The sequence below is a fragment of the Daucus carota genome, chromosome 5 (genome assembly GCF_001625215.2).
Source record: "Daucus carota subsp. sativus chromosome 5, DH1 v3.0, whole genome shotgun sequence".
In the NCBI taxonomy this organism is placed as follows: domain Eukaryota; kingdom Viridiplantae; phylum Streptophyta; class Magnoliopsida; order Apiales; family Apiaceae; genus Daucus; species Daucus carota.
The window spans coordinates 16,978,816-17,050,904 of record NC_030385.2 but is presented as its reverse complement, the minus strand read 5'-3'; the positions used below and the strand labels follow the sequence as shown (position 1 = coordinate 17,050,904).

The 72,089-nt window shown below is 37.8% G+C and overlaps 2 protein-coding genes, 3 long non-coding RNA genes and 1 other non-coding gene across 8 annotated transcripts; 5 read left to right on the top strand and 1 right to left on the bottom strand.

Moving 5' to 3' along the window:
* Positions 1 to 17,475: 17,475 nt before the first annotated feature.
* LOC135152774 (uncharacterized) lies at positions 17,476 to 20,246 on the top strand. The gene is made up of 5 exons (XM_064093869.1): positions 17,476 to 18,018; positions 18,127 to 18,294; positions 18,426 to 18,729; positions 18,781 to 19,763; positions 20,184 to 20,246. Exons 1-5 carry the CDS (start codon positions 17,476 to 17,478, stop codon positions 20,244 to 20,246), a joined length of 2,061 nt encoding a protein of 686 aa, XP_063949939.1.
* Positions 20,247 to 36,009: 15,763 nt separating this feature from the next.
* LOC135146828 (small nucleolar RNA R71) lies at positions 36,010 to 36,116 on the top strand. Its single transcript, XR_010283925.1, has one exon. It is a non-coding gene; the product is annotated as a small nucleolar RNA R71 (small nucleolar RNA).
* A 1,999-nt stretch (positions 36,117 to 38,115) lies between these two features.
* LOC135152619 (uncharacterized) lies at positions 38,116 to 42,712 on the top strand. Of its 2 annotated transcripts, XR_010291974.1 has the most exons (3): positions 38,116 to 38,257; positions 41,357 to 41,551; positions 42,454 to 42,712. It is a non-coding gene; the product is annotated as an uncharacterized LOC135152619 (long non-coding RNA). The 2 variants fall into 2 exon arrangements; XR_010291973.1 differs by lacking the exon at positions 38,116 to 38,257 and having other exon boundaries at positions 41,132 to 41,551.
* Positions 42,713 to 43,071: 359 nt separating this feature from the next.
* On the bottom strand, positions 43,072 to 43,623 carry LOC135152620 (uncharacterized). Its single transcript, XR_010291975.1, has 2 exons — positions 43,590 to 43,623; positions 43,072 to 43,488 (listed from the first exon to the last, which is right to left on the bottom strand). It is a non-coding gene; the product is annotated as an uncharacterized LOC135152620 (long non-coding RNA).
* Positions 43,624 to 47,700: 4,077 nt separating this feature from the next.
* LOC135152945 (uncharacterized) lies at positions 47,701 to 50,967 on the top strand. 2 transcript variants are annotated; one of them, XR_010292309.1, is made up of 3 exons: positions 47,701 to 47,738; positions 49,526 to 49,720; positions 50,640 to 50,967. It is a non-coding gene; the product is annotated as an uncharacterized LOC135152945 (long non-coding RNA). The 2 variants fall into 2 exon arrangements; XR_010292308.1 differs by lacking the exon at positions 47,701 to 47,738 and having other exon boundaries at positions 49,475 to 49,720.
* A 16,141-nt stretch (positions 50,968 to 67,108) lies between these two features.
* On the top strand, positions 67,109 to 68,162 carry LOC135152773 (uncharacterized). Its single transcript, XM_064093868.1, has 2 exons — positions 67,109 to 67,207; positions 67,530 to 68,162. The coding sequence occupies exons 1-2, from the start codon at positions 67,109 to 67,111 to the stop codon at positions 68,160 to 68,162; spliced, it is 732 nt and encodes a 243-aa protein (XP_063949938.1).
* Positions 68,163 to 72,089: the final 3,927 nt, after the last annotated feature.

Here is a 72,089-nt window from a genome sequence, read left to right as displayed (position 1 = left end):
CGTTTCCATTCAATATAGTTAGGTCCGGTAAGTTTGTTATTCTTAAGTATGGTGAACAGTGGATTAAAGCCCATTTTATCCTGAGAATCATGCATGAAAAAATCACATTACACATAAAGAAGGGTGCATTAAAAATTAAGATCTATTGGTTCCTCTAAGAATTATTAAAATTAAATGCACTAACATTTAAACACCATAAGTTTCTGGTACGTCACGATGGGTGACATGTATACCACCTAAATTTGTTTAAACGTTACTTCGGTCCTATTACTAAACAAAAAGCCACTTTGGGGTGGTCTATATTACTTTTCATAGCTAAGTGTATACCATTATCAAATCTTAAATTATCCGAAACCTATGGAACTTGGTACGTCACGATGGGTGGCATGTATACCTTCCAATATTCTTTGAATAGAATACTTCAATTCAATATTCATCAATGGTTTGATTTTTAGGCAGTGGAGGAGTCACATCGGTCTCACTTAATACCCATAAGCCTTAGAAATCGCCCCAAATCAGTGATAATGAAAATTCTTATTATTCATATTAATTTAAGAAGTTTGTTCCGGTAATATCTATAACATTGTAGACACCATAAATTACATGCCACGATGGCACTACTAGAAAAAGTAGAATAGACATAAGGGTATAGACATCACTCGACATTGGCCACGATGTAAAACGATTATTAACATCAGCTAATAATTAACCGATGTCTATTACATTTTTCACATCAGTTAATATAGGAACCAATATCTATCGTATTTGAATTAAAAATGAAAAACACGTGGCAACCCCTCTTTTGTCTCTCCCCCCAAATATTTCCCTGACTTAGTCAAAATTTCGTTCCCCCCAAATCTTTTAATCCCAAAATCAGACAAAATAACACACTCACTCACTATTCAGACAAAACATTTCAAATTAAAACACCCCTCTCTCCCCGACTCTCTCTAATTTCTCTTTTCTCTCTCCCCGACTCTCTCTCGTTTCTCAGACTCTCTCTCAATCGAACTGCCCCTCTCTCTAAATCGAAGCTGTGCAAGCCCTAATTGAAGCGTTGAAGCCATAATCCAAGCTGCTGGAGCTCTCACAGACCTAATCGAAGGTTCTCAAGCCCTAGTAGAAACTGTTGAAGGCCAAATCGAAGCTGCTGAAGCTCTGAAAACCCAAACCGAAGCTGCTCAAGCTCTAATCGAAGGTGTTGAAGGCCTAATCGAAGGTTTTGAAACCCTAATCTCAAATTCGAAGCACCTCTTGTAGTTCTCTCCTCAGGTAATTCTTGGTTCTTTTGTTCTTGCTCTTCAGTTTTGTTACTCTCTCTTGCTCTTGTTGTCTTGTGATTTTTTGATTTATTTTTTGTGTTTTTGATAATTATTTTATTGTTTCTGTTTATTTATTTGTTTTTGTTAATTATTTTATTGTTTATAAATTTTGTTGGTTATTTTTTTGTGTTTGTCTGGGCTCGAAAATATTATTGTTATATGCATGTTCATTTTGGTTTGATTTTGTTCTGTGTTTGTTTGGTGTACTGTGAGTGTATTGCGAGTGTAGTGAGGTCTGTGTTTGTATTGGTTTGTATATGTGTCTGTGTAGTGAGGTCTGTGTATCTGTGTTTAATTTTATAGTTTATAGGTTTGAATGTTTGAATGAGGTATGTGTTTGATTTGTGTAGATTGATTTATTTAGAATATCTTGTATAGGTTGGAAAAATATGGATAAATCATGGATCAAAGAAGAACTGGATTCACTAGAATATGAAATTGGGGTGGAGGAATTTTTGGTATATGCTGAGGGAACTGCGAAAAACCACAAGTTAATTCCCTGTCCATGTGCCCATTGCGTTAATTTTAAGAAACTGGCGGTAAACGTAATAAGGGGCCATCTATATGAAAATGGTTTTAGTTTAGGCTATGTTGATTGGATTTGGCATGGTGATAACTCTTCTAGGAGTTACAAGTCCTCTATTGGTAGTACTTTTCCAGCCACGAACCCATGCGCTGCATCGGAGGCTGCTGAGATATGTGAAGCAACATATAATAAGGGTGATTACGATAGAGAATCACATGATTTCAGACGGTTCGTGGCTAATGCTGAACAACCTTTATTTGAGGGAATTGAGTCAACTAAGTTAGAGTCAATGTTGAAAATGCATAACTGGAAGGCTAGGTTCGGTGTTAGTGATAATGCCTTTACAGAGCTATTAAGTACAATTGGCTCTTTCCTTCCTAAAGATCATTTCTGCCTAGTAGTACATATGAAGCAAAAAAGACTCTCTCTGACTTGGGACTCGAGTATATAAAATTTCATGCATGTCCAAATGACTGCATATTATATAGAGGTATATATGAAGAAGCCTCTGAGTGTCCCAAGTGCCATATATCTCGCTGGAAACTTAAAAAGGACGTTAAAGTCAGGATTAATGTGCCTGCTAAAGTTATGTGGTACTTCCCCATCATTCCTAGATTTAAGAGAATGTTTAAATCTGAGTCTACTGCAGAGCTTCTAACTTGGCATGCAAAAAGGTGATCTGAAGATGGCCTCATGCGTCATCCAGCAGATTCTCCTTCTTGGAGAAATATAGATTATAGGTGGCCTGAGTTTGGTAGCGAGACAAGAAATTTACACTTGGAATTAGCTGCGGATGGTATAAACCCTCATAATAATGGTCTGAACAATAGGTATAGTTGTTGGCCGGTTGTTTTAACAACATATAACCATCCTCCGTGGTTATGCATGAAGCGAAAGTTTTTGATGTTGACAATTTAGTATCAGGCCTACCCGAACCAGGTAATAATCTCGACGTCTATTTACAACCATTAATTGATGGTTTGAAGAAGTTGTGGGAAGAAGGGGAACCTATGACGGTCCAGGAATCAGGGGGTCTGGATTCTGACGTCACCACACAAAACCATTTTAAAACACATTTGAAAACCTGTATTTTTGAAAAGGTAATAAAAATCAAAGGATTTAAAACCTGGAAACTTTAGTAAAAGATTTTAAAGAACACACTTTAACCCCCTAAAAACAGGATCGCATCCAGGTTATAGTATTGAAATTAGTATCAACCACTATCAGTAAACAATGTCTTACAAACTCAGATCATCTTCGATAAGAAGAATCACTGTAAATCTATTCCAATTATGACTTACAACTGAATCTCATCAATACAATTCTATCTAGAACCAACCTTTACAATCTCCCTGGATAATCCACTTGTCCTCTGGATATTCTATAACTCTAACTCCTCGCTTAGCCTTAGCCATACTCGCAATCTCAGCCAAGCAATTCATCTCTAAGCTTTTCTGAAATGGTTAAAAAGGAATAGCAAGGGTGAGCAACAATGCTCAGCAAGTGTATATAAACAACAATAGTCCTGAAATATCTTATCAGGGTTCACAAGTTCAGGATATTGAAAACTTCACAATTCTTATCAGCAATTGAAATCATAATTCAAACTTACAGAAGAATTGTTGAATTGGATTCATCACATTTTTTCTTAAAACCAAAGGTTAGGCTGCTGATCAGTCACGCACTAACCCCGAAAATGGCACACAACCCTGTTCTCTATACTGGATCCAAGGCACACATTGGCCTATAATTGACCACGAATCTGGTCTGACCACGAATCTGGTCCACATATTTTATAAAAACTAATCCAATTCTAACAATTTAAATCAATAGACAACTTAATCAACAGAACAGAATCATAATCATTATCAATAACAGAATTATTCCAAATCAACTTTTGAGAATCACCATTTCATAAACCACGGTCTGTCCTTTGATAAATCATAGTTCAGGAAATTCCTAACTATTCAGTATCCTCCATTATCGGCTAAGTAACTGAATTTAGCCTGCTAAACCAGCATGACAATGGCGGGTGGAATAATCAAGAAGATCCCAATTCATTCTAGGCTCTAACTATCACTGAGCAACACATGCTTCAATGACGGTTTGAACTTCGAATTAATTTGTAAGGCTGATGTTTTTAAAATCTTGAGGATTGGAAAGAATGGATCAGAATACTTGTAATAGAAATTGAGAGTAATTAGGTGTTTGGCTTTTCAAAACTTGGAGGAAGAAAACAATCATAGGTTTCATGCTCAGAAATAAGAGTTTATTTGAGAAGGGTTTCAGTATAAACAATATCATAATCTTGACAGAATAATCAGAACATGAAATATATATATGAGGAAGGATTTAGGAAAACTTGCCTTAAATCCGCTTCCACACACAGCTTAATCTCATCTTTCCAACTCACAATCTCTGCATATCATAACCTCCAGACCATCTCTGGATATAACCTATTCGTAGTACAGCTTCGCTTTCTCGACTTGTTCCTTATTCGCTTTGCAACGCCATTTCGACTTTTTGAACGTCTTCGGTCATACACGTCTCGTCCAAATCCTTAACGAGAATAAGACAATACTATAATCACTAAACAATGTATCGTACATACACATCACGTATATCGATACCCCCTTATATAACCCTTTAAACCTATCAGATATCACTTAACAGATAATCATGCTTTGACCACATCATATAGTCACGTCATACTCCACATAGTATACTATAACTCAATCATCATATAAATCCAATTGAAAATCTGACAGCGTCTCGTCTATTTATTAGACTATCCATTTGTTAACCTATTTCAACCAACAACCAATCAATTGAATCCAATTCCTGTAATCCAATATTCTTATTCAACATTAATCAAGACTAGATGTTATGTCTCCCAAATCATTTATCTAATCAAAAGTGCACACGTAATATTTCATGTAATCATCATTATATAGCAAATAGATCACGTATAGTCACATCATGCATTTTAAACAATATGTATACACATTGGAGACTCAACCATATTGTTACATTATATTAAACTAGAATTTATAAGCTTTAACCTCTTTTTCGTTTCACTCGATTCTGAATTACGGATCAAAAGTTATAATGAAAACCGTTTCTCACTCCCCTTTCGACACATGTAATACAACACACCGGTAACAGACAACACATACACATTAGGTCTCCCCTCCCCATTGATGTCAAATCAAGTCTTGGGTTTAAAAATGATTTTTCAGGAATTTTCTGGAATTTTTAGACATTTTTCGGAATTAAAACGGGTAAAAGAATCCATTTTTAAATAAATAATCAAGTCTGATTGCTAAAGATCGGATCCAAGATCATTTGAAATCAATTAACGAGCCTCGAACATATTTTATAAAAATAATTCAAAGCTCGAAACTATTTTTCAGAATTGTTAAATCAAAAAGAATGATTAAATCCAATTAATTAATCGATTAAAATCAATTACTAATTAATTAAATTAATTAATCAATTATTATTTAAATTAATTGAATAATTAAAATAATTAATTACTAATTAAAACTAATTAATAAACTAATTTAGATTTATTTTTGAATAAAAAAATAATTAAAAACTAATTTTGGAATTAAAATAAATAATTAAAAACAATTTATGAAAATTAAAATCAAAAGGTTTATTTTGTAAACTTTTAAAAGTTTTGGGCCAGGGTTCAAACTGCAACTTTCCAAAAGTTACAGGTGGTAGTAAGCTTCAAAACTTGGGTACTACAACTTTACCATCTTCTGAAGTAGAGGGGCCAAACTACACCTTTGCAGCGGCCACCCCCCCTTCCCCGCTGTTACGCCGGAACTACTGTTCCCGGCCTCCCCCTCTCACCAGATACTCCAGATAGGATCTTTGGGACGTCAGGAACTTCACCCCGCCCTCAGATTCATCAGAAGCGGTCATATGTGGCCAGAAAAGTCAAAACAAAACTCGCCGCCGACGACTTTATACATATCCGGCAAGTACAATTTCGAGCACCCACACATGATTCCTTCACATAAAACGATTGCTCTGAACCATATAAAAACACTGGTAAGCTTCGATTATACTCAGATTCAACGAATAAGAAAACCCCAAAAATCAATTGAAAACATTCATACTCACTCAAGAACATTCAAGAACACAATTTCAATAATCAAACCTAATTTTCTATATGATGCCGAAGTCAAAATTCAACATATAATATATGAAAACGAATGGAAGGAGATTCTCTACAACATGGAATCATCAAATCACACAACAAAGATCGTTTACGAAAAATCATTGATTAAATCCTAATAATTCGAATTTTGTAAAAATCCACATAAATAATCCGCTATACCTGCACATGTTTTGATGATTAAAGTATATTCTACGCATCGAGAGCTTCGTTTTGACTATTTATACGCCTCCATCAGATTCCAATAACGCCTTCAAATCCTCGTTTGATTGCGAAGAACACATGTTCGTTTTCTCTCGGTATTCGTGCAGAGAAACTGACGAAATGATTGTACGTGCGAAAAACAATAGAAAAGGCTATTTATAGAAGAAGATAAGAGAATATTCCTTGAATATGCTTTGGAATATTCCTTGAATATGCTTCACGTATTTCGAGACAACCAGATAATTATTAACTTTAAAAATATTAATAAGATCGTATCGGACCATTTACGGGGCAAACTGTACTCCGGATTGAAAAAGTAAAAACACGAATAATGCTTAGAATGTCCCTAATAGCCTAATGGCGAAATATTCCCGAACGCCCGCGGGGTTTAAAATGCTAAATAACTATTTTAATATAATTAATAATTAAACGAACTTAAATCCATAAATCGATTATAAAATCACATAGCAATCCAAAAATCGATATGAACATATCTAAATAAAGGATATTTTATCCTGATCATATAGAAATTGAAATATCTCAGATCCGAACACATATGAGCAGTCAATTCAATAAACCGGATAACACAAACCTCACAAAAATTCATATAAATATCACATACTATTCATAAATTATCGAGAAAAATACCCAAATGTTCCATATTTTATTCTGAGAATATGAAAATTGAAAACTCGCGATTGAAACATATATAAGAAATCAAAATAGAAAACTAGTCATCATATAATTTACCAAATATTCATATAATATTCATAAATAACCATAACTAGTTATTCGACCATTACACACGTATGACGTAACACTTAATCACGTAGTACCTATATTCACATATCAACCATCTAACTTTGCACGACAAACCTCTGTGTTTCCAGAAATAATATTCGAAATGAGTTTTGAAAGGACATTCATATATCCATATATAAATCATTTGAAAATATCTAAATAACATATATCTCATTCTGATAATATCAATAATTCAAGTCATAGTTCTCGCACATATAAATAACATTTACAGAAAATCAATTTACACCAAATTCATGCAATATTCATATCTAATTATCAGAACTAATTCAACTCACAATTCACATGCAGCATTTAGCCATGTAACAATAGCAATCTTTTAAATCTTTAAAATCAATTATATGAAATATAATTTTGAAAAGACAGTCCCTGTATCGATAACACAATAACCCGGAATTCAAATATACAATTTTGAAAATACCTTAAACTGGAATAAAATATTAAAATTTATTCCTTTCTTTCTAAGAAAATTACTTTCATAACGATAAACAATTTTTGAAAAATCCAGGTCGTTCAAATATACGAAATCATAGAAGAAGAATGCATAATCTGTTTAAACCTTATATTTTCACATCACATTTATACTCATACTATGCAGACCATTCGTCTCATCAGAAAAAATCAACTAAAGCCAATAATAATATTCAAAAACTTATTTCTATATTAATAAGCTAATTCTGAAAATCTGGGATGTTACAGAACCAAATGTATATGACGCATATACTGAATCTAATTTTACTTTAAAAGCAGTGCTGATGTGGACAGTGAATGATTTCCCCGCATATGGAAATTTGTCCGGCTGCATCAATAAGGGTTATATTGGTTGTCCAATCTGTAGTGACCAAACTGCAACTAAATATCTAAGTAATAGTCGAAAAATGTGCTATCAAGGTCATCGTAGGTATTTAGATCGCCATCACTCTTATAGGAAGCAGAGGGTCGCTTTTAACGGGGAACAAGAGTTAGAGCAAGCTCCTGTGCCACTGACTGGAGAACAAGTGCTAGAGCAACAATAAAAAATTATATTTGAATTTGGTCAGGTGAAGAAGAAGTCAAAGAAGGTTGAATGTGCATGGAAAAAGAAATCAGTTTTTTTTGAGTTAGAGTATTGGAAGTTTCATCATGTGCGGCATTGTCCCGATGTTATGCACATCAAGAAGAATGTGTGTGAAACTTTGCTAGGGACGATACTAAATCTGAAATTTCAAACTAAAGATAGTGTCGCTTCTCGTCTTGATTTGCTTGAAATGGGTTTAAGGACAGATTTAGCTCCGCAAATAGGTGACAAAAAGAATTACCTACCCCCTGCATCTTATACTTTGTCAAAGGTAGAAAAGAAAACCATGTTAGAATCATTGGCATTTATGAAGCTTCCTTATGGACATGCGTCGAACATAAAAAACTGTATAAAATTACCTGAAATGAAGTTATTTGGGTTGAAGTCCCATGACTGTCATACTCTCCTACAACAGTTGCTTCCAGTAGCAATTCGCTCGGTGCTTCCCAAGAATGTTAGGGTAAGCATAATACGATTGTGTTTTTCTTCAATTCTCTGTGCAGCAAAGTTGTCGATGTATCAAAACTGGATAAACTGCAATCTGATGTGGTGTTGACGTTGTGCGAGCTGGAAAAAATATTCCCCCCTTCATTCTTCGATGTAATGATCCATCTTACAGTGCACTTGGTTAGGGAATTGCGTTTATGTGGACCGGTTTTTTTTAGATGGATGTTTCCGTTTGAACGGTTCAATAAAGTTTTAAAAAGTTATGTATGGAATCATTTTTATCCGGAAGGTTGTATAGCTGAAAGTTATCTTGGAGAAGAATCAATAGAATTTTGCAGTGAGTTTGTAAGACAGAGTTGCACGGCTGCTGGTCTTCGGCAGGATGAGCAAAAGGTTTTAGGGCCATTATCTTCCGTTACTATGAAAACAGTGGAAGAAAAGGAAAGGGATGAGGCGCATTTGCATGTTCTTTTCAAGTTGAGCCATACATAAAGTAAGTATTTTTCTTTATTTCTGTATGCATTCATTCTTAAGTATTCAAACAAATGAAGTGGTGTGACTCAAAGGTCTTGCTTACAAGGACCCTTAAAAATTAATGCACTTAAGTGATTACTCAGCTTAGGCATTTTGGCACCCTTTGGAGTGCCCTGGAAGAAACAAATGTTTCCACCTGGTGCCTTGGTGAAATTTTGAATCCTCTGGATTCCTAAGACCTAAAAATAAGTTGTGCAATTGGTTTGACACTAATGCCTTGCTCAGGCCTCCCTAGGCCTCCATGCCAAGTTGACACAGAGCAGCCTAGCCTGCTTTGTACCCTGCCCTATTTTCATCCACTTAAAACCCCATTATCTAATTAAATGAACCATTCTAATGACTTTTTAGGCTTCCTAAGACTTCACTAAACTTGTCTAAAGCAAGGCCCCATGAAGGCCTCACCAATGACATGGTTTAAGACACTCAAAAGTGCAAATGACTACAAAGTGCCCTGTTCTAGGGTGTATTCTGAAATGTGTGTGTGTGCCTATGCAAATGAATGTTTTTATGCCTTATGAGGCTACTAGAGACTTGTAAAAAACAAGTCCCAACTCCAGAAAACTCAGACCTATGAGAGCCTAACCAAAACACATCCAATTCTCTAGTTTTCTAGTGCCAAAAATTCTGCCATGGTGTGTGTGTCTCCTTCCACCTTAACTCCTTTCCAAACACCATAAACCAAACAACCAAGCCACAAATCCTAATCTACAATGTACATACACCTACTGACTATCTCCTCAAAGCAAGATATCACAAAATTTGACTACATATAAGCACAAAACCGACGCAAATATGGAGCAAAAACAGAGCAGATTTTTATGGAGCATTCCTGAGCAAATTTTCAACTTAACAAGCATGATATCTATAGCATAACCCCAGATCATCACTTCATACAATGACATATACTCTAATCTAGCGTTTAACCACCAAAATCAGGACATGCATTACATGAAAATCTTATACAAAACTCAAAATCATAGCATTTCATTCGGTTTTCACATATAACTACATGCAACACTAGAACCTCTTAAACATAGCTCTCAATCATCATATAACATCAAAATACATGACATGCAAGGGATGAAATTACACCAAAAACTCAGCAAGTCATTATACTCTTCGGATTCTCAAGAGAATAAACTCAAAATCATGAAATTTTCGAGATCATCACATACATATATACATTCGGCTCCTAATTGGAGTCATTGCCGAATGGGATGATTCAAGAGAATGCCTTGGCCAAATAAAGGTATTAACCTCACCAAGATCATCTCATGATCATCTTTAGGAACCCCCAAAATGGAGACCCTAAGCTCATAAGAACTAAGGCCCCATTTCGGCTCCATAGCAACATGCAAGCAAAAACTAACCTTGAAATAGAAGATACAAGCTTGGATGGTGTAGAGCTTGTCTTGATGAAGCTTGAAATGTTGAAACAATGGAAGAAAATGGTGGAGAGGGGCTGGGGTTTTGAATAAGCCAAGAGGGAGAGGAGAGAGTAGAGAGAGATGAGAGAAAAGAGAGAGATGAGAGAGAAGAGGGTTTTGATTTGGTTGGTGTATAAGAATTAGTGGAGTGTGGTGGAGTTTTCAAGTGCTTTTGACCCATTGACTTGACCAAAAATGTGGTAGTGGAGTGTGAAATGACAAAATTCTCCTCCCACCAAATGTTGGTGGAAATGCATGCAAGGGTTTTCTTGACATTTGATAATTATTAAAAGTGTGATTTAGAAAAATATTTTAAAGAAAGAGTTTTAATAAATAAAATACAAATCTATAAATCATGAAATTAATATCACAAATAATATGGGATTTTAGAAGTTTAATAAAATAGTTTTAAAAATTTTTGGACAAAGAATGGATTTAAAAAGAAATATTACAAGTAGAGCACTATTATTCACATCACACAAAATATAATCGCACGAATACAATACACGTAAAATCACGAGAGAAATTTATATCAAATCGCTATTTTACAAGTTAAAATCTACCAGTTACTCGCATTTTATCAAATATCACTAAATTGCATAAATCTCTATTATTATTAAATCGGGTAGCGACAATGATCACAATTATTAATATTAAGTCAAAACCGTCGCAACTAGCAATATCATTTAATCGCTTAGCGAAATTTATTCGCAAAAAAAATTAAACAAGTGCATTCTAACTATATCCGGAAGTCATATAATGATATGGAAGTCGAATTCACATAATTTGCAATTAAAACACGGAAATTTTATATATCACCAAAACGGAATATCGTAATATATAAAAGTCAAATATTACAGGCGTTACATCCTTCCCCCCTTAAAAGGATTCTGACCCAGAATCTAAGCAAATAAATGAGGATACTTATCTATCATATCACTTTCTAATTCCCACGTTGATTCTTCAACCTTGGGATTCCTCCACAAAACTCTAACTAAAGGAACTGTCTTATTCCTTAACACCTTATCTTTCCTATCTAGAATGCAAACTGGTTGCTCGATATAAGACAAATCGGGCTCTATCTCAACTGGTTCATTCTCTATGATACATTTGGTGTCGGGGTTGAACTTCTTAAGCAATGAGACGTGGAAAACGTTATGAATGTGCTGCATTTGAGGCTGTAAGGCTAGTTCGTACGCCACTTTCCCAATTCTGCTCAAAATCTCAAAAGGGCCTATAAATCTAGGACTCAATTTTCCTTTCTTCCCGAATCTTGCTATTCCTTTCCCAGGTGATACTTTCAACAAAACGGCTTCTCCAATTTCGTACTCAACATCCTTTCTGTGCCGGTCAGCATACTTTCGTTGTCTGTCTTGAGCTGCAATCAATCTACTTCGAATCACATCCAATGCTTCCTTTGTTTGCTGGATCAATTCTGGACCAACTATTTTCCTTTCACCAACTTCATCCCAATATATCGGGGATCTACACTTCCTTCCATAAAGAGCTTCGTACGAGGGCATTCCAATGCTGGCATGATAGCTATTATTATACGAAAACTCAACTAAAGGCAAATGGTCGTCCCAATTCCCTTTGAAGTCCAATGCACACGACCTTAACATGTCTTCGATAGTTTGAATCGTACGCTCGTTTTGTCCGTCCGTTTGTGGATGATAAGCAGTACTCATCTTGAGTCGGGTTCCCAAATGTTCTTGAAATTGTTTCCAAAATCTAGAGTTAAAACGAGGGTCTCGATCTGACACAATTGATACTGGAACTCTATGGCTGTAACGCCTGTAATATTTAACTTTATATATTACAATATTCCGTTTTGGTGATATATAAAATTTCTGTTTCCTAATTGTTAAATTATGTGAATTCGACTTATACATCGTTACATGACTTCCGATTATATTTAGAACGTGCTTGTTTAATTTTTAGCGAATAAATTTCGCTACGCGATTAAATGATATTACTAGTTGCGACGGTTTTGACTTAATATTAATAATTGTGATCGTTGTCGCTACCCGATTTAATAGTAATAGAGATTTATGCAATTTAGTGATGTTTAATAAATTGCGAGTAGCCGGTAGATTTTAATTGTAAAATAGCGACTTGATATAAATTTTCTCGAGATTTTTCGTGTATCATATTCATGTTTTATATTTATGTGAAATGTGACTATTAGAGCTCTACTTGTGATAATTCTTTTAAAATTCATTCCTTGTCCAAAATTTTTGAAAACTATTTTATTAAACTTCTAAAATCTCATATTATTTGTGATATTAATTTCAAGATTTATAGATTTGCATTTTATTTATTATAACTCTTTCTTTAAAATATTTTTCTAAATCACACTTTTAATAATATTCAAATGTCAAGAAAACCCTTGCATGCATTTCCACCAACACTTGGTGGGAGGAGAATTTTGTCATTTCACACTCCACTACCACATTTTTGGTCAAGTCAATGGGTCAAAGGTACTTGAATACTCCACCACACCCCACTAATTCTTATACACCAACCAAATCAAAACCCTCTTCTCTCTTATCTCTCTCTTTTCTCTCCTCTCTCTCTACTCTCTTCTCTCCCTCTCGGCTAATTCAAAACCCCAGCCCCTCTCCACCATTTTCTTCCATTGTTTCAACATTTTAAGCTTCATCAAGACAAGCTCTACACCATCCAAGCTTGTATTTTCTATTTCAAGGTTAGTTTTTGCTTGCATGTTGCTATGGAGCCGAAATGGGGCCTTAGTTCTTATGAGCTTAGGGTCTCCATTTTGGGGGTTCCTAAAGATGATCATGAGATGATATTGGTGAGGTTAATACCTTTATTTGGCCAAGACATCCTCTTGAATCATCACATTCGGTAATGACTCCAAAGAGGAGCCGAATGTATATATATATATATATATATATATGTGTGTGTGTGTGTGTGTGTGTATGAGGTGCTCTTGAGATTTCATGATTTTGAGTTTGGTTCCTTGAGAATCCGAAGAGTATAATGAGTTGCTGAGTTTTGGTATAATTCAGCCGTTGCATGTCATGTATTTTGATGTTATTTGATGATTTAGAGCCTTGTATAAGTAGTTTTAGTGATGCATGTAGCTTTGTGTGAAAACCGAATGCAATGCTATGAATTTGAGTTTTTGTATGTGATTTTTGAGTAATCATGCCATGATCAAAGTGATAAAATGATAGTATATAGTGTATATGATGATGTCTAGTAATAATCAGTAGCCATTGTGTGGATACCATGATGTTATAGTCGAAAATTTGCTCAAGAATGCTCCATAAAAATCTGCTCTGTTTTTGCTCTCTAAATGCCTCGGTTTTGTGCTTGTTTGTGGTTAGAACTTGTGATATCTTGTATTGAGAAGATAGTCAGTAGGTGTATGTACATTGTAGATTAGGTTTTGTGGCTTGGTTGTTTGATTTATGATGTTTGGAAGGAAGTTAAGGTGGAAGGAGACACACACACACCATGGCAGAATTTTTGGCACTAGAAAACTAGAGAATTGGATGGGTTTTAGTTAAGCTCTCATAGGTCTGAATTTCCTGGAGTTGGGACTTGGTTTGTACAAGTCTCCAGTAGCCTTAGAAGGCATAAAAACATCCATTTGCATAGGCACACGCACACATTTCAGAGTATACCCCAGAACAGGGCACTTTGTGGTCATTTGCACTTTTGAGTGTCTTTAACCATGTGATTGATGAGGCCTTCATGGGGCCTTGCTTTAAACAATTTTAGTGAAGTCTTAGGAAGCTTAACAATTCATTAGAATGGTTAATTGAATTAGATAATGGGGTTTTAAGTTGGTAAAAACAGGGCAGGGTACACAGCAGGCTTGGCTGCTCTGTGTCAACTTGGCATGGAGGCCTAGGGAGGCCTGAGCAAGGCCTTAGTGTCAAACCAATTGCACAACTTAGTTTTAGGTCTTAGGTATCCCGAGGAGTCACAATTTCACCAAGGCACCAGGTGGAAACATTTGTTTCTGCCAGGGCACTCCAAAAGGTGCCAAAATGCCTAAGCTGAGTAATCACTTAAGTGCATTAATTTTTAAGAGACCTTGTAAGCAATACCTTTGAGTCACACCACTTCATAGAGATAGTTTAGGATCATATCAACCTTTATAAATTAAATTGGAGTGCATACCTTAAGTGGAGATGCCTCATTTCCACTAAAGAACACAAGTGTCACACATAGAGTCACATTTTAGAACTAAGTTAGAATGCATTGCATATGAGTGTGTCATCAGTGAGGCCTTGACCTCACATTGAGTCCATGAGTTAGTCTTAAGTCATATAAGATAATTCAAGTTATTTTAGGTCAATGCACTTAGTATAGATGCACCATTCTTGCCAAGGTACACTTGTGAGTCATATGAGTTTGGGAACAAGTGTTCCTTACTCTTATTTGGTCAATTTAAAGTCAGTAGAATGTAAATAGGAAGTGTTGGTCTTAGACCTTATGCGTTACTTGATTAATTGCTTAAGTGACTTAGATATAAATAGTGGTTATTAAGTAATAATAGTTAAGTAATAGAATGCCATGCTTCACTTGTTATGTGCATTACTTGATGATTATGCTACTTGTTTTACTTAAGTTAAGTGTATACCTTATATATATATATATATATATATATATATATATATATATAGACACACACACACACGAAAGGGTAGTTAGCATTGTAGTGACGAGGATACTATTTATTATAGGTGCAAGTAGGAGGCCAGGCAAGGAACCTCTAGATGATTCTGTGCAAGTGATCAATAAGCTTAGTCCAGGCAAGTGAAACTCTCCTTTATACTTGCTTGATAACTGTATACCCTGTGAATGCATTGTTATTGCTTATTTAGAACAGAATCACCTTGTCATCACCTTATGATCAAAACTTTGGAATTCAATAATACCCTTAATACTTGAATTACCCTTTTCATTTAGTATCACCTTACACCCACATGAATACACTCCAATAGTCCCTTAATTATATTGTGAACTCGAAATCCCTTAGTAAACTGAATTATCTCTTTTGGGAACCCTTGATGAATAATGAGAACTTGATACCCCACATTACACTGAATTATCTCTTTTGGAACCCTGATCTTAATAACATTCCCTATTTTAAAAAGATCAATTATATTTTGAAAACACCCTCCCTTATGACTTGTCTTTGATCAAGACCCTTTTGTAAATTGAATTGAATTGAATTGAAAAGACCCTAAAAGGAATTGGATAATAATTTTTATTAAGACTGAGGCGCCAGTCAATTGTTACAACATCAGTAACGGGAAGCCTGATGTCTGTTTATGGCTAATGTGTGCCGAGGATCCTCCCTGGTTGAATCACTTTATGTGGTTCGGAGCTTGGTGTGGGCTGATCACCCCTCAATGCTCGTAGCGCTGTGTGTTTCCAATTCCAATAAAATGCTATTTCATTTTGCACCTTTACTTGTGATTATACCTTATGATTATACCATGTGATATCCATTATTGCTCCTGCACTTGATTATATTGCATTTTGTGAACTGTTTAGTATGATATCACTTGCTGAGCTTTTGGCTCATTTATTTTATTGTTTATGATAAGCCTTCAGTGAAACCCGAAGATGGCTCGTTTCAAGCAAACCGCCCGTAAGACCACCTCAGGATCGGGTATCGCCTACCGCCGGATGATGGGACAGGTTGGTAACTAGTGTTCCCTAGATCTTTATTAACTTTTGGGGTTTGAAACTTGTAGTAATGACTTAAGATTTTTAATTTGGGTTGTAATAACTTTAGATGTTGTTCATACTCATTCCTGGTGATTCCGGGATTTTGGATTGGGTTTCGTAGTTTTAATATTTTATAATTCAGTAGTTTAATTATTTATCGTCTTATGCATGCTTTAGTCGGTTATTATTGTGGGTCCGTCACAGTTGGTATCAGAGCGACAGGTTTGAGTCACTGAACAACGTAGGATAATGAATATAAGATAGGATTTAGAGGTTAAGATGAACTTAGATCATGTGGGACTTGGGGCGTTAGAATCTTTTAGGTTTTTCTCACCCTTTTTACTTATAACCGCATATATCTATATCTATATCTATATATATATATAACTGTTGGCAGGCATCGTCTTCTTCTAGTCCCGGATTCCCGACTACTGTACCATTTCCGGTTTACGCGCAGATTGTGAGGCTTACTGATCAACTCGAGGGCGAGAACATGATACTCCAGCATCGGATTGACCAGCTGTACCGTGAGGACATCAATGATGAGGGCAACCATCCCCGTTTGATTGCTAGGGTCGAGGAGATCATTCGCATTGCTTAGGAACGTTTGGCAGCTATTCCACCCTATCGCGAGCGTGAGAGCCGTATAACTTTGCCCGCCATCACTGACGCGCTTCGCCGTGTGGTCATCAGTCTCCGTGAGCCCGTGACCACCCCGCCTTCTTCGCCTGCTCCATCTCCCTAGACTATTGCATAGTCTATTTATTATCCTTGTTACGATTCCGTACTTTGACTTTCCATTCGTGCTTTGTACCCCAAATTGTTTCGGGAAAACTTTATTCGCACTTTATTTTCTGTTCGTATTGTCCCGTACTTATCAGTTGAACTAATGTTTAATCTCGCACTTTGATCATTATCTCATTTTGTTATCATATTACCATTTTATATGCCATGCTTAGATAGATTTTGCCATGTTAAACCTTTAGAACGTGATCATGTTTAAACTCTTCTAATATACCATGAATATGACATTGATCGAATAATTATACCTTTGTGATATAATACTTTAGACTCTAATAATACACACACATACCATCAGGCCATAATAATAACAAGAGACCTTTACATTGTGAATGGCCCTTGAATAATACCTTTGTACCTAATATTTACCCTTGTCATAACCTGTATGCATATATTGAACTGTGAATAAGCTTTTCTTGTCTAAATTCAGAATCATGCCTCCTCGAAGAGCCCGCAACACCAACAATGAGAATCTTGAAGAGCCACCAACCTTGGCTCAACTTATGCAACTTCTTCACCAAGAATCTGTCACCCTTGCTCAACAACAACAACTCCTTCAACAACAAATCCAGCAACAACAACAAGCACCTACACCAACACCTACTACTTTCAAAACTTTTCAAGCTGTGAAACCACCTGAGTTCCGAGGAACTCAAGATCCTGTTGAAGCTCAATCTTGGTTGAAGGAGATGGAAAAGGCTTTCACCTTAGCTGTTGTAACCGATGAGAAGAAAGTTGAGTATGCGTCCTATTTTCTGAAAGGAGAAGCGAACTACTGGTGGGAGTCAGCCCGTGCTTTGGAAGAAGGTGAGGTTATTGCTTGGGATAGATTCAAGAAGGTCTTCTTAGACAAGTATTTTCCGAGGCATATGCAAACTCAAATAGAGTTGAAGTTCTTTCAATTGAAGCAAGAGGGAATGACTGTTGGAGAATATGAGAAGAAGTTTACAGAATTAGCAAGGTTCGTGGGAGATTATGTTGACACGGACGAGAAAAGAGCGAAAAGATTTCAACAAGGATCGAAGCCTTGGCTACGAAGCAGAGTGACCGCTTTTGAATTGGCCACATATGCTGAAGTGGTCCAGAAGGCGATGGTAATTGAAGGAGAAAGTGACCAGAATCAGAAGGAGAAGGAAAGCAAGAAAAGAAAGTTTGGGAATAGAAGTGAAGGTTCGGCTCAAGGAAGCCAAAGTGGGAAGAATTTCAAGAAGTTTGGATTTCAGAATCAAGGAGGTCCCGAGGCTTTAAGAAAGGTGATAATAGGAACCCGAAGATAATTCAAGGACCAAGTGGTCAAAGGAGTCAACAAGCTACTTCAGAATGTAAGTTCTACAACAAGAGACACACGGGTAATTGTAATAAGGCTGATATTGTCTGTTTCAAGTGCAACTCGAAGGGTCATTATGCGAACGAGTGCCAAAGACCGAAACCTTCTGTTACATGTTTCAAGTGTGGAAAGACCGGTCACATGTCAAGGGATTGTAAAGCTACTGGAACCAACAAGTTGATGCAATTGGCAGCTACCCCTTACAATCAAGGAATGTCATCTTCTGTTCCGACTCTACAACTACCTTCTACTCAAATTTTTGAGTCTGCAACCCCTGTTTTCCACCCTTCTTATCCGGCTCAAGCAAGGACATTCAACATGAATATCAAGGATGCCGTTCAAAGTTCTGAGGTTGTGGCAGGTACACTTTCTGTCAACAACATCCATGCTAAAGTGCTATTTGATTTTGGAGCTACTAGATCTTTCATATCTGAATATTTCGTTGACAAGTTGAATTGTGAAATTGAACCGTTAATTGAACCCTTATCCATCATTGTTGCTAATCAAGAACAAGAATCTGTTAGGAGTATATGCCCCCGGTGTACGATAGAGATTACTGGCTTTAGTTTTCCTGCTTCCCTTATACCTTTTCGCCTAGGAGAATTTGATGTTATATTAGGTATGGATTGGTTAGCAGAAAATGGTGCGCAAATATATTGTAAAAAGAAGAAGATAATACTTAAGTCTCCGCAAGGAAAGAAAGTAGAGTTTAAAGGGCAGAAACAAGTTAAGACTTTTTTGACGATAATTGAAGCTAAGAAGTTGTTAAGACAAGGCTGTGAAGGTTATTTGACTCATGTAGTTGATAGATCTAAAGAGACGCCGAATATAGAAAGTATTCCTATAGTTAATGAGTTTCTTGATGTTTTTCCTGACGATCATCCCGGATTGCCGCCTGACCGTCAAATTGAGTTTTCTATCGACTTAGCACCCGGCACGGAACCAGTTTCGAAGCAACCATATCGAATGGCACCGGCAGAAATGAAGGAATTGGCCAAGCAATTGCAAGAATTGTTAGATAAAGAAGTTATAAGGCCGAGTGTATCTCCGTGGGGAGCCCCAGTACTGTTTGTGAAGAAGAAAGACGGAAGCATGAGACTGTGCATCGACTATAGAGAATTGAACAAGCTGACAATCAAGAATAAATATCCTTTGCCTCAAATCGATGACTTATTTGATCAACTCAAAGGAGCAACTTACTTCTCGAAGATTGACTTGCGTTCGGGATATCATCAATTGAAGATTAAGCCGGAAGACATCCCAAAGACTGCTTTTAGGACTCTGTACAGACATTACGAGTTTCTAGTTATGGCATTCGGATTGACAAACGCGCTAGCCGCTTTCATGAACTTGATGAACCGCGTATTCAAGAAGTATTTAGACAAGTTCGTCATTGTATTCATCGACGATATTCTCATATACTCGAAGTCTGAAGAAGAACATGCTGAATACCTGAGGATAGCTTTGGAAACTTTAAGGAAGGAGAAGCTGTATGCAAAGTTCTCTAAATGTGAATTTTGGCTACGAGAAGTGCAGTTTTTAGGGCATATTGTTGGAAGTGAAGGAATTCGAGTGGATCCCGCGAAGATAGAAGCTGTGATGAATTGGGAAAGGCCAAAGACCCCAACTGAAGTTAGAAGTTTGATGGGATTGGCCGGATATTATCGAAGGTTTGTGAAGGATTTCTCGAAGATTGTTGTACCATTAACAAAGTTGACTCGAAAGAACGAAAAGTTTGAATGGACCGATAAATGGAGGAAAGTTTTCAAGAGTTGAAGCAGAAGTTAGTCACCGCTCCAGTTTTAACTTTGCCAGATGATCAAGGAGATTTTGTTATCTACAGTGATGCGTCACATAAAGGACTTGGATGTGTTTTAATGCAACACGGGAAAGTGATAGCCTACGCGTCAAGACAACTCAAGCCGCACGAACAAAGATATCCGACTCATGACTTGGAATTGGTAGCAATTGTGACGCCCTCCAAATCCGGGTCATAGACTTGGGCGTCACACCACAATATAAACCTGTAAACAATAATAAAATACGCATTGACCCTAAACATCCACGGATCGCTCCAGGTTATAATATGAAACAAGCCAAAACTTAACTTATATTACAATACGTTGAATCCCGATCAATATCTTACAACTTACAAACCTCAACGCAGTGCTTACACACAAAAGATACTCAAGAGTTCATAATATCAGCAACTCCTAGCAAGGCTTCCCAACCCTTATCCTGATACCTTAGCTTGATGACTAGCCTGTGGGTCCTCGCTAACAGTAGTCTCTTTCTTCACTAGAAAAGAACATAAGAAATTGCAAGAGTGAGCTTACAAGCTCAGCAAGTAATATAAACAATAAACTGAAGTTCAACATTTATCAATAAGAATGAATCAGGATATCACATCCCTTTTTAAAGCATTGATTAGAATTGGATATCCATATTTTTATTTGAAAACCAAGGTTAAGCTGCTGATAAGTCACGCACTAACCCCGAGCTAGGTCTATACAAAGCTCTATTACTGGATCCAAGGCACACATTGGCCTAATGACCACGAATCTGGTCTGACCATGAATCTGGTCCACATTTATAAAACTATCCAATTCTTTAACAACATAATAAAATCAACAACATCTCAATAATTCAGAATCAATACCGTTTGAACAGAAGCAATATTACCAAAACAGAATCATAATCGTCAATTCAGAATCATTATAACGAGGGTTGCAATACTTATCAAGATTAAAAGACAATTCAGAATTAGGTTCAAGTATCATCACAATATGTTTGAAGAATGGCTTGAAGTTGTAAGAAAGATCAAGTATATGTTGAAAATAATCTGGTGTTTGTAGAAGAAGCAATGCAAGTGAGAGTGGCTTGGGATTTCAAGTATGTTTACCTTATAGGAATTTCAAGTGTTAGGGTGTATATGTGTGAACATTCTTTAAAGATTCAATTTAGGTGTTTTGGTATCACATTGTATAACTTGGTGAAGTGTTGTAGCATATAGGCGGGTACTGTTTGGTTATTCAAGGATGAGAGAATATCAAGGTAAATGATTTGTGTTTCCAAGTCTCAAAGAAATGGGTACAAGTTCAATTGAAATCAAAATCAAGGTTCAGCTTGTAATTCAGGTGTTGAAAGGATTGAATAAGGTTTATCAATAATCAGGATCAATAGCACAATATATCAACAGGTGTACTTCCAACTTATCTAGAACAACAATATCAATGCAGAAGAGTAACTCAAGGAGTATACAGAAGTATAAGTTGAGAATAGAACACTTGCCTTATTCTGAAGCTTTACTTCTCTCTATAGCTTTCACTAAACAGAATCACTCCAACACTACTTGCTTCCCTTTTCTAAGCCTGTCCTTCTCTGATAATCATAATATTCATCTGTCAATATTCATTCTCATATCATCCTATTTGTTTCATAATCGAAACAAGTTTCTATCTACCCTTCGTTTCACTTAAATCCGATTTACGGTTCAAAAGATACGAATAAAACAGTCATACAATGTTCACATAAGCATTTCACATATCATTCAAGTAACACATAGCACATAACACATAAGAGAATCAATGAAATAGCTTTTCAGAAAAGGTTTGGGGTTAAAATTAATTTTTTGGGTATTTATTGTGAATTTATAACTGAATAAACAAGTTCGAATACTCGAAACAAGGTTGGAAATCACTTGAAATTAATTAACGCACCTTCAACATATTTTTGAATAATTTTCCAAAGCTTGAAACTATTTTTCTGGATTTTTAAAACAATTAAAACAATTAAATCTAATTAATAAATCAATTAAAATCAATTAATAAATAATTAAAACAATTAATCAATTAATATTTGAATTAATTGACTAATTATAATAATTAATTACTAATTAAAATTAATTAACAAATTAAATTAGATTTATTTTTGAATAAAGAAATAATTAAAAACTATTTTTAAAAATAATTAAATGATTTTCGGAATAAAAGAAATTAAAATAAATCAGATTTGAAAGTTTTGAAACTTCAAGGTTTAAACTGCAAGTTTTCGAAACTTCAGGGTTTGAAACGCAACTTTCGAAATTTGAGGGACTAAATTGAAAAATCAGAAAGTTCAGTACTACAATTTCACCACCTCCAAAAGTCCAGGGCGCAAACTGCAATTTTGCAGCCGCCACCCCTGGCTTCGCCGGAGGTGGCGTTTCCGGCAGCCAGAGGTGCCCAGGAGGTGCAGATCACCTCCCATGGCAACCCTGAGTCTCTTCCAAGCATCAAAACGCCCGTGTAAGCCCTGAATCGACCGAAATAGGTCGAAGAACAGTCACCGCCGGCGACTTACGTTTTCGGCTCCGACGACCGCGTTCTAGAGCTCCAACACTCAATTGCTATGCATCAATCGACTCCAAATCACACGTTCTACTTATTGGTGTGCTTGGTTTTTGCCCAGAATCAATAACAAAGAAACGCCCAAATTCAATTGCAAACATTCATACGGGTTATAAACCCTAGTTTCTTAATTCGAACAATTAAACCCAATTTTGAACATGTTATTGAGCTCCAAATCATGCATATGATATACCAAAATGATCAGGAGAAGATTATCTACAACATGGAAGCATAAAATCACATAAATCATATCAAAATCAAAAAGCCCTAATTTAACCCTAATTAATACGAATTTTCAAACTCAAATTACTCCCTAACGGTGAATCTATACCTGTTTTTGAGACTTGATATGGATTCTACGCGTCGATATCTTCAATTGGACTACTTGTATGCTTGATTCTGAGTCCGATAACGCCTTCAAAACTTCGATTGAACTCCAAGAATGCGAAGAACGAATAACTAGTTTCTCTCGATTCTCGTGTATTGAAATGATAATTATGAAAATTAAAATACTAATTAGTCTATTTATAATTACGAATAACTGGCCCCCATTTGGAACATATCGGATATAAAAATACACTTCTTAATCATTAAGTATTAATAAAACTGATCCATTCGGGACCGACTTTAAAGATAAATATCAAATACACACATTTCGAGAAACTTATGGGGCTCCGAGCTTTGTCTGGCACGAAGTACGAAAATATAATACTTAAGTCAAAATAATTTGGGGGTGTTAAACTTATCCGGTGTACACGTTTATCGATACGGTAAAATAATAATAAAATATTCGTAAAATCGTTCCGAAATTCTTTCACGTAAATCCGTACACCAGATGAGAAAAGTTAAAACACGAAAGTGGTTCAAAATGTCTCAAATAACAAACCAGCGAAATTTTCCCGGGAGCCCCCCGGGGTTATTTATCGAGTAAACGGTTTTTAAATTAATTAATTATAAGATTTATAATATACTTAATTAATCCTTAAATCAAATATCAAATCATATAATAATTCATAATTTATCAGGTAAGTGCCTAAATTCTCCATATTTTGATCTGATCATATAAAAATTATAATCTCACAAATCATAGCATGCAAAGACAGTCATTTAACAAGTCAGTTAGCATATAATTTACAAATAATTCACACAACATTCACAAAATATTTACATACTGACATAAATAAATACATGTCGAAATCCTGGATATTACATCCTTCCCCCCTTAAAAGGATTTTGTCCTTAGAATCTGCTAAGAAAACAAGTGAGGGTATTTCTCACGCATATCACTTTCTAACTCCCAAGTTGATTCTTCAACTTTTGGGTTTTTCCACAATACTCTCACTATCTTCACCACTTTGTTCCTTAATACTTTCTCCTTTCTATCTAGAATCTATATAGGATTCTCAACATAAGACAAATCTGCCTGGAGTCCTACTGGCTCATATTCTATCACATGCCTAGAATCTGGATGATAGTTCTTAAGCATCGACACATGAAAAACATTGTGAATATGCTCCATATGTGGGGGTAATGCTAACTCGTATGCCACTTTACCAACACGCCTTAGGATTTCGAATGGTCCGACGTATCTGGGACTTAACTTTCCTTTCTTGCCAAATCGGGATAGTCCTTTCCATGGCGAGATCTTTAGCAGTACTGATTCTCCTTCTTCAAATTCCACATCCTTTCTGGTTTGATCCGCGTACTTTCTCTGACGGTTCTGCGCTGCAATCAATCTTCCTTGAATGGTTTCAATAACTTCTTTCGTCTGTTGAACTAGCTCTGGCCCAAGTATTTTGTGTTCTCCTACTTCATCCCAACATACGGGTGAACGACATTTACGTCCATAAAGAGCTTCATAAGGAGGCATCCCGATGCTTGCATGATAACTGTTGTTGTATGAGAATTCCACTAACGGTAGATGTTCGTCCCAGTTGCCTTTGAAATCGATAGCACAAATACGTAACATATCCTCAATCGTTTGAATAGTCCTTTCAGTTTGACCATCAGTTTGTGGATGATAAGCAGTGCTCATATTCAATCTGGTGCCCAAGCATTCCTGAAAGCTCTTCCAGAATCTCGAATTAAATCGTGGATCTCGATCGGATACAATTGACACTGGAACTCCGTGACGAACGACGATCTCCTTCAAATACATATGGACCAACTTGTCCAATGAGAATCTTTCGTTAATGGGAAGAAAATGAGCTGACTTAGTTAGTCTATCTACGATAACCCATATAGCATCATGATTTGCTTTTGTTCTAGGTTGTTCAACTATAAAATCCATCGCAATATGTTCCCATTTCCATTCTAGTATTTCTAGGGGTTGTAATAATCCACTCGGTCGTTGGTGTTCTGCCTTCACTCTTTGACACGTATAACATTTATTTACCCACTCTGCAATCTCTCTCTTCATATTTGGCCACCAATAATTCTCTTTCAAATCTCTATACATCTTAGTGCTTCCGGGGTGAATTGAATAAGCGGAACTATGTGCTTCATTTAAAACTTCATCCTTCAGCTCCTGTACTGGTGGAATCCATATCCTAGAAGAAAATCTTAGAATACCCTGATCGTCTTTCTGGGTGCAAAGCTCTTCCCCAACCAAATTATTAACTTCTTGATCCATTACCTCCTCTTGACATTTCCTTATCTTCTCTAATAACTCTGGTTGAAAATTCATCGTATATAATCCAGCTTTTGAGGGTTCGCTCACTCTAACTTCTATTTCCAACCTTTCAAACTCTCTATACAGTTCCTTAGGTACCGTCAACACATTTAACCTTTCCTTCCTGCTCAAAGCATCTGCCACTACATTTGCCTTTCCGGGGTGATAATTGATAGTGCAATCATAATCTTTTATCAATTCTAACCATCTCCTCTGCCTCATATTACGCTCCTTCTGCGCAAAGATATACTTTAAACTCTTATGATCCGTGTAGATTTCACATTTTTCTCCATATAAATAATGTCTCCATATCTTCAATGCAAACACTATGGCTGCTAGCTCTAAGTCATGTGTAGGATACTTCTGCTCATGGGGTTTGAGTTGTCTGGATGCATATGCAATGACCTTGTCATGTTGCATCAACACACAACCCAATCCCTTATGAGAAGCATCACTATAGATTACAAAATTCCCTTGCTCATTTGGAAGTGATAACACTGGGGCTGATACTAACCTTTTCTTCAATTCTTGGATACTTTCTTCACACTTTTCAGTCCACATGAACTTTTCTTCTTTTCGGGTAAGCCTTGTCATTGGTACCGCGATCCTTGAGAAATCTTGAACAAATCTCCTATAATAACCTACCAAACCCAAGAAACTTCTGACTTCTGTTGGTGTTCTTGGCCTTTCCCAATTCATAATTGCTTCGATCTTGGAAGGGTCTACTTTGATTCCTTCTTTACTGACGATGTGACCTAGAAACTGAACTTCTTGTAACCAGAATTCACACTTTGAAAATTTAGCATACAGCTTCTCTCTTCTCAATATCTCTAAAGCCATCCTTAAGTGGGTTGCATGATCCTCAGTGGTTTTGGAATAAATTAAAATATCATCTATGAATACAATCACAAATTTGTCCAAATATGGTTTAAAGACTCTGTTCATTAAATCCATAAAAGCTGCGGGGGCATTGGTTAATCCAAAGGCCATCACTAAGAACTCATAATGGCCATATCGGGTTCTAAAAGCTGTTTTAGGTATGTCTTCTTGTTTAATCTTTAGCTGATGGTATCCCGATCTTAAATCAATCTTCGAAAAACATCTCGCTCCCTTCAATTGATCAAATAAATCATCTATACGGGGTAATGGGTATCTATTCTTGATAGTTAACTTATTAAGTTCCCGATAATCAATACATAACCGCATACTACCATCCTTCTTTTTCACAAACAACACTGGTGCTCCCCACGGGGACACACTGGGCCTAATCACCCCTTTCTCTAACAATTCTTGTAACTGGGTTGCTAATTCTTTCATTTCCACTGGTGCCATCCTATACGGGGCTTTAGACACTGGTTCAGTTCCGGGTGCTAAATCTATTGCAAATTCAATCTCCCTGTCAGGAGGTAATCCGGGTAACTCATCTGGGAATACATCTGGAAACTCATTTACTACAGGAATATCTTCAAGCTTTATAAGTTCTTGACTCTGATCATTTACATATGCTATATAAGCTTCACAACCTTGACGAAATAATCTCTTCGTCTGAATCATTGTCAAAAACTTCTTTACCTGTTTCTGCCCTCGAAATACTATCATCTTCTCATTCGGTGCTTTTAATATCACCTTCTTATTACGACAATCTATCTGAGCGTTATGCTTCGATAACCAATCCATTCCTAGAATAATATCAAACTCTCCCAACTTGAAAGGTATCAAGTCGGCGCAGAACTTATTTCCTAAGATCTCAACTTCACAATTCCTATAAACTTGACTAACAGGGACACGTTCCTGATTAGCCAACTCTATATTCATAACTTCATTAAGCAACTCTATAGGACAATTCATTTTAGGCACAAAATCCTCAGAAATAAACGATTTGGTAGCTCCAGAATCAATCAAAACCTTGGCACATAAAGAATTCACAGTAAGCGTACCTGCCACCACATCTGCATCCTGGACTGCATCCCTCATGGTCATGTTATAGGTTCTGGCCTTGGGAACTTCTGGGACTACTGGAGTGGATCCCATAACTCTAAGTGTATGGTTACCTGGAGCTAGTACCTTGCAATCTTTCACCATGTGTCCTGGTTTTCCACAGCTAAAGCATGTTATTCCAGCCGCTGGAGTCCTATTGGGTTGGTTCCTTGCTGGTTGGTCTCGAATCATTGGGTTCTTTGCTGACGGGTTCTAACATTCCCTAGAATAGTGTCCCTTCTGATTACACTTATAACACACCACATTCAATCTATTACAGATTCCTCCGTGTCTCTTTCCACATATCTGGCACTCCGGCAGTAGAGGCCTTGGTTGATTTCCAATAGCTGGACGGTTACCTTGTCCACTACCACCTACATCTGGCTTCTTAAAAGTGGGATTTCTCCCCTGCTGGAATTTCCCTTTCTTTGGGTTGTTAAAATTCTGGAACTTCCCCGGCTGAAACTGTCTCTCATGATGCTCTGGCTTACGCTTCTTTCCCTCTTTCTCCTTCTGAGACATTTCACTTTCCGTTTCCGCTATCATTGCTTTCTGAACTACAGCCGCGTAGGTATCTAATTCCAATATAGCTAGCTACCCTCTGATCCATGCTTTCAATCCCTGTTGGAATCTCTTAGCCCTTTTTCTATCAGTATCTATATAGGTTGGAACAAACCTGGCCAACTCAACAAACTTCCTCTCATACTCAGCTACAGACATGTCTCCCTGCTTCAATTCTAAAAACTGTAACTCCATTCGATCCTGGAGAAATTGAGGAAAGTACTTTTCCAAAAACAACTCCTTAAACCTATCCCATGTAACATTCTCTGTCTCTTCTATCGCCTTTACTGACTCCCACCAATAGGTGGCTTCTTCCTTCAAATAGTAACTAGCAAATTCAGTCTTCTGCTCATCTCTCACTTTGACTAATACAAATGCCTTTTCAATTTCCTTCAACCATACCCTAGCTTCAATAGGGTCCGCTGAACCCTTAAACTCTGGGGGATTAACAGACTAAAAGTTTTTGAAAGTAACCTGGGGATTAGCATGCCTTTCCTGCTACTGAGTCAGGTTAGCAGTCTGTTGGGCCAAGATCTGAAGAATCTAGGCCATTGTAGGTTCCGGATTATTGTTATTGTTGTTGTCATCAGGGTTGGTTGCACGGTTTTGTCTTCTGGGAGGCATAGCTCTATAAAGAAACAAGCAGTTTATTTAACCTCCAAAACTTTTAACAATTGTTTATAGCAAACATGATATTTCTTTTCGAAAACATTTTTGATCATTGAATTAAATAAATCGCATGCTTACAGAACAGAGCAATAGTGAAAGTAACAGGGTTCAATAAAATCATAGGTTTATATTAGGTCCACGTATGAGAGGCCTAGCACGAGAGGTCGAGGCTATGTCCCTAGGAGGAACTACTGCTGCTGCAGCCAACACCTCCTCTAAAGTGGGTGAAACAAGAGGGCGAGGCTCTGGTATCTGAGGGGGTGAGGGTCTGTTAACAGTGGTGTCTGAATGCTGGGGATATGGGGGAATGATAGGGTCTGACATCGTGAATACCTGAAAGTCATGTGATAAAACATATATAAGAATCCATGATAATAAGAATACCCGTTAGTCGCTGTTACACACCTCTCAACGTTCTATCTACCTAACACTCACTTCTAATCTTAATCCCTCTACCCAAACCCGACAATCTAGGCTTGTTTCATTGACTCATAACCTGTAGCTCTGATACCAACCTGTGACGCCCTTCAAATCCAGGTCATAGACTTGGGGGTCACACCACAATATAAACCTATAAACAATAATAAAATATGCATTGACCCTAAACATCCACGGATCGCTCCAGGTTATAGTATGAAACAATCCACAACTTAACTTATATTACAATACGTCGAATCCCGATCAATATCTTACAACTTACAAACCTCAACGCAGTGCTTACACACAAAAGATATTCAAAAGTTCATAATATCAGCAAATCCTAGCAAGGCTTCCCAACCCTTATCCTGATACCTTAGCTTGATGACTAGCCTGTGGGTCCTCGCTAACAGTAGTCTCTTTCTTCACTGGAAAAGAACAAAAGAAATCGCAAGAGTGAGCTTACAAGCTCAGCAAGTAATATAAACAATAAACTGAAGTTCAACATTTATCAATAAGAATGAATCAGGATATCAAATCCCTTTTTAAAGCAGTGAATAGAATTGGATATCCATATTTTTATTTGAAAACCAAGGTTAGGCTGTTTATCAGTCACGCACTAACCCCGAGCTAGGTCTATACCAAGCTCTATTACGGATCCAAGGCACACATTGGCCTAATGACCACGAATCTGGTCTGACCACGAATCTGGTCTGACCACGAATCTAGTCCACATTTATAAAACTATCCAATTCTTTAACAACATAATAAAATCAACAACATCTCAATAATTCAGAATCAATACCGTTTGAACAGAAGCAATATTACCAAAACAGAATCATAATCGTCAAATCAGAATCATTATAACGAGGGTTGCAATACTTATCAAGATTAAAAAATAATTCAGAATTAGGTTCAAGTATCATCACAATATGTTTGAAGAATGGCTTGAAGTTGAAAGAAAGATCAAGTATATTGTAACATCCCAGATTTTCAGAATTAGTTTATTAATATAGAAATAAATTTTTGAATATTACTATTGGCTTTAATTGATTTCTTCTGATAAGATGAACGGTCTGTGTAATATGAGTATAATTGTGATGTGAATTATAAGGTTAAAGACGGAAGATGCATTCTTCTGTTGTGATTTCGTTTATTTTAGCGACCCGGATTTTTCAAAAAAATTGTTTATCTTTATAAAAGTAATTTTCTTAGAAAGAGAGGAATAAAGTTTAATGTGTTTTCAAAATTGCATATTTAAATTCCGGGTTATTGTTTTATCAATAGAGGGTTGTCTTTTCAAAATTATATTTTATATAATTGATTTTAAAGATTTAAAAGATTGCTATTGTTACATGGCTAAGTGTTGTATGTGGAATTGTGAGTTTAGTTAGTTATGATAATTTAATGTGAATATTGTATGAATTTTGGTGTAAATTGATTTTCTGTAATTGGTATTTATACGTGCTAGAACTGTGGGTTTAATTATTGATATTATCAGAATGAGTCATGTGTTATTTAGATATTTTCAAATGATTTATATATGGATATATGAATATCCTTTCAAAACTTATTTCAAATATTATTTCTGAAAATACAGAGGTTTGTTATGTAAAAGTTAGATGGTTGATATGTGAATATATGTATTACATGATTAAGTGTTACGTGTGTAATGGTCGTGTAACCAGTTATGGTTATTTACGAATATTATTTGAATATTTGGTAAATTATTTGATAACTAGTTTTCTATTTTGATTGCTTATATATGTTGCAATCACGAGTTTTCAATTTTCATATTCTCAGAATAAAATATGGAACATTTGGGTATTGTCTAGATAATTTATGAATAATATGTGATATTTATATGAATATTTGTGAGACTTGTGTTATCTGGTGTATTGAATTGACTGCTCATATGTGTTCAAATTTGAGATATTTCAATTTCTATATGATCAGGATAAAATATAGTTTAATTGGATATGTTCATATCGATTATTGGATTGCTATGTGATTTTATAATCGATTTACGGATTTAATCTCGTTTGATTATTAATTATATTTAAATAGTTATTTAACATTTTGAACCCCGTGGGCGTTCGGGGAAATTTCGCCATTAGGCTATTTGGGACATTCTGAGCATTATTCGTGTTTTAACTTTCTCAATCCGGAGTACGGTTTGCCCCGTAAATGATCCGGTACGGTTTTATTAATATTTTTAAAGTTAATAATTATCTGGTTGTCTCGTAATGCGTGAAGCATATTCCAGGAATATTCCAAAGCATATTCAAGGAATATTCTCTTATCTTCTTCTATAAATATCCTTTACCAGTTTATTTCGCACGTGTTCGCACAAAATCACGCAAGTATACGTGGTCACAAGTAATATAGAATATAATTCAAGTTCGTACCCACAGAGACTGGTGTATTCAGAAATATGCACTTATGCACCAATGTATGATTATTATTCAATGCTTAGACAAATATCAAATTGGGTTTGGTTTTCTATTTACTAATCCTATTTGAATTATGAAACTAAGAATTATCAACTAAGAGAATAACGATTTACTAATGAGAATAAACATGGGATTCTAGTTTCATTAACAACTTCATTCAGAGTTCTACCTTATTCGATTGTAATGGTTGATAACTAATCAGATAACACGAGACTGATACACGCTAACTGTCGTTATACGTGCACCATACTGCTACACATCCACAATTAAGATAGAAGGTAAACAGACACCAATTATGCTTAGACCCTATATGTCTATAGAATTTGAAAACATAACGGTTGAAGAGCAAGTTATCTATCAAGATTACATAGGGCGATGCAAGATGGGTAAAATCACATCACAAGTCATGTTATCGAACACGAAACCTATGCTCGCATGGCAAGTTCTAAATCAATATATTCACTGTCGCTTCAATAAAGATTAACAAGCAATCTTAGATGTTAGCTACTCATCCAAGACGAATAAGCACAACCAATACGAGGAAATCAAACCATCACATATGAACAAGGCAAATTAACTACTGAAATTCATCGATAAATCCGCTAAAATCCCATGACAATGATTAGTTCATAATCGAACTTCTCATCATCATGGGTTCGAATGTAAACATGGTACTGAATATGAAAAACAAAGTCAAAGTACGAGAATAAGAGTTAAGAAACAAATCCGGAACGAGCATCCAAAGTTACGCCTACTTCGAAGAATTACAAAAGTAAAAGCTATGAAATTCGATCTTGATCTTCTCCGTAGCCGTCACGTGCTCCTTAGAATGTTTCTAGGTTATTGCTTTAGTCCCCCAAGCCTTTCTTAAACTTCCCCAGCGATCGGGCCTCGAAACGGATCAGAAAACGGACAAACGGGCTTAAATTCGCTGCCAGTTTGGTGCGGGTGCGCCAGATTTGGGGCGGGTGCGCCAACGGGGCAGGTGCGCCAGATTTGGGGCGGGTGCCCCAATTCAGCAGCCCACTTCTTTGTCCATAACTTTTGACTTGCGCATCCGATTGCTTCGCTGTTTTTTTTCAATGAAAGCTATGAATCTCCTCTTCGTTCTCCTCCAAAGAAACCTACACAACATCACACTAAAACATATCAAAAACATCAAAAGCTTGAGGCCAGATCATCCATTTAAGTCAAAACGAAGGCTTCCAAGTGGATATAAAATCCACTTATCACACCCCCAAACTTAAACCGATGCTTGTCCTCAAGCATAGACACACACACAAATACTAATAATGCAATGCATGAATGCAACTAAATGCCTACATCTAAACGACTCATGAAGTATAATCCTTGTTAACATAGCATCCTCAAAATATGCACATTCTCGGCATTCATCTCGTTCACATATTAGCCATGTTCTCTTCCAATACTAGTGTGAAGTGCATCGTGTGTGCTAGCATGCTCTCTAGTGAAACAAAACAAAGACTATCAAACTTCAACAAAGTCCTCACTATGAGCCGTTAATAAGAATCCGGTTTAAACACTTCTTTACTACAGAGTCAACTACAATTTAGGGTCACCAAAGAATTCCTATGCCTCTCATTTTTTTTCTTCTATTTTTTTTCTTCTATTTTTTTCTTGCTAAGTCTAAGGTTGGGACGCTTCTCAGTGTAAGTGAGTTACGACCGCCATTCGACTTGCTTTTTCTTTTTTTTTTTCTCTTCTTTTTTTTTTTAATCAAGTAATTCTCCAGTAATCAAAGGTTGTGAAAGGTCACCAAGAATTTGCTTATTCTAATACATTTGCACTTAATACCAGCACAAGTACATGGATCGTCCCTTTCACATGACATTGCATTCTACCCATTGATCTCAAAGGAGTACTTGATATATTTTTCTCTTTTTTTTTTCCTTTTTTTTTAGAAAGGCATATTCATCCCTTAACTCCCCCAAACTTAAGATTTACAACTCTAAGTTCAAAAAGGGAATACTCCAAACTCTACGCCCGACTCAACGCAAGGACTCAAGAAATAAGTTAGTCTAAGTCTTATCTCTAGAGCATAAGTGTAATTACAATTTCCACACAAGTAGTTTCCAAGTAACAAGGCATCACATGTAATCAAGACTACTAGCCAAGAAATTATGCACATAAAATCATCATCATAGGAAATCAACTTGGAAAACAACTTCAAGATTCATGCAAATGCAACTATATGCACTACTAACACATACTAAACAATAGCATCTAAATAAAAAAAAAACACGTACTAATATGCAAAATATATGAGATAATATGCTAAACTATATGCATCATGCAACCTATATGCACACACTATATACTATATACTAGTCCTTAGATTACCACCCCCAAACTTAAAATCTTCAATGTCCTCATTGAAGGTGATAAAAAGGATCGAATGTACCTAGAAGTCGGGAGGATCACCCTCCTCGGGTGGAGGATCAGGTGGTGAATATACCATGCCATCTCCAAACACTGGCCAATCAACCTCCACACCAATAGCTCGAAAAGCACTCCCAAGAGCCTGAGTCAAATCCTTTGCAAAACGGCGGTGAATGTCATGCACGTCATCTATACTCCGAGTCAACCTCCTAAACTGCACATCACTTAAGAGATCCGATGGTAGTTTGAGTTCGAGTATGGGAGCTTCTTCAATAGATGGTTTAAGATGCTCCTTAAAATTTTTAAGCTCTGCTCCTCCTTCATCTTCGAAATCAGAATCCTGTGATAAGACTCTCTCTAAGGTACCTGGCCTTAGCTTTTGCTCCATCTCAGAATTTTCAACAGCTTCTAGTGGCTCCACCTTAAAGCATTCTTCTTCGTCGGCTGGAAATTTCATTGCGTTGAACACCTTAAAAGTGACACTCTGATCTTGAACTCTCATTGTAAGCTCTCCTTTTTGCACATCGATCAAAGTTTGGCCTGTAGCTAAGAAAGGCCTTCCCAAGATAATGGGAATCCTCTCATCCTCCTCAAAGTCTAGAATGACAAAATCAGTAGGGAAGATGAGCTTATCCACCTTAACCAAGACATCTTCCACTATACCTCGCGGGTATGTGATGGACCGATCAGCCAGTTGTAAGTACATGTTTGTAGGTTTCGGCTCCGGCAGACCAAGTTTCTTGAAGACAGATAACGGCATCAGATTGATGCTAGCTCCCAAGTCACACAAGCACTTGTCGAAAGATATCTTTCCAATAGTACAAGGTATCGTGAAACTTCCCGGATCTTTCAGTTTCGGAGGCAATTTCTGCTGCAGCACCGCACTGCACTCCTCGGTCAAAGCTACAGTCTCCAATTCCTCAAGTTTGAGTTTCCGAGAAAGAATACCTTTCATGAATTTAGCATAACTCGGCATTTGTTCTAGAGCTTCCGCAAAAGGTATGTTGATTTGTAATTTCTTGAAAACCTCTAGAAATTTAGCAAATTGTTTGTCGAGGTTATGCTTCTGAAGTCTCTTCGGAAAAGGGGGAGGTGGATATACTTGTTTGACCCCAATATCAGCTTTCGGACTAGACTTCTTGGCTGATTCCTTGCTTGCTTCCTCGTTGATTTTATTCTTGTCAGATTCAACAACAGTTTTTCCACTATCAGACTTAGATGAGAGCACGGGTGTTTCGACCTGTTGATCACTCTCTTCCTTATTTTGCTCTGTTGTTGATTCTTTTTCCTCTATAACCTTTCCGGATCTCAAGGTGACAGCCTGTACCTATTCCTTCATCTCTTTCTTACCCGGATTGGCCTCGGTATCACTAGGAAGAGTTCCTTGTGGTCTGTTTATCAACGCGATAGCAATCTGCCCGATCTGATTCTCCAAAGTCTTGATTGACACCGATTGGCTTTTAACCATAAGTCTTAATTCTTCCAATTCTGATCTTTCGTTGGAAGACTGTCCAGCCACCCCATGATTTTGTTGCTGGAATCCAGGGTGTTGGAATTGCTGCCTCGGTGCAAATTGTTGTTGAAAACCAGAAGGGTTGAAAGGTCCAGCTTCTTGCTGCTGAAACTGTTGCTGCGGTTGTTGCATGAAAATTTGATTGTTGCTCCAGCTGAAATTCGGATGATTCCGGTTATTGGGATGATAAGTGGCTGGTGCTGGCTGCTGAGACCTCTGGAAGGTGCTCACAAACTGAGCAGATTCACTAGATATAGCACACTGATCAGAAGAATGTGCTCCAGCACAGAGCTCGCAGACTAAAGGTGGCTGCTGATTTCCTAGATTTGCCAAAGAATCCACCTTCATAGTAAGAGCCTTAAGCTGAGCAGCTATGGCTGTAGTAGCATCAACATCTAGAATTCCTGCTGCTTTGCCCTGATGAAGACGCTGAGTAGGATTCTGATATTCATTCGCAGCCATCATCTCGATCAACTCATAAGCCTCATCATAGCTCTTAGCCCATAAAGCTCCGCCTGATGCAGCATCGAGCATTGGCCTCGATTGAGGACCCAACCCATTATAAAAGCAATTAATAACCATCCAATCAGGCATCCCATGGTGTGGGCACTTCCGAAGCATCTCCTTGTAGCGTTCCCAAGCTTCACATAAAGTTTCACCAGACAACTGAGAGAATTAAGTGATAGCATTCCTGATTGCAGCGGTTTTAGCCATAGGGAAGAACTTAGTAAGAAATTTCTGAGCCAGATCCTCCCATGTCGTAATAGATCCTGCAGGAAGAGAATGCAACCATCCTTTAGCTTTATCCCTTAGAGAAAATGGGAACAACCTCAATCTGATGGCATCGTCCGTAACACCATTGAACTTGAAAGTGTCGCAGATCTCAATGAAGTCCCGAATATGAGTATTAGGATCCTCAGTCGGAGAACCCCCAAACTGCACTGAGTTCTGTACCATCTGAATAGTGCTCGGTTTGATCTCGAAAGTGTTGGCCTGAATTGCTGGCCTGACAATGCTCGATTGAATGTCATCGATTTTAGGCTCAGAGAAAGCCTTCAGAGCCTTAGGAATATTCACAGCTGGTGGTTGATCAACCATCGTATCAATCTCTATCGTTTCTTCCTTAATTAATGCTTCCTTACGAGCCTGAGAACGTGTTCGCATACACGTCCCTCAAGTACCTGAAACACACACAACGAACTAAAGTGAGAAAAGAATCCAAGTCACTGAACTTTAACGACCACTAATGACAAGCACATAAACTAAAGTAAACACCGAGTCCCCGGCAGCGGCGCCAAAAACTTGTTCGCACAAAATCACGCAAGTATACGTGGTCACAAGTAATATAGAATATAATTCAAGTTCGTACCCACAGAGACTGGTGTATTCAGAAATATGCATTTATGCACCAATGTATGATTATTATTCAATGCTTAGACAAATATCAAATTGGGTTTGGTTTTCTATTTACTAATCCTATTTGAATTATGAAACTAAGAATTATCAACTAAGAGAATAACGATTTACTAATGAGAATAAACATGGGATTCTAGCTTCATTAACAACTTCATTCTGAGTTCTACCTTATTCGATTGTAATGGTTGATAACTAATCAGATAACACGAGACTGATACACGCTAACTGTCGTTATACGTGCACCATACTGCTACACATCCACAATTAAGATAGAAGGTAAACAGACACCAATTATGCTTAGACCCTATATGTCTATAGAATTTGAAAACATAACGGTTGAAGAGCAAGTTATCTATCAAGATTACATAGGGCGATGCAAGATGGGTAAAATCACATCACAAGTCATGTTATCGAACACGAAACCTATGCTCGCATGGCAAGTTCTAAATCAATATATTCACTGTCGCTTCAATAAAGATTAACAAGCAATCTTAGATGTTAGCTACTCATCCAAGACGAATAAGCACAACCAATACGAGGAAATCAAACCATCACATATGAACAAGGCAAATTAACTACTGAAATTCATCGATAAATCCGCTAAAATCCCATGACAATGATTAGTTCATAATCGAACTTCTCATCATCATGGGTTCGAATGTAAACATGGTACTGAATATGAAAAACAAAGTCAAAGTACGAGAATAAGAGTTAAGAAACAAATCCGGAACGAGCATCCAAAGTTACGCCTACTTCGAAGAATTACAAAAGTAAAAGCTATGAAATTCGATCTTGATCTTCTCCGTAGCCGTCACGTGCTCCTTAGAATGTTTCTAGGTTATTGCTTTAGTCCCCCAAGCCTTTCTTAAACTTCCCCAGCGATCGGGCCTCGAAACGGATCAGAAAACGGACAAACGGGCTTAAATTCGCTGCCAGTTTGGTGCGGGTGCGCCAGATTTGGGGCGGGTGCGCCAACGGGGCAGGTGCGCCAGATTTGGGGCGGGTGCCCCAATTCAGCAGCCCACTTCTTTGTCCATAACTTTTGACTCGCGCATCCGATTGCTTCGCTGTTTTTTTTCAATGAAAGCTATGAATCTCCTCTTCGTTCTCCTCCAAAGAAACCTACACAACATCACACTAAAACATATCAAAAACATCAAAAGCTTGAGGCCAGATCATCCATTTAAGTCAAAACGAAGGCTTCCAAGTGGATATAAAATCCACTTATCAGCACGTACAATCATTTCGTCAGTTTCTCTGCACGAATACCGAGAGAAAACGAACGGGTGTTCTTCGTGTTCTTCATATTCAAACGAGGATTTGAAGGCGTTATTGGAATCCGATGGAGGCGTATAAATAGCCAAAACGAAGCTCTCGACGCGTAGAATCTAGTTTAATCAACCGTAACACTGCAGATTTCACGGGTAAATTATTATTAATTTTCGAAAATTCAAATTATATGGATTTTAAATATGAATTTTTGCAAACGTGATTTTTTGATTGATTTGATGATTCCATGTTGTAGAGCATCTCCTGCCATTCGTTTTCATATATGATATGTCGATTTTTGACTTCCATAACATATAGAAATAAGGGTTTGATTCTTCAAATGTGTTCTTGAATGTTCTTGAAGCTTTTCAATTGAAATTGGGCGTTTTTAATCTAGGAAGCTAGAGGGTGTGTGGTTAGTACCATTAGAAAGAGCGTTTTAAGAGGAATCTATACATGGGTTCAAAACAAGTAAACGAGCTGTGTACAGGCCGGCCGGAGTTCGCGAAGAACTCGGCAGCGGCGAACTTCCGGGCGGATTTCCGGCCAATTGGCCGCTCCTTTCTCGAAAACGAAGCCACCAACAGATTCCTTGTGGTGGATATTGCATTTCTGGACAATTTGGTGGCGAATGGAGGTCGGTAGCACCGATTCCGGCGAAGCCAGTGGTGGCCGGCGGCAAATTGCCGTTTGGCCACCCATGTTTTGAAGATGGTGAAGATCTAGTATCGAGATTTTGAACTTTGCAAAACAGCCCCTGTAACTTCTGAAAGTTACACTTTAAACCCTGGACAAAACTTTCAAAAGTTTACAAAATAAACCTTTTGATTTAATTTTCTAAAATTGTTTTATTTAATTATTTTAAATTTCAAAAATAGTTTTTAATTATTTCTTTATTCAAAAATAAATCTAAATTAGTTTCTAAATTAATTTTAATTAGTAATTAATTATTTTAATTGGTCAATTAATTTAAATATTAATTGATTAATTAATTTAGTTAATTATTAATTGATTTTAATTGATTAATTAATTGGATTTAATTGTTCCTTTTGATTTAAAAATTCTGGAAAATAGTTTCGAGCTTTGAATTATTTTTTCTAAAATATGTTCGAGGCTCGTTAATTGATTTCAAATAATTTTGGACCCGATCTTGAGCAATCGGACTTGATTATTTATTCAAAAATGGATTCTTTTACCTGTTTTAATTCCGAAAAATGTCTAGAAATTCCAGAAAATTCCCGAAAAATCATTTTTAACCCAAGACTTGATTTGACATCAATCGGGATGGGAGACCTTATATGAAATATGTTGTCTGCTATCTGTTTGATGTGTTATGTGCCGATAGAGAGTAAGAAAACAGTTTTGTTCATAACTTTTGACTCGTAATTCAGAATGGAGTGAAACGAAAAAGAGATTAAAGCTTATAAAGTCTATTTTAATGTGACATAATAATATGGTGGAGTATAGTGACAAGGCTGTCGCGTGCCTATCAAATAATAATTCTAACAATTCCTCCTAACAATGTAGCAGGGCAAGTCAGAGTCGATCCCACAGAGACAAATGTGTCAAACACTAGTTATTTCTGATCAAATTCAACTAAGCAAAGAACACAATAATATTTTAGAGATTGATTAAACTAATTATACTAAGGCAAATAAGGATTTTATCAATTAATTAAAAACATCCAGAATTAAGTATCCCCACTAGCATGAATCAATGCAATTACGATTCCCTACCCCAATCAATCAAATATATTACTCAAGAGGAAAGATGTGCCCTATAAAATACCATTAATCTCTTCCGAGTGTTAATGGCTTCTCTAAAAATACAATCAAGCCTATTTCCATGGTATCATGCAATTTAGAGACATTAAACACAACATCCTGACTTCCTAACAATCCATTCTACCTATTTCCATGGAGAATTTCATGTCCTTATTGGATAAATCACAACCATCTAAGTCCAACTTCCGATGGTAAATAGATATTGGTTCAACAAATCACATAATCATGCCTGACATGTAATTGTTAATCAGCACAACTCAATAAGCAAGAGCAATTAAACAATCAGTTTGGGGTTGGGGGAATCATGCATCTATCATAGCTAGGGTTCAACTTAACCCCGGATTATAAATCTACTCACTCATAATTAAACTAACAAAACACAAGATGTAATAAAAACGCATAATTAAACTATTATTAAGAATAGAAAAAAAACCTTCAGTCTTCAAATCTTGAACAAGAAGAAAAGTTAAAGTCTCCTCTCTTCTCTCTCTATCTCTATGTATGTATGATAAAAACTAATTGATCTCCTAGAATAAAAGTATTTTAATGTTTTTATCAAATTACAAGGTAATCTCCGAAACCGAATAGGAGTCCGTTATTAAAATTCGCAGGTCTGCTTTCTCCACAGTTTCTGGGCTTTTCCAGTTGGATTTTGGATATTGGACCATCTCTAAATTAAAGAAAATTCTCTAAGCTTCGCGTGGGCTGTAAGATCGTCAAAATCTGATGTACGGAACTCCCGATATGGCCTAAACAGCGAAATAATACGTGTAGCCCAATAAATCTGAATTTCCATCCAAATTTGAGTCCAATTAAGCTATATTTCTTCAAATCCTTCCAACTTTAGGAATTCCTTGCACTCTACAATAAAACATTAAAATCTATTAAATAAATATCCAAATCAATGCAAAATACAATTAAATATGAGAATAAAATCATCTAGAATATATATATAATATACTCCATCATATAGAATGTGAATAATTGTTGTTAAATGTATAGAATATGATTATATGTGATCTAATTGCTATTAATTGATGATTGCATGGACTATCTAGTTGTTCTAGAATTACATACATGTGATAAATGATTAAATGACATAGTGTCGTGTCTTGATAGATGTCGGATAAAAGCATATGGATTATAGTGATTGGATTTGGTTGGTTGATTGTTGATTGAGATAGGATAACAGGTGGATAGCCTAATAAATAGACGAGACGATGTCGGATTTACGATAAGATTTATATGATATTTAATTGATAATATGTTATGTGAAATATGATTAGACTATATGGTAGAGTCAAAGCATGATTATGTGTTAAGTGATATTTGATGAGTTTAAAGAGTTATATAAGTGGGTATCGATATACGTGATATGTGTATGCGATAGGTTATGCTACCGAGTTGATAAGCAGAGATAAGAATCAATAGATTATTTAGTGATAATGGTAGTATCTTATTCTCGTAAAGGGTTTGGACGAGACGGATACGATCGAAGACGTTCAGAAGGTCAAACGATGTTACAAAGCGAATAAGGAACGAATCGAGTAAACGAAGCAGTGTGGCGAATAGAGTATAGCCAAAGATGGTCTAGAGACTATGATATGCATAGAGTGTGAAAGTGGAAAGATGAGATTGAGATATGAGACTGGAATCGGATTTAAGGCAAGTTTTCCTAAATCCTTCCTCATATATATATTACATGTGCTGATTTTTCTGTCAAGATTGTGATATTGTTTATACTGAAACCCTTCTCAAATAAACTCTTACTTCTGAGCATGAAACCCATGATTGTTTTCTTCTTCCAAGTTTTGAAAATCCAAACACCTAATTACTCTCAATTTCTATTACAAGTATTCTGATCCATTCTTTTCAATCCTCAAGATATTAAAAATACCAGCTTTACAAATTAATTCGAAGTTCAGATCGTCATTGAAGCATGTGTTGCTCAGTGATAGTTAGAACCTAGAATGAACTGGGATCTTCTTGATTATTCAACCCGCCATTGTCATGCTGGTTTAGCAGGCTAAATTCAGTTGCTTAGCCGATAATGGAGGATACTGAATAATTAGGAATTTCCTGAACTATGATTTATCAAAGGACGAACTGTGGTTTATGAAATGTTGATTCTCGAAAGTTGACTTGGAATAATTCTGTTGTTGATAATGATTATAATTCTATTCTGTTGATTGAATTGTCTATTGATTTCAATTGTTAGAATTGGATTAGTTTTTATAAAATATGTGGACCAGATTCGTGGTCAATTATAGGACAATGTGTGCCTTGGATCCAGTATAGAGAACAGGGCTGTGTGCCATGTTCGGGGTTAGTGCGTGACTGATCAGCAGCCTAACCTTTGGTTTTTAAGTAAAAATGTGATGAATCCAATTCGACAATTCTTCTGTAAGTTTGAAATTCTGATTTCAATTGCTGATAAGAATTGTGAAGTTTTCAATTACATATCCTGAACTTGTGAACCCTGATAAAATATTTCAGGACTATTGTTGCTTATATACACTTGCTGAGCATTGTTGCTCACCCTTGCTATTCCTTTTTAACCATTTCAGAAAAGCTTAGAGTTGAATTGAGATTGCGAGTATGGCTAAGGCTAAGCGAGGAGTCAGAGTTATAGAATATCCAGAGGACAAGTGGAATGTTCAGGGAGATTGACAAGGTTGGTTCTAAATAGAGTTGTATTATTGAGATTCAGTTGTAAGTCATAATTGAGGTAGACTGGCAGTGATTCTTCTTATCGAAGATGATCTGAGTTTGTAAGATAATGTTTATTAATAGTGGTTGATTCTAATTTCAATACTGTAACCTGGATGCACTACGCCATATATGGCCTTCAACAACATCAAAAAAATGACGCAATAACCCCCAAATATGTTGCCATAGCTCGAAAATGGGCTATTGCAACATAAAATTTAAGTTGCTTTTTTCGATGTTGCCCTAGGCTTCTATTGCAACATTATGGTTACCTATTGCAACATGGGCTTTTCTGTCACAATAGACCGCTATTGCAACATCTGACTACCTTATAGCAACAAATATTTTATGTTACGTTAAACCTTCTGATTTCAAAAAAAATGGGACCACGTGTGGGTTCCACATATGGGGCCCACGTGGGGTGACACGTGTCTCTACTTTCTGCAACATTTTTTGTTATGCAACCGCAACATATATTTATGAAAAGAAATTGCAAATATACTATTTAAATATTAAACATCCCAATAAACTATTCTTTGGTACAAATCAAAGTAACTGCCAACTCAAAGTAGCTAACTACCAATTCCAACCAAATTCATAATTCATCGACTAAAATCAAGGAAACTACCAAATCCATAATTCACCAACTATATTACGACCACAATATACCCAGAAAGATGAAAAAGAGGTTAATCCTCTAATCACTAGAGACAACAATGAGAAACTAGCAACTTCAAATGAGTCGAGCATCAATCCAGCCAACTTTAACTTCAAGACTCTTTCCGTTCCTCCTCTCTTTACCTACAAATTCCAATCTGCTTTTTCCATTTACCGAGAATCTCCTCTGGATTTGTAGTTGCCTGAACTAACGAGATTTGGTGTTTCTATAGAATCTGAAGAAATGAAACAGTTTAACGGCAAAAATGAACAAAATTGCAAAAAAAAAAAGGTACAATTTAGGAGCAAAAATATAGCACAATTGCAAAGATTTCACCTTAACATAATTTGGTGAGGTGAGCTATCTTAATTAATAAGTATCAGTTTATGCCGGAGTGGCCTCCTGATAGTATCATATATATTCTTTCCACCACAACTAAATTTCCCCGTAAAGAGAGTCAGAGGCATAAACTAAATTACATAATTTTTAAGACCTTCTGTATGTAAACTATAAGGCCTTCATCAGTAATTTTCTTCTCAAGCTGGTCGGTCACATGAAACACTGGTCAAAATAAATAGATTTGATGTGTTCAGAGAGTAGTATTTTAAGCTCAAAAAGTTTACATAAGACTTATTAGTTATTTAACCAATTGAGAGGTGAGTTTGAGGGGAGAGGTTCCCCGATTTTTCATAATTGCCGGTGAGCTTCAATAAAGAGGTGAGGTTGAGCAGAGAGAGGTAAGGTGAGGTGAGATAGGTGAGTGGAGAGAGTGAGGTGGGTGTTTGTTGCGTGAAATGTGAAATCTGTGTCAGTATCGACTCAAATGAGAAGGGGGGAAGTTTGCCGCTCCGATTTTTAGCACGCGACAAGTTTTTATTTTGTTTATTTTTTTGTTTTAATAATTCATTTTATTTTCAACTTCTTAATTATTTAAAAATATAAATATTTATATTTTTAAAAAAAATTCAGTTGCAGTTTTATTATTTTATACACATTTAATTAGTTTCAAATTTTCTTATTTTTATTATAATTAATTATTTTAAAGAGATGATATAAAAATTAATATTATATTCCAAAATTTAGTATTTTCATGTTTAATATATTATATTTTATTAAATTTTCATTTGAAAGTATTTTAGCTTTATTTTATGTAAATTTTATTATCATAATAGAAATAATTATTTTATTTATACTCTACGCAACACATAATTTTGCCTATTACAACATCATATGGATATGAATGGTTATCGTTGCGGTAGGTATCAACTAGTGGCTCTAATGCAACATAATTTTGCAACACTCGCGTTTATACCATTGCGATAGGCCATATATGGCGTAGTGATGCGATCCTGTTTTTAGGGTGTTAAAGTGTTTTCTTTTAAATCATTTACTAAAGTTTTCAGGTTTTAAATCCTTTGATTTTATTACCTTTTTCAAAAATACAGGTTTTCAAAAGTGTTTTAGAATGATTTTGTGTGGTGACGTCAGAATCCAGACCCCCGGATTCTCGGGCTGTCACAATTGGTATCAGAGCAACAGGTTATAAGTTATTGAAATTAGAATATAGGTTGTCATTATAAGTTTATAGAGAAGAAGTGTTCAGTGACCTCATATCGAGGTATTGTGAGACTGTCTGGGGATAGTCTAGAGAGGTAATCGGAATAGAATCTAGATAGTTAAATTAAGTTGAGGGTACATGTTTAGATGGATCATGGTTCCTAAGTCTAGACACTTGGTTTCTAGTATGGGGACTGATTGAGATAGTGAATTGTGATAAGGGTCAGAGTCAGACCTAGTCAAAAGAGTATTAATAATGAATGATTAAGTTAAGAATGATAAAGATGCATGGTTTGGAGTATTCTGACCATGTTACATATTTGAAAGTGGTTTATCGTTTGAATTGAGATGTAGAAGAATGGGTGTTGAATATGAGATATTGTGAATTAGAAAGAGAGTTTTGTAGATAGATGTGATGTGAATGATAGAGAGTATGTGGAATTGAGTCTAGTTATCAGAAGTAACATTGTGAGTGAGATAGAACGTTAGTCTTAACGACGACGCTTCAAGCTAACCGGGATTTCTTCTGATATCAAGATGAGCCAACTTCATTGCGAATGATAATGTCTACAAGGGATCTTACGAAGCTATCACGAGCGAGAACATCGAGAAGAGGACATACCTTGAACAACGGCTTATGGGAGCAGAGCAAGAATTTGAGAAGACCTTGGCAATATCTTTCTTCAATAAAAACTTATTTTAATTCTTCTCATCATCATTAAGTCCTTATTGGGATATCTTTTCTACAAAAGTTTTGATAAATGAGATTTCTTATTTCTCGAATGACGAGAAAACATTGGTATTGATTATTGATATTGGTATTGATTCTTGGTGTGTGATAAAGGTTATTGTGAGAAGACAATGATATTTCTTGATATTCCTTGATATTCTTTGATATACCTTGATATCTCTTGATATTCTTTGGTATTCTTTGAGATTCCTTGGTATTTCTTCCATATGATTGGGATGAACAACCCTATGTATAGGGGACACAAGGTATACCTGTCTGTGTGATAGGAGTTGGATGGGACGCCATCACTTGTGTGTGTTGTACTTACAAGAAGGTTAACAACCTTTAGTAGTGTCTAATATGGGCACGCAACACTAAGTTCGTTTGATCATATTGATCTCTCAGTCACTCTCTTATTCAAACATGACCTATTTTGAAAACATTTTGTTCCATTCTAAGTTCTTAAAGAGTGATTCTAAGAACTGAGCTCTGTAATGGTGAAAGTTTTAATACTCTTATTTGTTTCAAAGTCAAAGGTATGCCAAGGTCGAACGAAGGTGGGAGGATGATAGTACGAAGGATGTACATTTTCATTTTCTTCGCGGATTCTGAGGACAGAATCCTTATAAGGGGGGTAGAATGTAACATCCCAGATTTTCAGAATTAGTTTATTAATATAGAAATAAATTTTTGAATTTTACTATTGGCTTTAATTGATTTCTTCTGATAAGATGAACAGTCTGTGTAATATGAGTATAATTGTGATGTGAATTATAAGGTTAAAGACGGAAGATGCATTCTTCTGTTGTGATTTCGTTTATTTTAGCGACCCGGATTTTTCAAAAAAATTGTTTATCTTTATAAAAGTAATTTTCTTAGAAAGAGAGGAATAAAGTTTAATATGTTATTCTAGTTTAATGTGTTTTCAAAATTGTATATTTAAATTCCGGGTTATTGTTTTATCAATAGAGGGTTGTCTTTTCAAAATTATATTTTATATAATTGATTTTAAAGATTTAAAAGATTGCTATTGTTACATGGCTAAGTGTTGCATGTTTAGTTAGTTATGATAATTTAATGTGAATATTGTATGAATTTTGGTGTAAATTGATTTTCTGTAATTGGTATTTATACGTGCTAGAACTGTGGGTTTAATTATTGATATTATCAGAATGAGTCATGTGTTATTTAGATATTTTCAAATGATTTATATATGGATATATGAATATCCTTTCAAAACTTATTTCAAATATTATTTCTGAAAATACAGAGGTTTGTCATGTAAAAGTTAGATGGTTGATATGTGAATATATGTATTACATGATTAAGTGTTACGTGTGTAATGGTCGTGTAACCAGTTATGGTTATTTACGAATATTATTTGAATATTTGGTAAATTATTTGATAACTAGTTTTCTATTTTCATTGCTTATATATGTTGCAATCAGGAGTTTTCAATTTTCATATTCTCAGAATAAAATATGGAACATTTGGGTATTTTCTAGATAATTTATGAATAATATGTGATATTTATATGAATATTTGTGAGACTTGTGTTATCTGGTTTATTGAATTGACTGCTCATATGTGTTCGGATTTGAGATATTTCAATTTTTATATGATCAGGATAAAATATAGTTTAATTGGATATGTTCATATCGATTATTGGATTGCTATGTGATTTTATAATCGATTTACGGATTTAATCTCGTTTGATTATTAATTATATTTAAATAGTTATTTAACATTTTGAACCCTGTGGGCGTTCGGGGAAATTTCGCCATTAGGCTATTTGGGACATTCTGAACATTATTCGTGTTTTAACTTTCTCAATCCGGAGTACGGTTTGCCCCGTAAATGATCCGGTACGGTTTTATTAATATTTTTAAAGTTAATAATTATCTGGATGTCTCGTAATGCGTGAAGCATATTCCAAGAATATTCCAAAGCATATTCAAGGAATATTCTCTTATCTTCTATAAATATCCTTTACCAGTTTATTTCGCACGTACAATCATTTCGTCAGTTTCTCTGCACGAATACCGAGAGAAAACGAACGGGTGTTCTTCGTGTTCTTCATATTCAAACGAGGATTTGAAGGCGTTATTGGAATCCGATGGAGGCGTATAAATAGCCAAAACGAAGCTCTCGACGCGTAGAATCTAGTTTAATCCACCGTAACACTGCAGATTTCACGGGTAAATTATTATTAATTTTTGAAAATTCAAATTATATGGATTTTAAATATGAATTTTTGCAAACGTGATTGTTTGATTGATTTGATGATTCCATGTTGTAGAGCATCTCCTGCCATTCGTTTTCATATATGATATGTCGATTTTTGACTTCCATAACATATAGAAATAAGGGTTTGATTCTTCAGATGTGTTCTTGAATGTTCTTGAAGCTTTTCAATTGAAATTGGGCGTTTTTAATCTAGGAAGCTAGAGGGTGTGTGGTTAGTACCATTAGAAAGAGCGTTTTAAGAGGAATCTATACATGGGTTCAAAACAAGTAAACGAGCTGTGTACAGGCCGGCCGGAGTTCGCGAAGAACTCGGCAGCGGCGAACTTCCGGGCGGATTTCCGGCCAATTGGCCGCTCCTTTCTCGAAAACGAAGCCACCAACAGATTCCTGGTGGTGGATATTGCGTTTCTGGACAATTTGGTGGCGAACGGAGGTCGGTAGCACCGATTCCGGCGAAGCCAGTGGTGGCCGGCGGCAAATTGCCGTTTGGCCACCCATGTTTTGAAGATGGTGAAGATCTAGTATCGAGGTTTTGAACTTTGCAAAACAGCCCCTGTAACTTCTGAAAGTTACACTTTAAACCCTGGACAAAACTTTCAAAAGTTTACAAAATAAACCTTTTGATTTAATTTTCTAAAATTGTTTTATTTAATTATTTTAAATTTCAAAAATAGTTTTTAATTATTTCTTTATTCAAAAATAAATCTAAATTAGTTTCTAAATTAATTTTAATTAGTAATTAATTATTTTAATTGGTCAATTAATTTAAATATTAATTGATTAATTAATTTAGTTAATTATTAAGTGATTTTAATTGATTAATTAATTGGATTTAATTGTTCCTTTTGATTTAAAAATTCTGGAAAATAGTTTCGAGCTTTGAATTATTTTTTCTAAAATATGTTCGAGGCTCGTTAATTGATTTCAAATAATCGGACTTGATTATTTATTCAAAAATGGATTCTTTTACCTGTTTTAATTCCGAAAAATGTCTAGAAATTCCAGAAAATTCCCGAAAAATCATTTTTAACCCAAGACTTGATTTGACATCAATCGGGATGGGAGACCTTATATGAAATATGTTGTCTGCTATCTGTTTGATGTGTTATGTGCCGATAGAGAGTAAGAAAACAGTTTTGTTCATAACTTTTGACTCGTAATTCAGAATGGAGTGAAACGAAAAAGAGATTAAAGCTTATAAAGTCTATTTTAATGTGACATAATAATATGGTGGAGTATAGAATGTGAATAATTGTTGTTAAATGTATAGAATATGATTATATGTGATCTAATTGCTATTAATTGATGATTGCATGGACTATCTGGTTGTTCTAGAATTACATACATGTGATAAATGATTAAATGACATAGTGTCGTGTCTTGATAGATGTCGGATAAAAGCATATGGATTATAGTGATTGGATTTGGTTGGTTGATTGTTGATTGAGATAGGATAACAGGTGGATAGTCTAATAAATAGACGAGACGATGTCGGATTTTCGATAAGATTTATATGATATTTAATTGATAATATGTTATGTGAAATATGATTAGACTATATGGTAGAGTCAAAGCATGATTATGTGTTAAGTGATATTTGATGAGTTTAAAGTGTTATATAAGTGGGTATCGATATACGTGATATGTGTATGCGATAGGTTATGCTACCGAGTTGATAAGCAGAGATAAGAATCAATAGATTATTTAGTGATAATGGTAGTATCTTATTCTCGTAAAGGGTTTGGACGAGACGGATACGATCGAAGACGTTCAGAAGGTCAAACGATGTTACAAAGCGAATAAGGAACGAATCGAGTAAACGAAGCAGTGTGGCGAATAGAGTATAGCCAAAGATGGTCTAGAGACTATGATATGCATAGAGTGTGAAAGTGGAAAGATGAGATTGAGATATGAGACTGGAATCGGATTTAAGGCAAGTTTTCCTAAATCCTTCCTCATATATATATTGCATGTGCTGATTTTTCTGTCAAGATTGTGATATTGTTTATACTGAAACCCTTCTCAAATAAACTCTTACTTCTGAGCATGAAACCCATGATTGTTTTCTTCTTCCAAGTTTTGAAAATCCAAACACCTAATTACTCTCAATATCTATTACAAGTATTCTGATCCATTCTTTCCAATCCTCAAGATATTAAAAATACCAGCTTTACAAATTAATTCGAAGTTCAGACCGTCATTGAAGCATGTGTTGCTCAGTGATAGTTAGAACCTAGAATGAACTGGGATCTTCTTGATTATTCAACCCGCCATTGTCATGCTGGTTTAGCAGGCTAAATTCAGTTGCTTAGCCGATAATGGAGGATACTGAATAATTAGGAATTTCCTGAACTATGATTTATCAAAGGACGAACTGTGGTTTATGAAATGTTGATTCTCGAAAGTTGAATTTGAATAATTCTGTTGTTGATAATGATTATAATTCTATTCTGTTGATTGAATTGTCTATTGATTTCAATTGTTAGAATTGGATTAGTTTTTATAAAATATGTGGACCAGATTCATGGTAAGACCAGATTCGTGGTCAATTATAGGCCAATGTGTGCCTTGGATCCAGTATAGAGAACAGGGCTGTGTGCCATGTTCGGGGTTAGTGCGTGACTGATCAGCAGCCTAACCTTTGGTTTTTAAGTAAAAATGTGATGAATCCAATTCGACAATTCTTCTGTAAGTTTGAAATTCTGATTTCAATTGCTGATAAGAATTGTGAAGTTTTCAATTACATATCCTGAACTTGTGCACCCTGATAAAATATTTCAGGACTATTGTTGCTTATATACACTTGCTGAGCATTGTTGCTCACCCTTGCTATTCCTTTTTAACCATTTCAGAAAAGCTTAGAGTTGAATTGAGATTGCGAGTATGGCTAAGGCTAAGCGAGGAGTCAGAGTTATAGAATATCCAGAGGACAAGTGGAATGTTCAGGGAGATTGACAAGGTTGGTTCTAGATAGAGTTGTATTATTGAGATTCAGTTGTAAGTCATAATTGAGGTAGACTTGCAGTGATTCTTCTCATCGAAGATGATCTGAGTTTGTAAGATAATGTTTATTAATAGTGGTTGATTCTAATTTCAATACTGTAACCTGGATGCGATCCTGTTTTTAGGGGGTTAAAGTGTTTTCTTTTAAATCTTTTACTAAAGTTTTCAGGTTTTAAATCCTTTGATTTTATTACCTTTTTCAAAAATACAGGTTTTCAAAAGTGTTTTAGAATGATTTTGTGTGGTGACGTCAGAATTCAGACCCCCGGATTCTCGGGCTGTCACATATATGGTGAAAATAATCTGGTGTTTGTAGAAGAAGCAATGCAAGTGAGAGTGGCTTGGGATTTCAAGTATGTTTACCTTATAGGAATTTCAACTGTTAGGGTGTATATGTGTGAACATTCTTTAAAGATTCAATTTAGGTGTTTTGGTATCACATTGTATAACTTGGTGAAGTATTGTAGCATATAGGCGGGTATTGTTTGGTTATTCAAGGATGAGAGAATATCAAGGTAACTGATTTGTGTTTCCAAGTCTCAAAGAAATGGGTACAAGTTCAATTGAAATCAAAATCAAGGTTTTGCTTGTAATTCAGGTGTTGAAAGGATTGAATAAGGTTTATCAAAATCAGGATCAATAGCACAATATATCAACAGGTGTACTTCCAACTTATCTAGAACAACAATATCAATGTAGAAGAGTAACTCAAGGAGTATACAGAAGTTTCATTATCGAAACAAGTTTCTATCTACCCTTTGTTTCACTTAAATCCGATTTACGGTTCAAAAGATACGAATAAAACAGTCATACAATGTTCACATAAGCATTTCACATATCAATCAAGTAACACATAGCACATAACACATAAGAGAATCAATGAAATAGCTTTTCAGAAAAGGTTTGGGGTTAAAATGATTTTTCTGGTATTTATTGTGAATTTTTAAACATTTTTCGGAATAAAAATGGGTAAAAGAATCAATTTATAACTGAATAAACAAGTTCGAATACTCGAAACAAGGTTCGAAATCACTTGAAATTAATTAACGCACCTTCAACATATTTTTGAATAATTTTCCAAAGCTTGAAACTATTTTTCTGGATTTTTAAAACAATTAAATCTAATTAATAAATCAATTAAAATCAATTAATAAATAATTAAAACAATTAATCAATTAATATTTGAATTAATTGACTCATTAGAATAATTAATTACTAATTAAAATTAATTAACAAATTAAATTTGATTTATTTTTGAATAAAGAAATAATTAAAAACTATTTTTAAAAATAATTAAATGATTTTCGGAATAAAAGAAATTAAAATAAATCAGATTTGAAAGTTTTGATACTTCAAGGTTTAAACTGCAAGTTTTCGAAACTTCAGGGTTTGAAACGCAACTTTCGAAACTTGAGGGACTAAATTGAAAAATCAGAAAGTTCAGTACTACAATTTCACCACCTCCAAAAGTCCAGGGGTCAAACTGCAATTTTGCAGCCGCCGCCCATGGCTTCGCCGGAGGTGGCGTTTCCGGCAGCCAGAGATGCTCAGGAGGTGCTGATCACCTCCCCTGGCAACCCTGATCACCTCCCCTGGCAACCCTGAGTCTGTTCCAAGCATCAAAACGCCCGTGTAAGCCCTGAATCGACCGGAATAGCTCGAAGAACAGTCGCCGCCGGCGACTTACGTTCCCGGCTCCGACGACATCGTTCCAGAGCTCCAACACTCAATTGCTATGCATCAATCGACTCCGAATCACACGTTCTACTTATTGGTGTGCTTGGTTTTTGCCCAGAATCAATAACAAAGAAACGCCCAAATTCAATTGCAAACATTCATACGGGTTATAAACCCTAGTTTCTTAATTCGAACAATTAAACCCAATTTTGAACATGTTATTGAGCTCCAAATCATGCATACGATATACCAAAATGATCAAGAGAAGATTATCTACAACATGGAAGCATAAAATCACATAAATCATATCAAAATCAAAAAGCCCTAATTTAACCCTAATTAATACGAATTTTCAAACTCAAATTACTCCCTAACGGTGAATCTATACCTGTTTTTGAGACTTGATATGGATTCTACGCGTCGATATCTTCGATTGGACTACTTGTATGCTTGATTCTGAGTCCGATAACGCCTTCAAAACTTCGATTGAACTCCAAGAACGCGAAGAACGAATAACTAGTTTCTCTCGATTCTCGTGTATTGAAATGATAATTATGAAAATTAAAATACTAATTAGTCTATTTATAATTACGAATAACTGGCCCCCATTTGGATCACATCGGATATAAAAATACACTTCTTAATCATTAAGTATTAATAAAACTGATCCATTCGGGACCGACTTTAAAGATAAATATCAAATACACACATTTCGAGAAACTTATGGGGCTCCGAGCTTTGTCTGGCACGAAGTACGAAAATATAATACTTAAGTCAAAATAATTTGGGGTGTTAAACGTATCCGGTGTACACGTTTATCGATACGGTAAAATAATAATAAAATATTCGTAAAATCGTTCCGAAATTCTTTCACGTAAATCCGTACACCAGATGAGAAAAGTTAAAACACGAAAGTGGTTCAAAATGTCTCAAATAACAAACCAACGAAATTTTCCCGGGAGCCCCCCGGGGTTATTTATCAAGTAAACGGTTTTTAAATTAATTAATAATAAGATTTATAGTATACTTAATTAATCCTTAAATCAAATATCAAATCATATAATAATCCATAATTTATCAGGTAAGTGCCTAAATTCTCCATATTTTGATCTGATCATATAAAAATTATAATCTCACAAATCATAGCATGCAAAGACAGTCATTTAACAAGTCAGTTAGCATATAATTTACAAATAATTCACACAACATTCACAAAATATTTACATACTGACATAAATAAATACATGTCGAAATCTCGGATATTACAGCAATTGTGTTTGCTTTAAAACTATGGAGACACTATCTTTATGGCGAGAAATGTGAGATATACACGGATCACAAAAGCTTAAAGTACATTTTCACGCAAAAAGAGTTGAACGTGAGACAACGAAGATGGTTGGAATTGATTAAAGACTACGATTGCACGATCAACTATCATCACGTGAAAGCGAACGTGGTAGCAGATGCGTTAAGTCGAAAAGAGAGATTGAATGTGTTGACCATGGCTCAAGAACTGTCACAAGAATTTGATAAGATGGGAATTGAAATTCGAGCTCCAAGTGCACCTACAGAAATGATTTGCACCATGACCTTTCAGCCCGAATTGATGGAGAAGATAAGGAAGTGTCAAGAAGAAGTGATGAACGAGAAAATGAATGAGTTGACCGGAGAAGAGATTTGTACTCAGGAAGACAACCAAGGAATCTTGAGATTTTCATCAAGAATTTGGATACCGAATGTGGAAGAATTGAAGAACGAAATTTTGAAGGATGCTCACAATTCAGAATTTTCTATTCACCCCGGAAGCACGAAGATGTACCAAGATTTAAAGCAAAACTTTTGGTGGCCGGATATGAAGAAGGAAATTGCACAATGGATCAGTAAATGCTACACTTGACAAAGGGTAAAAGCTGAACATCAAAAGCCGAGTGGATTAATTCAACCGTTAGAGATACCAGAATGGAAGTGGGAGCACATTGCAATGGACTTCATAGTTGGATTGCCGAGGACAAAATCTAATCATGATGCTATTTGGGTAATAATCGATCGATTGACCAAGTCGGCTCATTTTCTGCCAATTAACGAGAGATTTTCAATGGACAAGTTGATTCACATGTATTTGAAAGAGATTGTCACCCGCCATGGAGTTCCAATATCTATTGTGTCAGATCGAGACCCTCGTTTTAACTCTAGATTTTGGAAGCAATTTCAAGAACATTTGGGAACCCGACTCAAGATGAGTACTGTTTATCATCCACAAACTGACGGACAAAGCGAGCGTACAATTCAAACTATCGAAGACATGTTAAGATCGTGTGCGACTTCAAAGGAAATTGGGACGAGCATTTGCCTTTAGTTGAGTTTTCGTATAATAATAGCTATCTTGCTGTTAACGGAGAAAACTGGTAGGTTAACAAAGATGAGGTTCGCGGCGTGGATCAAGATTTCTGTTGGCGAGAATGTAGGAGATGGTTGGTTGTTTGTTATGGGGGTGGCTGCAATTGTAAGCAAAGGGTTCGAGATTGCTAACTGGAATAGCTCTCAAGAATGATCGATGCCTACAATCTGCCTACGTACCCCTATTTATAGGGGATCAAGCCGTTACGTAGTTCTTTCTCCTAAGAGACCCGTGTGGGCTGGGCCTCCCCTTCTAGAATCTTCCTCCCGGAAGGGGCCCAATACGATGGGGCCTAGCCATTTCGGGCTTACCCCAAATGTAAGGGCACTCTCCCACTCCCCGACAGGGACAACCCGCCAGACTACAGAGATAGGACCTTCCAGGGTGTCTTCATCTTTATCCTCTACCTCCTAAGGAGGACAACTCCCTAGACTACAAGGTAGGGCCTTCATAATACAACAATGAGATTTACTCATGCTTAAGGGCGTCCCCCTAAACACAAAGTATCTTTCACTGCTCTTTAATTAGAACAAAAATAGACATTCCTCAGCAAGTGGGCGCGCCCTATCTTTTGACAGGGTCATCTCGAGATTGGATGGATCTTGACTCTCCTGGCCCTGAATAAACCTTCTTCTGTGGGCCTGGCCCACTTAGTTAAGTGACATAATTTAGCGTATAACAACTACCCCCCAGATCTTGGTGGCATTGAAAATGTCGACGAGATCTTTAAAATCTTTTATCTCCTTTTAACAACTGTCTTCGATACAACTGGGCGCGCCATAAGTTCACGACTGTTGAAACCCTCAGTATACAGCTGTACTCCATTATCTGCTATTTTTGATTTATTTTAATTCTCCATTTTCCCCCAGGTATAAATACCCGTCTATTTTCCCCCTTTCCTTATTTCATCTTCATTTTTTTTATCTCAGTAAACCCTCTCCGCCGCCGTATTTCTTCACCAAGCTCTACCGTTCGCGTCGCTGCCCCATTTCTGATTCCGAAACCAGCCCACGACCCCTCTCGCTGTAAGGTACACATACATATCTTTTTCTTCATATTTGACCGAGTAAATCGCCGTATTTGAGCATGTGTCTTTTCGCTTTCTTCTCTGTTCTTCACGTTTTATGCTGTATGTATATGCGTATGTATCTTCATTTGATCTTTGTTTATGTTACCTTAGAACTTATGTTTGTGTTATCTGAACTTCGTAACATATGACTAGGCGCGTGTCCTTAGTGATAGTGTAAGATCCCTTAATCCCCTAACAGAAACGTCCAATTAGGTTTTATAGTTATCTTACAGCTAATTTGTCTTATTACTGTTTCTTCCTTCTCCCTTTTTTTATCTTGGCGCGCCCTAATCTTAGGCGCGCCTTCCTATCTTTGTCACTTCTTTGTTTGCACCTATGTGCCCCAACATATGGTCTCTTTGTTTTCTTCTGTCTGCATTTCATTTCTCCTTCATCTATTTCACTTGCTTCTTGGCGCGCCCCGTTGTTCATTTCGCTTTTACTTCGTTTCCTTTTGCAGCTGGCCACTTTGGGCGCGCCAAGTTTTCTTTCACCAATTCCTCTGCGGTCTTATCCCCTCCATCTTCTGCGATTATGGCTGAAAGTGGTGCTTCTTCTCCCGAAATACAAGAGTCTCCTCATATGGACATAGATGAGCTCTTGACCCAAGATGAAAGAGATCTCCGAGATTCTTCTAGACAGGAGGCAACTCATGTTGTCGAACTGGATAACGACCACTCGGATAATGTTGAAGGAACTAATTCAGAAGGCAATGTGAGTGACAACGATGAGGACAGTGAAGAAATCGAGGCAGAGGAGGAGGCCAGAGCATTTTATCACAACTTAGATGACGAAGAGCTCGACGATGAGGCGCGCCCTCCTTCTCCCTTACCATCTCCTAACCCTTGTGCTCATCCCCGTATCTCCGAACATGAGCTAGACTTCGACTGGGATGAAGATAAAGAGATCCGAGAGACCGTCAAGGTAAAAGCTCGAAAGAAAGCTGGCAAATTGGCATGCGTAGGTTTGTCCTCTACTGCCTCCAATGCTGAGATTAAGTGGTGTTTGAAATATTATGATAAAGGCTGCATCTGGGCGCGCCCACATCCCTGGATGAGGCCCCATATTTTTGATTATAACCCTAGGCTACGGATCCCAAGGATGGTCCTCACCCCAAAACTGGTTAAGTTAGGCATTGGTCCCCCTCTGCATCCCTACTTCAGATCCATTATTGAGTGGTTTGATATTGCACCAATCCAACTTTCTCCCAATAGTTGGAAACTGGCTATTGCTCTCTACATGCTATACCAAGATCACAATAAACGCGCGCCCACAATGGAGGATCTAAGTTTCTTTTTCAGATTGGGCGCGTCCAGTCTTGGCTACTTTTATTTAGTCGTGAGGAGATCCCATAATTCCACTGGATGGTCTGAGGGCAAGACCAGTAATGAAAAGAAATGGAAAGAGCCGTTTTTTTATGCTTGGCCAGAAGAACGGATCAGAACTCAGTTCAACACCTCACCCAGTAAGTATCTTTGGGCGCGCCATATCTCTCCTTTATTTCTTTTTATCACTACCATGTACTTAGATATTTTTCTTTTTTCCTTACCCAGTCGAAAGAAAACAGTCTTCTCTATCTGGGCGCGCCAAAAGACGCGCAGAGAATATTATTAACCTTCCTTACGAAGCCAAAATTATCAACCATTTTTATTACATTATGGGGCGTCTCATAACACCAGACTCCCCGTCCGTTATGATGATTGCTCTGTCCTGGGAGGCGTTCCCGACCGGCGTATTGTCGACGGGAGGGTTATCGCCTATCCCCGATCTAGGATCAGGGGGTTGGTTCCCGCCGGGCGTTGTCTCGCCGTGATTCGACATCTTTCTCCTTGATGGAAAATCTTGAACTCCCCCTCCTTCTAGCGCCAATTTGTTAACGGAGAAAACTGGTAGGTTAACAAAGATGAGGTTCGCGGCGTGGATCAAGATTTCTGTTGGCGAGAATGTAGGAGATGGTTGGTTGTTTGTTATGGGGGTGGCTGCAATTGTAAGCAAAGGGTTCGAGATTGCTAACTGGAATAGCTCTCAAGAATGATCGATGCCTACAATCTGCCTACGTACCCCTATTTATAGGGGATCAAGCCGTTACGTAGTTCTTTCTCCTAAGAGACCCGTGTGGGCTGGGCCTCCCCTTCTAGAATCTTCCTCCCGGAAGGGGCCCAATACGATGGGGCCTAGCCATTTCGGGCTTACCCCAAATGTAAGGGCACTCTCCCACTCCCCGACAGGGACAACCCGCCAGACTACAGAGATAGGACCTTCCAGGGTGTCTTCATCTTTATCCTCTACCTCCTAAGGAGGACAACTCCCTAGACTACAAGGTAGGGCCTTCATAATACAACAATGAGATTTACTCATGCTTAAGGGCGTCCCCCTAAACACAAAGTATCTTTCACTGCTCTTTAATTAGAACAAAAATAGACATTCCTCAGCAAGTGGGCGCGCCCTATCTTTTGACAGGGTCATCTCGAGATTGGATGGATCTTGACTCTCCTGGCCCTGAATAAACCTTCTTCTGTGGGCCTGGCCCACTTAGTTAAGTGACATAATTTAGCGTATAACAACTCAAGATTAACCTGTTTTTTTTTTTTTTTTACTTGTACTGTTGCCCTGTTTATTACATTTACTCCTGTATATGCCCTTGTGTTATTGTCCATAACCTTCTTTACCTTGTCCATTTTCTGCAGATATGTCTCTCCCATCTGGTTTCGGGATTTCCACAGGGCGCGCCCAAGCTCAGGGCGCGTCTGGTTCACGACAGGCGCACAAGGTCTCTGTAGGCCAGCCTATTCTTCAAAAATCTTCTCCCAAGAAGAAAGACCTGGAGAAGAGGAAGCCCAAGGTCACCCTCACTCTTGACCAATCAAAGAGGCAGAAGGTGGGGGAATCTACCTCTGAGTTCCCTTATGAAGCTCCAGTCACTGCTGCTGGTGACTGGTTTGCAAAGATGGCTGACGTCTACCTCGGTCCTGGGAGATTTCACAACTGGCAGCAAAGGACAGGCGAACAAGCGGCTGAGGCTTGTAGGCGCGCCGCAGGTGAACTATTCTTTCATCTGACTTGCAATCCTTCTGACACGGAGAAACTTAAGGCACGCCTGGACGCCGCCAATGATGAGACTGCCTCCTTAAAGAAACAATTGGCTGAGGTTGAGAAGGAGAAGGCTGAGCTAGAAAGATTCAAAGTCAGAGCTAAAAAAGATATTCCTCGACTGAAATCAGATGCAGACAACCTCAGATCTGAACTGAACAAGACAGCTCAAGAACTTACTGCTGCTAGTGGGCGCGCCTTATCCCTGGAGAGTGAGGTTGAAAACCTAAAGGGCCAACTTACTACGACCCGTAACGAAGCCTTTGCTGAGGGATTTAGAAGTTATGTTATAGGCTTCTTGGCGGTCGACCCAGATTATGACTGGAGTAAGTTCGTTCCTGCCACGCGTAATTGGATCGAAGAATTTAAGATTGAGGAAGCTCAGGCAATCGAGGACAAGAGGCTGGCTATTGAGCTTGAAGCTGCTTCAGCATCTGCAGAAAGGTTTCTTCGACAAAGTGAAGATGAGGCGCGCCAAGTTGGCGAAGTTGAAGCTAACGCTGAAGATATCAATATCATTCCTCGACTGACTTCTGGTGATATTCCCCAGGAGATTCCTGCTGTTGAAAACCCTTCTCCTCAGCTTATCAACCCTGACTCTTCTCAACCCAAGAACCAAGATTCTTCTCAGGACTAGACTTTGATCAAATTTAGGGCGCGGGTCCCTGCAACCCTGCAACTTGTTGAATTTGTGTAGCTTGCGTAATCTTATCTCTTTTAACATTAGGACATGCCTCTTCATTTAATGATGTCCGTATTTGTTTATTCTCTTTTGCTAAATGCTTTCAACCCATGACTTGTTTGTTATCCTTTTGTCTCTATTTTCTTGTGCATGAATACTCTCCTCTTTGTGTGGTATTATATCATATGGAAATGTGGCGCGCCATATGATCTGGCGCGTCTGGTCTTAACGTATACTTTGTTATCGCTCTTGATTGATTTTACCCTCAACTATCTTGCAATTGCATGCTTTGTCTTTAAGTCATAAGACACTGATGCGTCGCCCCGAATGTCAAGGTACAGTTAGCTAGTGGGATCAGAACTGTTCTTACCAAGTGAAGGGCAGGAAGACGCGCCTTTAGACCAGTAGTATTAAGATTTTATCAAATAACTCTTCTATCATTCCTTCTGCGAACACTCTTGTCTAGCTTAAAAATGACATGCGAAGTCGTTAATATGCCAAGTAGATGATATGTAGGCGCGCCCCATGTTTGGGCGCGCCCTATGTTTGCAGGCGGCAAAAAGAAGTAAAAAGTCTTATTGCATATTGGAGAGTGTGATTACAAAGAATATCTTGCCCTATCACCAGACTGAATCTATCATACTGACGGATCTCATATGGCGCCTATTGATAATACTTCTTTAAGTGCTCAGCATTCCAAGCTTTGGAGATGGGCTCCCCTTGCATGTCTTCCAGGTAGTATGCTCCTCCAAAAATCTCTGCTCGAATGCGGTACGGTCCTTCCCAATTTGCACCGAACACTCCATGACCTGGCACTTTCATCCCTGGCATCATCTTGCGCAATACCAAGTCTCCCACTTTGAATGGTCTGGGCTTGACTCGACTGTTGTAGAACCGGGCTGTCCTTTGTTGGTATGCTGCCAACCTAACTTGCGACTCCCTTCTGACTTCTTCCAGCATATCTAGATGTAGCCTCTGACTGACAGCATTGTCTTCTTCCTGAAAGTGGTCTCTCCTAAAAGAACCTGCTCCGACCTCTACTGGAACCATTGCCTCGCAGCCATAGGTCAACATGAATGGCGACTCCCCAGTGGTTGTCCTTGGCGTGGTGTTGTATGACCACATCACCATTGGAAGCTCCTCCTGCCAATCACCTTTCTTCTCTTCTAACTTGGCCTTCAGCGTGTGTTTGATGATTTTGTTGATTGCCTCAGTTTGTCCATTGCTTTGTGGATGGTACACAGCTGCAAAGTTCCTCCTTATATTCAAGTCATCACATAACTTCTTCAATTCTCTGCTATCAAATTGTTTCCCATTATCAGATATCAATTTGTACGGGATACCAAATATGCACACGATTGAATTGAATACAAAACTTGTTATCTTCTTAGCAGTAATGGTTGCCAGAGGTGCGGCCTCGGCCCATTTTGTAAAGTAATCTACTGCCACTACTGCATACCTGACTCCTCCTTTGGCTTTTGGAAGCTCTCCAATGAGATCTATCCCCCATAAAGCGAATGGCCATGGACTGAGTAACGGAGTCAGACTTGCTGCAGGACGAGATGAATATGTGGCAAATCGCTGGCACTTGTCACATGCTTGCACGAACTTACTTGCTTCACTCTTCATAGTTGGCCAGTAGTATCCTTGCCTAAGGATCTTCAGTGCAAGTGAACTACCCCCCGAGTGATTGCCGCATATTCCTTCATGTACTTCCCTTAAGATATAATTGCACTCTTCCCCTGCAATGCACTTCAGCAGCGGCTGGTTGAACCCTCTCTTGTACAAAACGCCATCATATATTACAAATCTCGCTGCTTTGTATCTGAGACTTCTGGCTTCCTTTACACTTTCCGGGAGCTGACCCTCCTGGATGAACCTAAGTATAGGGGTCATCCAAGTATCTACAACTTCATCCTCCACCTCCATCAGATCTTCTCTGAACCGGGTGACCTTCTGTGCTTCTGACACACTTGGCTTCTCCTGAACACAAAATTGGATAGTTCCTAATAACTTGGTGTCCCTTCTAGAACTGGCCTTCGCTAACGCATCAGCACCTTCATTTTTCTCGCGAGGAACCTTTTCCAAATGTACCTCTTTGAACCTCTTCATCAACTCTTGTGTATGGGTCATGTATAAGTTCGTCCTCCATCCTCGAGCTAAGAACCCCCCATTTACCTGATGGACCACCAACATTGAATCACTGTATACAATAAGGTTCCTAGCCTTCATTTCCATAGCCAGGGCTAGACCATTGATCAAAGCTTCATATTCTGCATCATTATTTGTTGCGGGGAACCCTAGGTGAATGGCACTTAACAACCTACACCCCCCGGGGCTAACCAAAACTATACCAACTCCAGCTCCGTCAGAGTTGACAGCTCCATCGACATGCAAGTTCCACCATGTGTCATCTTCTACCAAAAGACCGTCAATGGGCTCAACGTTGGGACTATATGGCACTATTGCCCATTCTTGGCTATCATCTTCAAATTCTAGCAAGAAATCAGCCAGAGCTTGACCCTTGACAGTAGCCCTAGGCTTATACTCTAAATCAAACTGTCCTAGCTCTACTGCCCACTTCATCATTCTTCCCGTTGCTTCTGGCTTATGCATAATCTGACGGAGAGGGTATGAAGTTCTTACCTCGATCTTATCAGCCTGAAAGTATGGACGAAGTTTTCTTGCTGCTAAGACCAAAGAGTATACCAACTTTTCCATGCTAGTGTATCTTGTCTCAGCATCCAATAGCCTTTTGCTAACATAATACACCGGGAATTGGACATCCTTCTCCTCCTTTACAAGAACGGCGCTGACCGAGTATCTTGAAACAGCCAGGTATAAGATCAATGTTTCCCCTTCTACAGGCTTGGCCAGGAGAGGTGGCTTTCCCAATTGTTCCTTTATCTTTTGGAAGGCCTCCTCACACTCTTCTGTCCATACGAACGTCTTTCCGGCTTCTTTGATTGCTTTAAAGAACTCCTTGCACCTGTCAGAGGACTTGGACACAAACCTATTCAATGCTGCTATCCTCCCTGTAAGGCTCTGAACCTGCCTCACATTCTGAGGGGACTTCATATTAAGTAATGCCTTTATTTTCGCAGGGTTAGCCTCGATCCCTCGATGGTTTACCATGAACCCCAAGAATTTACCAAACTCAACTCCAAATACACACTTCTGGGGATTCAGCTTCATTCGATACTTCCTAAGTATGTCAAACATTTCAGCCAAGTGCTGAATGTGATCTCGCGCCTCCTTGGACTTGACCAGCATGTCGTCTACATAAACCTCCATAGTCTTGCCGATCTGCTCCTTAAACATCATGTTTACAAGGCGTTGGTAAGTTGCGCCTGCATTGATTAATCCGAATGGCATCCCTATATAGCAATATAAGCCTCTGTCAGTTATGAATGAAGTGTGCTCCTGATCTGGTTCATACATGGGTATCTGATTGTACCCTGAATAGGCATCCATGAAACTTAACAGAGCGTGTCCTGCTGTGGCATCCACCAACTGGTCAATCCTTGGGATTGGAAAACTATCCTTTGGGCATGCTTTGTTCAGATCTGTGAAATCAACACAGGTTCTCCACTTCCCATTAGGCTTCTTGACAAGGACTGGGTTAGCCAGCCATGTAGGGTAGAACGACTCCTTGATCAGCTTAGCACCCAACAACCGGTCAACCTCTTCCTTTAGTGCTTGGGCCCTTTCTCCACTAACAGGCCTTCTCTTCTGTCTCATCCCTTTCTTAGTAGGGTCAATGTTTAAATGGTGACTCATTACTTCTGGGTCGATCCCTACCATATCGGCATGACACCAAGCAAAAACATCCAAGTTGCTTCTTAAGAAATGGATAAGGCTTGCCTTCAACTCTCCTTTCAGCTTAGACCCTATCTTTAATATTTTGGCCTCTCTGGCCTCCCCAACCTGGATTTCAACGGTATCTTCAGCTAGACCGGTCTTAGCTGACTCTAGGGGCAACCTTGGGTCTAGATCAGACTCCTCTTTGGTTCCAGATGTCTCCCCTTTTTCCTATATAGAGCAAGGCTTAAGCTCTGCATCTGAATCTACTTCCATTGGTTCTTTCCCTTTTGATTGCTCGAGATTATCTCCTTCATCAGGAAATTGGACGAAGTAAGTCATATTGACCTCCCCACCAGTGTTGGCAATAATGGGTTCTTTCAGGGATCTACTCTTCTTGAAACCTTTAAGAGATTGCAGGTAACACTCTCTGGAGTCATATTGGCATCCCCTCACAACTCCAATCCCTCCAGGTGTCGGGAATTTCATAGACAAATGATATATTGATGTGACCACTCTCATTTCTTTCAGTAACGGTCGCCCAATAATGGCATTGTGCGATGAGTCGTGATCCACAATCATAAAATCCATAACCTGAGTGGCTGAGCATGTTCCTTCTCCTAGAGTTACCGGGAGCCGGATTGTCCCCTTTACCTTTACAGCCTCTCCACCAAATCCATAGATATAGACATCCTCAACTTTCATATCCTTATCAGGGAGGCCAAGCTTCTGGTAGGTGCCATAATAAAGAATGTTGACAGAGCTTCCGTTATCAACGAGTACACGATGAACATTCATTGGACCAATACGAAGGGCGATCACCAGGGCATCATTGTGCGGGTGGTGAACCCATCTGGCATCTTCTTCTGAAAAGGTAATGTCAATGGCTTCGCCTCTAAAGACCTTAGGCGGTCTAGATGACAAATTATGTATATTAGTAAGGGGCCTACCTTTCGCTTCCTTTGCATATCTCTCCATAGCCCTGGTCCCCTCACCGGCCAAATGTGGCCCTCCAAAGATGACATGAATGCTTCCCTCCTTAACGAACTGGATGTCCTCTTGCTTTCCTCTTTCTTGATCGCCAGCATAGCCAAGCCCCCTTCTGTCCTTGGCTCGAATATCTCGTCGGGACCGGGCTTCTCGCACTATCCATTCATTAAGCTGGCCTTCTTTGATTAGCAACTCGATCTCCTCTTTCAGTTGTCTACATTCATGGGTATCATGCCCGGTTGATTCGTGGTATTCACAGTACTTGTCCTTATTCTTGGCTTGCCAAGAATTTAGTGGAGCTGGCCTGCGGAAGAGTCCCTTGTCACGATTAACTTCGAAGATGTGATCAATTGGCGCGGCAAGTGGTGTCCAACGATCTTCTCTTTCTTCATGATCTCGAGGAGGTGTATAGTTCCTTCTATACATGGTGTTGACCCGGTTGGGACTTCGTCGCCTCCCCCTTTGTTCTGGACTTGGGGACCGGTCCCTTCTCTTTTGTCGGGCCTTACCAGGGCTTCTCTCATTCTTTCGACTCTCAGCCAGTGACTGTTCAACATTTTTATATGCCTCAGCCCTTGCATATAAATCTGCCAGAGACTTGGGATCATTGCCTTGCAAGTGCTTCCAAAAATCAGTTCCCACTCGAAGCCCAGCCACCAAGAAGCTTTTCAGTGTCTCATCAGTTGCCCCCCCGAACGTTGGATGACTCCGCATTGAAACGTTTGAAGTAGGCATGTTTGTTTGATATTTGCCAGAGTGGTGACTGGTGGAGCGTACTTGACGGTGGCCTGGAACTGAGTCAAGAACATAGTCTGCATGCTTGTCCAAGAAGTGATGGATGCTGGTTCCAATTTCCGGAACCATTGGTAGGCACTGTCTCTGAATGTGGCCGCAAGAAGTCTACACCTGACAGGGTCCGGTATCTGGTAGACACCCATCTCAACATTGAATCTTCCAAGAAACTCTACAGCATCTGAGTTGCCATGAAACTTTAAATCGGAGGTGGTGTTTTTGTAATTGGCTGGCAGCGGAGCCTCTATTACTTCAGCAGAGAATGGTGATAGGGCTTGGCTTGAAAGAGACGTTTGGCTTCCGTCGAAATGTGCCAGGAGTTTCCTTAGGCTGTTGACATCAATAGCTCCGATGCCTGGAATGGTCTGAACGTTTGGCTGTGACAGAGTCATTGATGGTAGTGTTCCGGTAGCCATGAGATCGCTTGCCGTGGTAAGAGGATTGGATTGATTAGCGTGAGTTTGAGCGGATGGGGGCGCATTGGCCTGAGATGAGGCTTGAATATGCGGATTGGCATGAGCATTGACCTGAGACGAGGCTTAAATGTGCGGATCGGCAATGGTCTGATCAAGATTTGCCTAACCATTCGTTATTACATACCCTACTACTACCAGAACGAAATATAATATAACTTTTACGGTAATTTACAAGAGGAGACAAGAAAAGAACCTGATGATGAGTCTTTCCGTTGCCCGGAGACGTCGCATGCTCGCGCGTTCCTCCCTGACTCTGCCGTCCTTCAAGCACGATCGGGTCTCGCTCCGATCTTCCCCCCAAACCACGGGGTTCTTGTTCCTGGGATCTGTCATAGCTTCTTGAGTCTGATCCATGCGGAATCTCCTTCCTATGTCCTTCTCGACCCGTGCCTGCCGTCCTTGACCCGGTACTCGCATATTCAGGTCTGCTTTCAAGATCTTTGATCAGGGCCAAAAGATCCGCCCTACTGACTCTTTCTCTGTATCTTTCTGCCAGAGCGTTAACATCTCGACTGGCCTCTTCCAGATGTGCGGTCGCTCGTCTATCTTGCGGGGGTCTTCCTCCGTCCCTGGCGCCCTCTCCTCCGGCGGTAGTCTGGCCGCCTGACGCGAATAAGTTTCGGGGAACAATCACAGGCCTTCTATCATCACGATGGCCTGACTGACTTTCCTCTTCAAAGGGCTGCTTCCCGGAACGATGTGTTCCGGGGACAAGGGACTCCAGTTGAGCGACTCGCTCTCTGAGCGCTTGCTGTTCTCTTGCTTCGTTTCTCAAGTAATGTAACTCCTTAAGTAACTCCTCGTTGCTCATGAAGACCGGCGGCGAGCTGGAGATGGGGCGTCTCATAACACCAGACTCCCCGTCCGTTATGATGATTGCTCTGTCCTGGGAGGCGTTCCCGACCGGCGTATTGTCGACGGGAGGGTTATCGCCTATCCCCGATCTAGGATCAGGGGGTTGGTTCCCGCCGGGCGTTGTCTCGCCGTGATTCGACATCTTTCTCCTTGATGGAAAATCTTGAACTCCCCCTCCTTCTAGCGCCAATTTGTTAACGGAGAAAACTGGTAGGTTAACAAAGATGAGGTTCGCGGCGTGGATCAAGATTTCTGTTGGCGAGAATGTAGGAGATGGTTGGTTGTTTGTTATGGGGGTGGCTGCAATTGTAAGCAAAGGGTTCGAGATTGCTAACTGGAATAGCTCTCAAGAATGATCGATGCCTACAATCTGCCTACGTACCCCTATTTATAGGGGATCAAGCCGTTACGTAGTTCTTTCTCCTAAGAGACCCGTGTGGGCTGGGCCTCCCCTTCTAGAATCTTCCTCCCGGAAGGGGCCCAATACGATGGGGCCTAGCCATTTCGGGCTTACCCCAAATGTAAGGGCACTCTCCCACTCCCCGACAGGGACAACCCGCCAGACTACAGAGATAGGACCTTCCAGGGTGTCTTCATCTTTATCCTCTACCTCCTAAGGAGGACAACTCCCTAGGCTACAAGGTAGGGCCTTCATAATACAACAATGAGATTTACTCATGCTTAAGGGCGTCCCCCTAAACACAAAGTATCTTTCACTGCTCTTTAATTAGAACAAAAATAGACATTCCTCAGCAAGTGGGCGCGCCTAAAGATAGGGCGCGCCCTATCTTTTGACAGGGTCATCTCGAGATTGGATGGATCTTGACTCTCCTGGCCCTGAATAAACCTTCTTCTGTGGGCCTGGCCCACTTAGTTAAGTGACATAATTTAGCGTATAACACTTGCCAGCATTGGAATGCCCCCCCCCCGTACGAAGCTCTTTATGGAAGGAAGTGTAGATCACCGATATACTGGGATGAAGTTGGTGAAAGGAAAGTAATTGGTCCAGAATTGATCCAGCAAACAAAGGAAGCAGTAGATGTGATTCGAAGTAGATGGATTGCAGCTCAAGATAGACAACGAAAGTATGCTGACCCGCACAGAAAGGATGTTGAGTATGAAATTGGAGAAGCGGTTTTGTTGAAAGTATCACCTTGGAAAGGGATAGCAAGATTCAGAAAGAAAGGGAAATTGAGTCCTAGATTTATAGGCCCTTTTGAGATTTTGAGCAGAATTGGAAAAGTGGCATATGAACTAGCCTTACCGCCTCAAATGCAGCACGTTCATAATGTTTTCCACGTCTCGTTGCTTAAGAAGTTCAACCCCGACACCAAATGTATTATAGAGAATGAACCAGTTGAGATAGAGCCCGATTTGTCTTATATCGAGCAACCGGTTTGCATTCTAGATAGGAAAGATAAGGTGTTCAGGAATAAGATAGTTCCTTTAGTTAGAGTTTTGTGGAGGAATCCCAAGGTTGAAGAATCAACGTGGGAATTAGAAAGTGATATGTTAGACAAGTATCCTCATCTATTTACTTAGATTCTGGGGTCAGAATCCTTTAAGGGGGGAAAGATGTAACGCCTGTAATATTTAACTTTATATATTACAATATTCCATTTTGGTGATATATAAAATTTCTGTTTCCTAATTATTAAATTATGTGAATTCGACTTATACATCGTTACATGACTTCCGATTATATTTAGAACGTGCTTGTTTAATTTTTAGCGAATAAATTTCACTACGCGATTAAATGATATTACTAGTTGCGACGGTTTTGACTTAATATTAATAATTGTGATCGTTGTCGCTACCCGATTTAATAGTAATAGAGATTTATGCAATTTAGTGATATTTGATAAATTGCGAGTAGCCGGTAGATTTTAATTGTAAAATAGCGACTTGATATAAATTTTCTCGAGATTTTTCGTGTATCATATTCGTGTTTTATATTTATGTGAAATGTGACTATTAGAGCTCTACTTGTGATAATTCTTTTAAAATTCATTCTTTGTCCAAAATTTTTGAAAACTATTTTATTAAACTTCTAAAATCTCATATTATTTGTGATATTAATTTCAAGATTTATAGATTTGCATTTTATTTATTAAAACTCTTTCTTTAAAATATTTTTCTAAATCACACTTTTAATAATATTCGAATGTCAAGAAAACCCTTGCATGCATTTCCACCAACACTTGGTGGGAGGAGAATTTTGTCATTTCACACTCCACTACCACATTTTTGGTCAATTCAATGGGTCAAAGGTACTTGAATACTCCACCACACCCCACTAATTCTTATACACCAACCAAATCAAAACCCTCTCCTCTCTCATCTCTCTCTTTTCTCTCCTCTCTCTCTACTCTCTTCTCTCCCTCTCGGCTAATTCAAAACCCCAGCCCATCTCCACCATTTTCTTCCATTGTTTCAATATTTTAAGCTTCATCAAGACAAGCTCTACACCATCCAAGCTTGTATTTTCTATTTCAAGGTTAGTTTTTGCTTGCATGTTACTATGGAGCCGAAATGGGGCCTTAGTTCTTATGAGCTTAGGGTCTCCATTTTGGGGGTTCCTAAAGATGATCATGAGATGATCTTGGTGAGGTTAATACCTTTATTTGGCCAAGACATCCTCTTGAATCATCACATTCGGTAATGACTCCAAAGAGGAGCCGAATGTATATATATATATATATGTATGAGGTGCTCTTGAGATTTCATGATTTTGAGTTTGGTTCCTTGAGAATCCGAAGAGTATAATGAGTTGCTGAGTTTTGGTATAATTTCAGCCCTTGCATGTCATGTATTTTGATGTTATTTGATGATTTAGAGCCTTGTATAAGTAGTTTTAGTGATGCATGTAGCTTTGTGTGAAAACCGAATGCAATGCTATGAATTTGAGTTTTTGTATGTGATTTTTGAGTAATCATGCCATGATCCAAGTGATAAAATGATAGTATATAGTGTATATGATGATGTCTAGTAATAATCAGTAGCCATTGTGTGGATACCATGATGTTATAGTCGAAAATTTGCTCAAGAATGCTCCATAAAAATCTGCTCTGTTTTTGCTCTCTAAATGCCTCGGTTTTGTGCTTGTTTGTGGTTAGAACTTGTGATATCTTGTATTGAGAAGATAGTCAGTAGGTGTATGTACATTGTAGATTAGGTTTTGTGGCTTGGTTGTTTGATTTATGGTGTTTGGAAGGGAGTTAAGGTGGAAGGAGACACACACACACCATGGCAGAATTTTTGGCACTAGAAAACTAGAGAATTGGATGGGTTTTAGTTAAGCTCTCATAGGTCTGAATTTCCTGGAGTTGGGACTTGGTTTGTACAAGTCTCTAGTAGCCTTAGAAGGCATAAAAACATCCATTTGCATAGGCACACACACACATTTCAGAGTATACCCCAGAACAGGGCACTTTGTGGTCATTTGCACTTTTGAGCGTCTTAAACCATGTCATTGATGAGGCCTTCATGGGGCCTTGCTTTAAACAATTTTAGTGAAGTCTTAGGAAGCTTAACAAGTCATTAGAATGGTTAATTGAATTAGATAATGGGGTTTTAAGTTGGTAAAAATAGGGCAGGGTACACAGCAGGCTTGGCTGCTCTGTGTCAACTTGGCATGGAGGCCTAGGGAGGCCTGAGCAAGGCCTTAGTGTCAAACCAATTGCACAACTTAGTTTTAGGTCTTAGGTATCCTGAGGAGTCACAATTTCACCAAGGCACCAGGTGGAAACATTTGTTTCTGCCAGGGCACTCCAAGGGGTGCCAAAATGCCTAAGCTGAGTAATCACTTAAGTGCATTAATTTTTAAGAGACCTTGTAAGCAATACCTTTGAGTCACACCACTTCATAGAGATAGTTTAGGATCATATCAACCTTTAGAAATTAAATTGGAGTGCATACCTTAAGTGGAGATGCCTCATTTCCACTAAAGAACACAAGTGTCACACATAGAGTCACATTTTAGAACTAAGTTAGAATGCATTGCATATGAGTGTGTCATCAGTGAGGCCTTGACCTCACATTGAGTCCATGAGTTAGTCTTAAGTCATATAAGATAATTCAAGTTATTTTAGGTCAATGCACTTAGTATAGATGCACCATTCTTGCCAAGGTACACGCCAAGGCAAACACACTTGTAAGCCTAGTAAGATGCATTTCACATGTGAGTCATATGAGTTTGGGAACAAGTGTTCCTTACTCTTATTTGGTCAATTTAAAGTCAGTAGAATGTAAATAGGAAGTGTTGGTCTTAGACCTTATGCGTTACTTGATTAATTGCTTAAGTGACTTAGATATAAATAGTGGTTATTAAGTAATAATAGTTAAGTAATAGAATGCCATGCTTCACTTGTTATGTGCATTACTTGATGATTCTGTGCAAGTGATCAATAAGCTTAGTCCAGGCAAGTGAAACTCTCCTTTATACTTGCTTGATAACTGTATACCCTGTGAATGCATTGTTATTGCTTATTTAGAATAGAATCACCTTGTCATCACCTTATGATCAAAACTTTGGAATTCAATAATACCCTTAATACTTGAATTACCCTTTTCATTTAGTATCACCTTACACCCACATGAATACACTCTAATAGTCCCTTAATTATATTGTGAACTCGAAATCCCTTAGTAAACTGAATTATCTCTTTTGGGAACCCTTGATGAATAATGAGAACTTGATACCCCACATTACACTGAATTATCTCTTTTGGAACCCTGATCTTAATAACATTTCCTATTTTAAAAAGATCACTTATATTTTGAAAACACCCTCCCTTATGACTTGTCTTTGATCAAGACCCTTTTGTAAATTGAATTGAATTGAATTGAAAAGACCCTAAGAGGAATTGGATAATAATTTTTATTAAGACTGAGGCGCCAGTCAATTGTTACAGCATCAGTAGCGGGGAGCCTGATGTCTGTTTATGGCCAATGTGTGCCGAGGATCCTCCCTGGTTGAATCACTTTATGTGGTTCGGAGCTTGGTGTGGGCTGATCACCCCTCAATGCTCGTAGCGCTGTGTGTTTCCAATTCCAATAAAATGCTATTTCATTTTGCACCTTTACTTGTGATTATACCTTGTGATTATACCATGTGATATCCATTATTGTTCCTGCACTTGATTATATTGCATTTTGTGAACTGTTTAGTATGATATCACTTGCTGAGCTTTTGGCTCATTTATTTTATTGTTTATGACAACCCTTCAGTGAAACCCGAAGATGGCTCGTTTCAAGCAAACCGCTCGTAAGACCACCTCAGGATCGGGTATCGCCTACCACCGGATGATAGGACAGGTTGGGAACTAGTGTTCCCTAGATCTTTATTAACTTTTGGGGTTTAAAACTTGTAGTAATGACTTAAGATTTTTAATTTGGGTTGTAATAACTTTAGATGTTGTTCATACTCATTCCTGGTGATTCGGGGATTGTGGATTGGGTTTCGTAGAT

Excerpts from the sequence above, each read along its gene's own strand:
- LOC135152773 (XM_064093868.1), top strand. The coding sequence starts at position 67,109 with ATGGGGCCTAGCCATTTCGGGCTTACCCCAAATGTAAGGGCACTCTCC. Across the intron at positions 67,208-67,529 it reads CAGAGATAGGACCTTCCAGG|CATTGGAATGCCCCCCCCCC; the intron begins GTGTCTTCATCT and ends AACACTTGCCAG.
- LOC135152774 (XM_064093869.1), top strand. The coding sequence starts at position 17,476 with ATGCCTCCTCGAAGAGCCCGCAACACCAACAATGAGAATCTTGAAGAG. Across the intron at positions 18,295-18,425 it reads GTCCCGAGGCTTTAAGAAAG|TGCAACTCGAAGGGTCATTA; the intron begins GTGATAATAGGA and ends GTCTGTTTCAAG. Across the intron at positions 19,764-20,183 it reads ATTTAGACAAGTTCGTCATT|ATGATCAAGGAGATTTTGTT; the intron begins GTATTCATCGAC and ends TAACTTTGCCAG.